At 44.1% G+C, this 72,089-nt stretch overlaps 1 protein-coding gene across 1 annotated transcript; it reads right to left on the bottom strand.

Annotated features, from left to right (window-relative positions):
- Positions 1–20,330: 20,330 nt before the first annotated feature.
- Positions 20,331–56,891, bottom strand: CHRNB4 (cholinergic receptor nicotinic beta 4 subunit). The gene is made up of 6 exons (XM_044277118.1): positions 56,836–56,891; positions 48,051–48,192; positions 33,487–33,531; positions 28,372–28,481; positions 26,177–27,125; positions 20,331–20,471 (listed from the first exon to the last, which is right to left on the bottom strand). Exons 1-6 carry the CDS (start codon positions 56,889–56,891, stop codon positions 20,331–20,333), a joined length of 1,443 nt encoding a protein of 480 aa, XP_044133053.1.
- Between the last annotated feature and the right edge of the window lie 15,198 nt (positions 56,892–72,089).

Below are 72,089 nucleotides of genomic sequence, written 5' to 3'. Positions count from 1 at the left end.
CCTCTACTCTCAGCTCTCTGGAGCTCCATGGCCCAGAGAAGCCATCGTGCATCTCAGCATCAAAGCCAGGAAGACAGGCAGAGGAAAGTCTACATTCTACTATGCATTCTTCAGGAGTAACAAGTGAATTTCTTGTATTATTGGATCAAGACAAAGGAAGGACAAGGCCATTATTATAGGCTCTAGGCGCCTTTGTAATAAGGTGAAGGACTTGATAGCTTCTGGCAGCCTCACCGTTATTCTTAAGACAGATAAGGATTCTGTCATATCACTTTTGTAGAAGATCAAGACTGGGACTACTTTAACAAAGACTGAAGTAAGGCAAAGAGCTGTTTCTCAGTGAGTACATAAGTAACTACCCTAGCATGACACAATACTACCAGCACAGCCTGTTACTGGGATTAATCGCATCCTACTTGCATGTGTATCAGAGACTTTTTTATTGATGGATGTAAACTGTTATCAAGAACCTGGTTATAGTCAAGTTTACCGTTAGATTTAAACCTGCCTCATTCTTCTAGCTCCACACCACTACTACTCTCAACATTTTGCACCACCAAGGTGCTGGCGTCACGACAAAACCTAAACCAGGGGCTCAGCCACACAAGCACTCAGCATCCATCCACCATCAAGGGCACCGCAATCACCACCTGGCCGGTGTCCCCTGTAACCGAGTGTGCCCTGGAGAATTCAGTGCTGTTCTCCCCTTCACTGCAGGGAGGCGACTGCTAAACCTTGAGTATCCGATGAACTGTATGTACATTCCGGCCTACTGTGCACCTCACGTGTTCTACCCCTGCGGACTGGCACGCTGCAACTAAAATTGGCGTCACAAACAGGATCAATATCCTCTGTTCCTTATGTGAATGAGCCCCATTTGTTTGCCTGTTTTTATTGGGCTAAAGAACAGTTTAAACTGCTTAAAATTGCAAGGATAAACTGTGCCAATTGACTGCTTTAAAATTGCACTGTTAAAATTGAGAAAATCTCAGATTATTGTGTTACTAAAACTGCTTGCTGAAATTGAATTGACTTTGACCTTGAACCTAAAATGGCCACTGGAGGCCTGCTTGTTTGATTTTTGGCGCCATCACTCTGCAAAACGCCCTGTACGGCGGGAAAATAGAATGCCCCTTGCAAAAGTGCGGGAAAGCAATTTCTGCTGCGCCACTACTGCCTCATTACCATGGATTACAATATGAGCACCGCCTCCCCTAGGCTGCAGAACCTAGGGGGTTGCCAAAAGAAAGGTGGAGTCTATGCAATCAGTGGACGACACTGCCAGATGTGCGATTGCCTGCTGACATGCAGATAAACACAGAACTTACCGTTATGTCACAGCCTGAGCTAGAGCATAAGATGGGTGCACCGCCAGCATCCATCTGTCACGGCCTTCTGGCTGACTCCCAGGACATGGTTGCCACGCATGTCGTAGCCTGCGGTAACAGCAGTGTGATGTTCGTTTGGACACTTCCCCTTTAAGTGGTTTCACTTCCCTGGTTAGTGTTGGAAGGGTTAATTCCCTCTCCTGTGTGTGTCTGTGTGGGTGTGGCCACTTTGGGCTATAAAGCCTCTTTGGAGATCAGAAGCTGGGGGCTTCTTCAGCCATGCTTTGCTGGAGACACCCTCCTGGTAATTCCATCTGCCAGTGGGGGCCACCCTTGTGGTCATAAACATATTGTTATGTATTGTTTATACACAATGTTATGAGGATGTGTTTGTGTGTCATGTCTACTCTTTGCAGCGTATAGTTTCCTGGTGTCCTGTGTGGTGTGTGTGCTCTATCGTTTGTGTTTGTGGACAGCAGCACTGATACTTGGGTCCCAGGCTCTGTGTCTGTGGCAGGTAAGTGTTAGTACTAGTTGCACTTACCTGCCATTGCCATATGACTGTTTCTGTTTCCCCTGTACTTATAGTTTGGCCATCATTAGACTCCTATTTCTCCATGTCCAGGAGGAACAGGTAGTCTACCCAGATCCTAGCTTAGGGACCTGCAGAGGGCTAGTAGGGACCCAAGGTTCCAGAGCATGAGCCCTCCTACCTTCAAGGTCGGCTCATGTCGCTAGGAGTTAGGGTCAGATTAGGGAAGCAATAGGAGGTGACCTGCTCCCTAATTCTGTGGTTCTGGCCAAGTTGTGACTACCATCCTCTGTCATCGCACGGCTGAGGGTTTTCCCCATCCTCAGCCGTGACAGTATGACCACAAAGGCTTCTCACGTGGCCGTTCCCTCGAAAGAGTGTGAAGCATGCATCGCCATATACTGCCGGGGTGCATGCGCGTTCTCCAGAGGGAGAACGTTGTGGGGGTTTCGCTGCTAACGGCGCGGAGAGTGGCTTTTCCCTGCCATTCCTTCACGGTGTTCCGTTTTGGCGTCCCCTTATTTTTATATTGCACGTTTGTTTGTTTGGTGTGCAGTGCACGCCTTCGAAAGAGGGTGCAGCATGCAGTGCCATCTGCTTTCGGCCTGCATGCGCGTTCTCCGGAGGGAGAGCGTTTTGGGGATCACCGTTAATGGCGCGGTTGGTGGCTTATTCCCCGCCACCTTACCTTCCGTGTCCATGTTGGTGATCCCTCATCCCTCTCTATGTTCCTATCTCTGGTCGTCTGCTGGCAGCATTCCGTTAGTGTTCCGTCTGTGTGCTGGGTAGGAGTGTCTGTTGGCAGCGACTGGAGTGGGGACGTTAATAGAGAGTGGACGCAGTGTCAGTGCGGTCTCCTCTGGCTGTTTCTTTGCTGGTCTCTGGTTCCTGTGTGTTGTTCCAGAGGCTGGCAGTCGGATCCTGGTTCCTGTGTGTTGTTCCAGGGTCCGGCAGCAGTCCTGGGGAGACTTCGCAGGTACTGACACTGATTCCCCTTCTCCTATCCCCTTGTTGGGTCCCGCACCAGTTTTCTTTTTTTGGTGGGGGGGCTTTGAGGGGTGGGAGTGTCACGGCCATGGTCATGGTCGTAACCCCTGAACCGCACGCTGTTGCCTGCAGTTTGTTATTGGGTGTTCAACCACAGGTGAGGGCCGCTTGTGTGCTGCCTCACTTGTGGTTGCCACGGGCAACAAGTTATTTTGTATTGTCGCAGTAGAGCAGCCTGAGCTGGTGCTAGGCAGCTTGCGGCAATGTTCATGCGGTTGCACCTAGCAATCTCTCAGTTAGGTGTGTGTGTATGTTATGCACTTTGTATGTCTGGTGTGCACGAAGTTTATGTTTGGTGTGCACTGTGACTCTTCCCTTCACTGTGGCTGCCCATGGCAACGTTTGGTTTGGATGTGTACATGTGGTGGCAGTGTCTCGGCCTTCTGGCTGACTCCCAGGACATGGTTTCCACCCATGTCGTTGCCTGCGGTAACAGCTGCAGTGTGATCTTCTTTTGGACACTTTCCCTTTAAGTGGTTTCACTCCCTGGTTAGTGTTGGAAGGGTTAATTCCCTCTCCTGTGTGTGTCTGTGTGGGTGTGGCCACTTTGGGCTATAAAGCCTCTTTGGAGATCAGAAGCTGGGGGGTTCTTCAGCCATGCTTTGCTGGAGACACCCTCCTGGTAATTACATCTGCCAGTGGGGGCCACCCTTGTGGTCATAAACATATTGTTATGTATTGTTTATGCACAATATTATGAGGATGTGTTTGTGTGTCATGTCTACTCTTTGCAGCGTATAGTTTCCTGGTGTCCTGTGTGGTGTGTGTGCTCTATCGTTTGTGTTTGTGGACAGCAGCACTGATACTTGGGTCCCAGGCTCTGTGTCTGTGGCAGGTAAGTGTTAGTACTAGTTGCACTTACCTGCCATTGCCATATGACTGTTTCTGTTTCCCCTGTACTTATAGTTTGGCCATCATTAGACTCCTATTTCTCCATGTCCAGGAGGAACAGGTAGTCTACCCAGATCCTAGCTTAGGGACCTGCAGAGGGCTAGTAGGGACCCAAGGTTCCAGAGCATGAGCCCTCCTACCTTCAAGGTCGGCTCATGTCGCTAGGAGTTAGGGTCAGATTAGGGAAGCAATAGGAGATGACCTGCTCCCTAATTCTGTGGTTCTGGCCAAGTTGTGACTACCATCCTCTGTCATCGCACGGCTGAGGGTTTTCCCCATCCTCAGCCGTGACAGTATGACCACAAAGGCTTCTCACGTGGCCGTTCCCTCGAAAGAGTGTGAAGCATGCATCGCCATATACTGCCGGGGTGCATGCGCGTTCTCCAGAGGGAGAACGTTGTGGGGGTTTCGCTGCTAACGGCGCGGAGAGTGGCTTTTCCCTGCCATTCCTTCACGGTGTTCCGTTTTGGCGTCCCCTTATTTTTATATTGCACGTTTGTTTGTTTGGTGTGCAGTGCACGCCTTCGAAAGAGGGTGCAGCATGCAGCGCCTTCTGCTTTCGGCCTGTATGCGCGTTCTCCGGAGGGAGAGCGTTTTGGGGATCACCGTTAACGGCACGGTTGGTGGCTTATTCCCCGCCACCTTACCTTCCGTGTCCATGTTGGTGATCCCTCATCCCTCTCTATGTTCCTATCTCTGGTCGTCTGCTGGCAGCATTCCGTTAGTGTTCCGGCTGTGTGCTGGGTAGGAGTGTCTGTTGGCAGCGACTGAGTGGGGACGTTAATAGAGAGTGGACGCAGTGTCAGTGCGGTCTCCTCTAGCTGTTTCTTGCTGGTCTGGTTCCTGTGTTGTTCCAGAGGCTGGCAGTCGGATCCTGGTTCCTGTGTGTTGTTCCAGGGTCCGGCAGCAGTCCTGGGGAGACTTCGCAGGTACTGACACTGATTCCCCTTCTCCTATCCCCTTGTTGGGTCCCGCACCAGTTTTATTTTTTTGGTGGGGGGGCTTTGAGGGGTGGGAGTGTCACGGCCATGGTCATAGGTCGTGACTCCTGAACCGCATGCTGTTGCCTGCGGTTTGTTATTGGGTGTTCAACCACAGGTGAGGGCCGCTAGTGTGCTGCCTCACTTGTGGTTGCCAGCGGGCAACAAGTTATTTTGTATTGTCGCAGTATAGCAGCCTGAGCTGGTGCTAGGCAGCTTGCGGCAATGTTCATGCGGTTGCACCTAGCAATCTCTCAGTTAGGTGTGTGTGTATGTTATGCACTTTGTATGTCTGGTGTGCACGAAGTTTATGTTAGGTGTGCACTGTGACTACTTCCCTTCACTGTGGCTGCCCATGGCAACGTTTGGTTGGATGTGTACATGTGGTGGCAGTGTCTCGGCCTTCTGGCTGACTCCCAGGACATGGTTTCCACCCATGTCGTTGCCTGCGGTAACAGCTGCAGTGTGATCTTCGTTTGGACACTTCCCTTTAAGTGGTTTCACTCCCTGGTTAGTGTTGGAAGGGTTAATTCCCTCTCCTGTGTGTGTCTGTGTGGGTGTGGCCACTTTGGGCTATAAAGCCTCTTTGGAGATCATGAAGCTGGGGGGTTCTTCAGCCATGCTTTGCTGGAGACACCCTCCTGGTAATTACATCTGCCAGTGGGGGCCACCCTTGTGGTCATAAATTGTTATATATTGTTATACACGATGTTATGAGGATGTGTTTGTGTGTCATGTCTATTTATTGCAGCGTATGGTTTCCTGGTGTCCTGTGTGGTGTGTGCTGCTCTGTCTATTGTGTTTGTGGACAGCAGCACTTATACTTGGGTCCCAGGCTCTGTGTCTGTGGCAGGTAGGTGTTAGTACTAGTTGCACTTACCTGCCATTGCCATATGACTGTTCCTGTTCCCCTTTCTTTATAGTTTGGCCATTTTTTAGACTCCTATTTCTCCATGTCCAGGAGGAACAGGTAGTCTACCCAGCTCCTAGCTTAGGGACCTGCGGAGGGTTAGTAGGGACCCGAGGTTCCAGAGCATGAGTCCCTCCTACCTTCAAGGTCGGCTCATGTCGCTAGGAGTTAGGGTCAGATTAGGGACGCAATAGGAGGTGACCTGCTCCCTAATTCTGTCTTCATGGCCGAGTCGTGATTACCATCTTCTGTCATCGCACGGCTGAGGGTTTCCCCCATCCTCAGCCGTGATACCATCCAAGATGAGAGACTGCTGCTTTACCCTTGCTCACCACCGCGAGGAGGGTTTGCCTCACCTCATCCGATGTGGCCTGCTCTAATGGCTAAAATTTGTGAGGCCGCGTTAAGGAAAACTAATCTACTAAGATTTATTTCGAGGAGCTCACCAAGAGACTGATTGAGCATCCAGAAGATAACCAGCGCAGACTGGAACGGAGAACGTGGACTGTACTAGCCTTCGAAAAAGAGAAAGGCTATGGCTTCATACAGGATCGCAGTACCGGAAGGGACTTTTACGTGAGTCACTGGTCCATGAAGCGGAATTACCTGCCTGGTTATCTGCATAACCTGATACCAGGAGAGAAGGTGGAGTTCACCCTTGCTGAGGGCCTACGGGGTCCATACGCGACAGCAGTATCCAGACTGCGTGCCAATCCAGAGGACTGGGATTGCACACATGATCCCGCGGAATCAGAGGGCATGTCCGAATCCCCGCCAAGGCCCTGTCCGGTCCACATATCAGCAGAATCTTCTGGCAGCCGACTGTGCTGGAGGGAAATGCCAATCCTTACCCAGCGTTTGACCGTAGTCAGAGAGCCCAAGTCATGGCCGAGGTGGAAGTGCAGGAAAATCTGCAAGCCTACCTGGCAGTGGCGTAACTACCAGGGAAGCAGGGGGAGCGGCTGCTTAGGGGCCCGGGCTAACAAGGGGCCCGGCACCCGGCAGCCTGTCAGTCAAGACAAGTTACAGTTTTCAGGCGCAGGCCCCTTCGCATACAGTCTGGCGCCCGCCCCCGGCAGGCAGGAGAAATAGCTTGGCAGGCCTCCCACCTCTGGCCCCTGGATTTCTAAGTGTTAGCTAATATCCTGCAGTCGGTGCTCCAGCATCACCATGCACTAAGAGATCACTTAATGTTGTCAACTACAAAAACAAGGTGTGCGCATCAGTCACTGGGCTTTTCAAGGTATGTCTGTGCCCACTGCCTGTGTGCCCCCTTTCAGCGCATCTCCTGGCCCCTGTCTGTGCCTCCCTGGCTCTTTCAGCACAGCCCCTGACCCTTATCTGTGCCCCTCTGGGCCTTGCCTGTGCCTCCCTGGCCCCTGTATGCTCCCTGGGCTCTGGCCCTTATCTGTGCCCCATCCCTGGCCCTTGTCTGTGCCCCTGGCCCACTGGTTGCGAAGCGCGGGGGGCCCATACAAAAAAATTTCTGTCACTTATAGCTATGCCCCTGCTACCTGGAGAACCAACGCCAGATGACTGCACTCCAGGAAATCCATGATCTTCTTAAACTGGAGCCCGAGCACCTGACGACTACACCAAAACTTGCATATGCTAAAGAAAAATTGTGCTATGCTTGGTCTAGAATGCGTACTCATGAGGAAATATTAGCGAATGCCATGAAACCTACAGAGATTCGGATACAGATCTTGTCTCCTGTTGGTAGAGTACTGTGGCCCGTACCGTTGGAGGACCCAGAGGAGGAAGATACCTATCTGTAAGTAGGCCTGTAGGCCATTCTACAAAAACATGGAGCCAATGTTTCTTTTGTCCCAATATGGACTGATGCCAGTTCACCATGGCAAGTGGCAGTTCACTAGGCCACTACACAGCCTGCTGGCCCTTTAACATTCAGGACTCCCTGCCTTATAACCACATTTTTTGCCCAAGTTGCGCCTGGTTTGCGCACAGTTTTTCCTTTGACATTCCCTCTTCAGGTTGATGAGAGTAATGCAACAGGACTATCATGTTCTTTAACCCTTTCATGACCAAGGGTCATTGATGCCCCAGTGTCCAGGTCAAAATTTACAAATCTGACATGCGTCACTTTATGTGGTAATTGCTTTGGAACACTTTTATTTATCCAAGCCATTCTGAGACTGTTTTCTCGTGACATATTGTACTTCATGATAGTCATGAATTTGAGTCAATATATTTCACCTTTATTTATGAAAAAATCCCAAATTTATCAAAAATTTTGAAAAATTCACAATATTCAAAATTTCCATTTCTCTGCTTCTAAAACAGAAAGTCATACCTAATAAAATATTTATTACTTAACATTTCCCATATGTCTTCTTTATGTTGGCAACATTTTGGAAATGTAATTTTATTTTTTTAGGACGTTAGAAGGCTTAGAAGTTTAGAAGCAATTCTTAAAATATTTAAGAAAATTTCCAAAACCCACTTTTTAAGAACCAGTTCAGGTCTGAAGTCACTTTGTGGGGCTTACATAGTGGAAACCCACCATAAATGATCCCATTGTAGAAACTACACCCCTCAAGTTACTCAAAACTGATTTTACTAACTTTGTTAACCCTTTAGGTGTTCCACAAGAATTAAGGGAAAATGGAGATGAAATTTCTAAATTTCACTTTTTTGGCAGATTTCCCATTTTATAAAAATAAATTCTTTAACACATTGAGGGTTAACAGCCAAACAAAACTCAATATTTATTACCTTGATTCTGCGGTTTACAGAAACACCCCACATGTGGTCGTAAACTGATGTAAGGGCGCACGGCAGGGCGCAGAAGGAAAGGAACGCCGTATGGTTTTTGAAAGGTAGATTTAGCTAAACTGGTTTTAGATGCCATGTCCCATTTAAAGCCCCCCTGATGCACCCTTACAGTAGAAACTCCCCAAAAGTGACCCTATTTTGCAAACTAGGGGATAAGGTGCCAGTTTTATTGGTACTATTTTGGGGTACATTTGATTTTTAATTGCTCTATATTAAGTTTTTTGTGAGGCAAGGTAACTTTTTTACAAGATTCATCTGACAGGGTAGATCATGTTCTATTTTTATAGAGCAGGTTGTTACGGACGCAATGATATCAAATATGTCTACTTTGTTTGTTTGTTTCAGTTTTACATAATAAAGCAATTTTGAAAAAGAAATTATGTTTTTGTGTGTCCATTTTCTGAACGCCATATGTTTTTTATTTTTCTGCCGATCAGGGGCTCGTTTTTTGCAGAAAGAGTTGAGGTTTTTATTGGTACAATTTTTGGGTACATAGGATTTTAGATCATTCATTATTACACTTTATGGGGCAAGGTGACCCAAAAATTGGCTGTTTTGGAAGTTTTTATTTATTTATTTTTACAGCATTTATCTGAGGGGTTAGGTTAGTTTTATAGAGCAGATCGTTACAGACGTGGCAATACCTAATATGTATACTTTTTCTTATTTATTTAAGTTTTAAACAATAATAGCATTTCTGAAACCAAAAAAATTATGTTTTAGTGTCTCCATAGTCTGAGAGCCATAGCTTTTAAATTTTTTGGGCGATTGTCTTAAATAGGGTATCATTTTTTGCAGGATGAGGTGACAGTTTGATTGGTACTATTTTGGGGGTCATAAGCCTTTTTGATTGCTTGCTGTTGCACTTTTTGTGATGTAAGGTGACAAAAATGGCTTTTTTGGCACAGTTTTTTTGTTTCGTTTTTACGGTGTTCATCTGAGGGGTAAGGTCATGTGATATTTTTATCGAGCAGGTTATTACGGATGCGGCGATACCTAATATGTACAATTTTTTATTTATTTTACTTTAACACAATAATAGCATATTTGAAATAAAAAATTATGTTTTAGTGTCTCAATGTTCTAAGAACTATAGTTTTTTTTATTTTTTTAGAGATTTTCTTATGTAGGGTCTCATTTTTTGCAGGATGAGGTGACAGTTTTATTGGTACCATTTTGTTTGATATATACCTTTTTGATCGCTTGGTGTTGCACTTTTTGTGAAGTAAGGTGACAAAAATGGCCTTTTTTTACACAGTTTTCATTTTATTTTTATGGTGTTTATCGGACAGCGTCTATTATGTGATATATTTATAGAGACAGTCGTTACAGATGCGGTGATACCTAATATGTGTAGTTTTCATTTTTTATAGGAAAAGGCAATTTCTTTTTTTAATTTTACATTTTTATTTATTTATTTATTGTTACTTTTATTATTTTCACTTTTTTTTTTATCAAATCCCTCTTGGATCTTGAAGATCCAGTGGGGCTGATGGCTGTACTATACTTTGCAATGCTTTTGCATTGCAAAGTATAATACAATCAGATGCCCTGTAGGTGGCAACACTGGACGCTTTTGCAAAGCGTCCGGTTGCCATGGCAACCATCGGGCGCTGCCATCGCAGTGCGGCAGCCCCGATGGTGGAGAGAAGGAGCCCCCTCCTTCTATTAATCCCATGGATGCCGCGGCATCTATGAGGTTACAGCAGAGTGTCAGCATAGAGCAGGCGAGGACAAGGGGGGGCTTGGTGCACAGATCGGGGGGCACAGATCGGGGGGCACAGATCGTGGGGGCACGAGGACACTATTTGATTTCAGGCTCTGATCTGCAGAGCACAGATCAGAGCCTGAAACCGGCATTTTTTCACTGCCGCGATCCGATTGGTTAGTCTGCACAGACTAACCAATCGGATCGATTGCCGGCAAGTGACCACTCTGGTCCCTTGCTGGCATTACTGAACTATATGCTGACAGCACCAGGGCAGGGGCAGAAGCTTTAATCCAAGCGCTTTGCAGCGGGATATGTGCAGCTATCACGTATATATACGGATTGCCGTCGTGAAGGAGTTAAAGTCATTTTACCCAGAAAGACATTTTTCTGTGACTTGATTATATGCAATTCCTATGTTTGCAATTTCAACAGACTTTTTGCACTTTTCTTATTATGCTGCACTTAAAAGTTTCATATGCTAAAGACTTATTTACTTGGACTTTGCCATGGACTTAATATTTTGTGTGTGAGATCAACGCCCATTTGAGTCACCGGCAAGATAACAAGAAAATGTCGGCCCATATCCCATTTTGCGGTGTAATCACTTAAGTTATTATGTCCTTCTATAAAGCGTATTTTCATCATTTTCATGTTACTTTTTACTATTTATACCTGTATGCTTGTTTGCATGCTCGTCTCTTTTGTATCTTTCAGGAGACTTCGTCCAGAATGTGTTGATGTCGACACATCTTAAACAAAGGGTGTATGCAGCGTCCCACTAGATTATGTGGGAACTGCAAAAGCTTTTTGTTGTCATCTGTAATATCATGCTGTATTGTGTTATCATGTGATATTCCTTTTTACCAGGCTCTCAGGTGCACTACATACATCCACCACTAGATGGGGTAGCACCACAGTATAAATAGTGTAGTTCAGGCCTAGTTAGGGGTCTCTCCGTTGAGAGTTTGAAGTGTGAAAGAGATGGAGTGAGGAGCTAAGGGGGAAGGAGAGGTCCCCTCTCCTCTCAGCTCTCTTTAGAGCTCCACGGCCCAGAGAAGCCATCGTGCATCTCAGCATCAAAGCCAGGAAGACAGGCAGAGGAAAGTCTACATTCTACTATGCATTCTTCAGGAGTAATAAGTGAATTTTTTTGTATTATTGGATCGAGACAAAGGAAGGACAAGGCCATTATTATAGGCTCTAGGTGCCTTTGTAATTAGGTGAAGGATTTATTAGCTTCTGGCAGCCTCACCGTTATTCTTAAGACAGATAAGGATTCTGTCATATCACTTGTGTAGAAGATCAAGACTGGGACTACTTAAACTAAGACTGAAGCAAGGCAAAGAGCTGTTTCTCAGTGAGTACATAACTACCCTAGTCTGACACAATACTACCAGCACAGGCTGTTACTGGGAATCATCACATCCTACTTGCATGTGTATCAGAGAAGTAAACTGTTATCAAGAACCTGGTTATAGTCAAGTTTACCGTTGGATTTAAACCTGCCTTTAAACCTACTCTCAACATTTTGCACCACCAAGGTGCTGGCGTCACGACAAAACCTAAACCAGGGGCCCAGCCGAACAAGCACTCAGCAACCATCCACCATCAAGGGCACCGCAATCACCACCTGGCCGGTGTCCCCTGTAACCTAGTGTGCCCTGGAGAATTCAGTGCTGTTCTCCCCTTCACTGCACTGCTGGCCCCAGGAGGCGACTGCTAAACCATAAGTAACTGATGAACTGTATGTACATTCTGGCCCACCGTGCATCTCACGTGTTCTACCCCTGCGGACTGGCACGCTGCAGATTGACCTGGTTACCCATAGCAACCACTGAGCTTGAGGTCTGCTACTGCTGCTGAAGGGCCAACGCCCTCAATTCTGTCACTTCAAGAGGCAGACCAGGCAACTGTTTTGCCAAAGCAGCAATAGGATCCATAGTGGATAGTAAAAAAAAAAATTATTAGGGAGAGGGAGGAGTGGTGACCCCTAACTCACCTAGCACTGGCACGTGGCTGCCTTGACGTCCCTACGTGGGCTGCTAACGCGTACGCTGATCAAGTGCCTCGTTCCTGGCTTACCCTGAAATATGCCCTAGGTAGTGAGTAGGGCGGTGGGAGCACTAGTCCTCACTACTGACACCTAGGGTAACAACAGGGAAAAGACAAACAACACAAACACCACAAACAATCCAAGAAGGGAGACAACAAACAGGAGAGAACCGGAGATCCGACAGCACCAGTTCCAACAGCTCCACAGCAACTCCAACTCCACCAGAGGTCAGCATAGAAGATCTGCAAAGAAGGTCTATATCTGGCAACAAGGGAAGCAGAAAGGGAGAATATATATAGTACCTGGGAGTGGCTGACAGAGAACAGCTAAAAGGAAAAGCTACAGATTCCTAAATGGGACAAAAAGGATCGCAAACCTAAGTAGGAAAACCTGGATTGGAATCCATTCCCACTACTAGGTCATGGAGCGATCTCATGAAACTGAGCGAGTAGCCACCCGCTGCGATCTTCTGACCTCAGGCACAACAGGGTCAGCGATAGGTTTTAACACCCTCGTGACAGGTATATTCACTGTTGGCATACACTGATGAGCAAAAGGGTAACAATGATTCAGGCTCCATATCTCACCATCTACTACAGCTTTTAAACGTGAGACTACCATAATTTTATAGGCAATCATTTTGGCTATCTCATACATAAATTGGACTTGTAACTACAGTATTTAGCATATGATTAGTTATGCAGATTCTTGGCATGTAAATGCATTGTTGCTGTTTTGTTCCTAAAATTCAAAATTTTTATTTTTATGATTTTCTAAATCCACCTTTGGCTTTCAGCACTGTCTGAATCCTTCTGGGCATGCTCTCGTTCACATTCAAGCTTGTCTCGACCGAAATCTGTTCCCAGGTCTCTTCTACATGTTCCCAATGTTATGGGTATGAATACAGCTTTTTATTCAACTCTACCCACAAGTGTTCGATTAGGTTAATGTGTGGGTACTGTGGGAGCCAATCCAGAACCGCTACTTCATTGTCATATTTATGTATGAGGTATATTCATGACTGGCATATATTTATGTGTGCAGTATATCCACTGTTAGTATATATTGGTGTGTGCAGTATATCCACTGCTGGTATATATGTGTGCGGTATATTCACTGCTGGTAGATACTGGTGGGTGCTGGTATACAGGGAGTGCAGAATTATTCGGCAAGTTGTATTTTTGAGGATTAATTTTATTATTGAACAACAACCATGTTCTCAATGAACCCAAAAAACTCATTAATATCAAAGCTGAATATTTTTGGAAGTAGTTTTTAGTTTGTTTTTAGTTTTAGCTATTTTAGGGGGATATCTGTGTGTGCAGGTGACTATTACTGTACATAATTATTAGGCAACTTAACAAAAAACAAATATATACCCATTTCAATTATTTATTTTTACCAGTGAAACCAATATAACATCTCAACATTCACAAATATACATTTCTGACATTCAAAAACAAAACAAAAACAAATCAGTGACCAATATAGCCACCTTTCTTTGCAAGGACACTCAAAAGCCTGCCATCCATGGATTCTGTCAGTGTTTTGATCTGTTCACCATCAACATTGCATGCAGCAGCAACCAGAGCCTCCCAGACACTGTTCAGAGAGGTGTACTGTTTTCCCTCCTTGTAAATCTCACATTTGATGATGGACCACAGGTTCTCAATGGGGTTCAGATCAGGTGAACAAGGAGGCCATGTCATTAGATTTTCTTCTTTTATACCCTTTCTTGCCAGCCACGTTGGGGAGTACTTGGACGCGTGTGATGGAGCATTGTCCTGCATGAAAATCATGTTTTTCTTACCTTGCAGACTTCTTCCTGTATCACTGCTTGAAGAAGGTGTCTTCCAGAAACTGGCAGTAGGACTGGGAGTTGAGCTTGACTCCATCCTCAACCAGGGCCGGACTGGGACAAAAAATAGGCCCAGGCATTTTTGACTGAGCAGCCCAATCACATGACCTCCAACAGGCCCCACCCCCTTGCAGTCTAGGGGCGGAGCCAAACCCGGAAGCACAATTGAGGGGCAGGGCCAGCCACCAGTAAGATAGGAAGGCTTCAGCCAACACACAAGCTTTGCAACAACCAACATACAGATCTTGCAACATTATAGGAAGCTACAGAAAAGTCTTATAATATCCTCAGTGGATCTCAACCTCCCCATCCTCACACCCTGTACAGGTCAGTGCCCCCGAAATTGCACTCACAGTTCTCCAGCAACTCTGGCAAATACCACCTATTCCGTACAGGGTGGGTTTACATCTGCGTTATGCCATTCCGTTATAGGTTCAGTTTCAAACGGAATATAATGGAATGGCCAGATGGAATGCAAAACGGAAACCTTTAAGGGTCCATTCACACGTCCGTTGTTTCTTTCCTGATCTGTTCCGTTTTTTGCGGAACAGATCTGGACCAGTTCTGTACCCATTAATTTTCAATGGGTCCTGAAAAAAAATCAGACATTGAGCTGTCCGATTTTTTTTTTCAGGACCAATTGAAAATGAATGGGTACAGATCTGGTCCAGATCTGTTCCGCAAAAAACGGAACAGATCAGGAAAGAAACAACGGACGTGTGAATGGACCCCAAGAGGCATTCCGTTTTGCTCTGTCCTAATAGAAGTTTATGAGAAAGCATAACAGAGCCGTCTGGGTCCCTGTCGACAGGACTTTGTTTTCCGTCTTGCATAACAGGAACCAGATGGATCCGTTTTGATTCCCATAGACTTTTAAGAGGACGGAGAGCAAATGGAAAGCCTCTTGCAGAGTCTGCACTGTAGGAGAGAGAGATAGCAGTGGCTGTGAAGGGAAAAGTTCCAGAGCACAATGACAGCCCCAGAGCCTTTCTGCTGCCTGACCGACTGTATGCTGCCACAGCGCCAGCCCAGACTGCAGGACATCAGAGACGCCTGGGGTCCACATTATAGCACCACTACATTTACTTATTATCAAAAAGCATCATACATAACCAAGCAAAAGCCAGAATATAATAAAAGACAAAAACATTAAACTACATTTATAATAAAACAATTTACTTACAAAAGAAGCGATTCAGTCGTCTGCTGTGCCGTCCTCTGCTTGCTTCCACTGATTATGTGCCCTCCTTCCTGTCTCTCCTCAGTGCGCAGGCGCACTGTTATGGGGGATCTGTGGATGACAGTATGACACACTGTTATGGGGGATCTGTGGATGACACACTGGTATGGGGGATCTGTGGATGACACACTGGTATGGGGGATCTGTGGATGACACACTGTTATGGGGGATCTGTGGATGACACACTGTTATGGGGGGACCTGTTGATGACACACTGTTATGGGGGGACCTGTGGATGACACACTGTTATGGGGGACCTGTGGATGACACACTGTTATGGGGGACCTGTGGATGACACACTGTTATGGGGGACCTGTGGATGACACACTGTTATGGGGGGACCTGTGGATGACACACTGTTATGGGCATCAGTGGATGACACACAGTTATGGGGGCATCTGTTGATGACGTACTGTTATGGGGGACCTGTGAATGACACTATTAATGGGGCATCTGTGGATGACACTATTAATGGGGCATCTGTGGATGACACTATTATGGGGGCATCAGTGGATGACACACGGTTATGGGGGCATCTGTGGATGACGCACTGTTATGGGGGATCTGTGAATGACACTATAAATGGGGCATCTGTGGATGACACTATTATGGGGGCATCAGTGGATGACACACGGTTATGGGGGCATCTGTGGATGACGCACTGTTATGGGCATCAGTGGATGACACACAGTTATGGGGGCATCTGTGGATGACGTACTGTTATGGGGGACCTGTGAATGACACTATTAATGGGGCATCTGTGGATGACACTATTATGGGGGCATCAGTGGATGACACACGGTTATGGGGGCATCTGTGGATGACGCACTGTTATGGGGGATCTGTGAATGACACTATAAATGGGGCATCTGTGGATGACACTATTATGGGGGCATCAGTGGATGACGCACTGTTATGGGGGCATCTGTGGATGACGCACTGTTATGGGCATCTGTGGAGGACACACAGTTATGGGGCCATCTGTGGATGATGCACTGTTATTAACAGTGCGTCATCCACAGACCCCACCCCATAACAGTGTCATCCACAGATATCCCCTTAATAGACTGTTAAGGGGATATCTTTGGATTGCATGGCACTGTTATGGCGGCATCTGTGGATGACACTGTTATGGCAGCGCAAGCATCTTGTGCTATATATATGTGTCATCTCATCATCCACATGATCCACAGATATCTCCCCCCCCCCCCATAACAGTGTCCCTCCCTATTGTAAGACAGACCCCGCTGTTCCTTATGTAAGTGAGCTATTGAGCTTGTAAATAAACTTGTGCAAAGTATATGAGTAGTTACTAACTACTCATATACTTTGCACAAGTTTATTTACAAGCTCAATAGCTCACTTACATAAGTTACTGTCTAATATTCTATCACTAACTTACTGCCTTGGACAGTCAGTGGGCATGGGCAGGCGGCAGCCACAGCCAGTTGGGCACTACTGGGGCGGGCAGGCAGAAGCTGGTGGCTCCAGTCCCGCTCTTCAACATTCAAAAAAGGCGGCCGGCGGCAGCGTAACGTGACGTGACGTCACTCACTACGTAACGCCGCACGCGCATGCTCCTCCCACTTTATTAATGAAGGCGGAGCAGGCGCGTGACGTCGGAGTGAGCGACGTTACGCTGCCGGCCGCCGGAAGAGGGAGTCACGAAGGCGGAGCACAGGAGGCGGAGCAGTGGGGGTGGACTCACAGTCAGTATCTATGTCTGTGTCTTTGTGTGATGATTAAGCTGTGCGGCCGGGGCTGGCAGGAGGCGGAGCACAGGGAGGGGTGTGATTAGGCCATACCGGCACACCCACTCGAGCCCTGAGGCGGCCCGACCCGCCCTATGGCCAGTCCGGCCCTGATCAGACAGTCATGATGATTATTAAGCTGTGCGGCCGGGGCTGGCAGGAGGCGGAGCACAGGAGTGTGATTAGGGCATACTCGGCACACCCACTTGAGCCCTGAGGCGGCCCCCCTGAGGCGGCCCGGCCCACTGGGCAAATGCCCGGTCTGCCCTATGGCCAGTCCGGCCCTGGCCTCAATCCAAAAAGGCCCCACAAGCTCATCTTTGATGATACCAGCCCAAACCAGTACTCCACCTCCACCTTGCTGGCGTCTGAGTCGGACTGGAGCTCTCTGCCCTTTACCAATCCAGCCATCTGGCCCATCAAGACTCACTCTCATTTCATCAGTCCATAAAACCTTAGAAAAATCAGTCTTGAGATATTTCTTGGCCCAGTCTTGACGTTTCAGCTTGTGTGTCTTGTTCAGTGGTGGTCGTCTTTCAGCCTTTCTTACCTTGGCCATGTCTCTGAGTATTGCACACCTTGTGCTTTTGGGCACTCCAGTGATGTTGCAGCTCTGAAATATGGCCAAACTGGTGGCAAGTGGCATCTTGGCAGCTGCACGCTTGACTTTTCTCAGTTCATGGGCAGTTATTTTGCGCCTTGGTTTTTCCACACGCTTCTTGCGACCCTGTTGACTATTTTGAATGAAACGCTTGATTGTTCGATGATCACGCTTCAGAAGCTTTGCAATTTTAAGAGTGCTGCATCCCTCTGCAAGATATCTCACTATTTTTGACTTTTCTGAGCCTGTCAGATCCTTCTTTTGACCCATTTTGCCAAAGGAAAGGAAGTTGCCTAATAATTATGCACACCTGATATAGGGTGTTGATGTCATTAGACCACACCCCTTCTCATTACAGAGATGCACATCACCTAATATGCTTAATTGGTAGTAGGCTTTTGAGCCTATACAGCTTGGAGTAAGACAACATGCATAAAGAGGATGATGTGGTCAAAATACTCATTTGCCTAATAATTCTGCACGTAGTGTATATTGGTATATATTGGTGTGTGTGGTATATTCACTGCTGGTACATATTTATGTGCATGGTATATTCAGTTGGTTACTTTCTTGCCTTTGATTTTTAATGTGGGGGGCACTATTTAAATTTTCCTCTCAGGCTGCAAAACAGCTAATATCAGCCCTGCCTACAAAGCTGTAGACCATGTGCTCTGGCCTTTATTGTTCTATCTTCTTAAGAAATTCTAAGTCAGAAGCTTTAAAAATGTTGGTTAAAAGGGTGGTCCTAGGTTGAAGAAATAGGTTGGATTTTTTTGTACTAGAAACAGTGCCACATTTGCCCACGGGCAGTGTTTGGTATTGTGGCTTAAGTTGGACTGATTTAAAGGGAACCTGTCATGAACTTTATGCTGACCTCACTCTGGGCAGCATAAAATAGTGACAGAAATGCTGATTTCAGCGATGTGTCATTTATGAGCTAAAAGTAAGTGGTTGTCGTGAACCAGCATCATAATCATTACAGCTCAGGCCTTGAAAAGAGTCATATCTACCTGAGAAGAGTTATAGTTATTCATGATCTCCGGCTCACCCCATCCATCTGCTGATGATTGTCAGTTCTCTCCTAGAGAGAAAGGGAGAAAACTAGGTACAGTAGGAGACTGTCAGTCATCAGCAGGTGGCAGGAGAGCAGGATTTCATGAATAACCAGGACTCTTCTCAGGTGGCCGGGACTCTTTTCCAGGCCCAGTCTGATATGATTGCGATGTTGGTTCTCGGCAACCACTTACTTTTAACTTATAAATGACAGACCGCTGAAATCAACTCTACTTTATTCTGCCGTTAGTATGGGCAGCATAAAGTTGATGACAGGTTCCCTTTAAAGGAAACGGTTACCACCCATGCACTGCCATCCTTGAAAATAGAGTCTTGTTCACATTTCCATTGTTCACTGACATGTGATGTTCGCATTGTCCGTGGACAGCACCGGTACCCATAGATTTTAATGTTTCTGTTCACACATCAGTATTTTTTTTTTACTGATTATGGGTCAGTGAAAAAATCTCAGAGACATGCATTACTTTGATTCATGATGAGGACCAAACACGCCCCATTATAGTCTATGGGTCCTTGAAAAAACACACACACAACACGGATGGCATCAAACATGGACACCTTCACAGATGAAACACGTACAGATTTATTCACAGACAGTGAAATGTGAACGATGCCTTAGGCTTCGTACACATTTCTGTGTCTGTTTAATGTCTGTGAATAAATGAATCTGTGTTTCAGATGTCCATGAAAGATCCGTGTTTGGTTCATGTGTCCATTTTTTGCCCTTTGTGTGTCATCTGTATTTCATGGACTCTGCTCAGCTCAAAGTTAGTTTCCAGAGCATCTCCTATTAGCGGTCAGTGAAAAAACGTTGTGCCCGTGTTTTTTCAAGGACACATAGACTTCAATGGGCGTATTTGGTCCACAAGAATTGCTCTTGTTCTGTGTCTTTGACATGCACCTCACAATCTCAGATGACAATCGCTGATCAAACACTGACTGTGTGAAAGTTGCCTAATGTCTTATTAACATCTGCCAGACTTTTATCAATTGCCATTTATCACTTGTCTGAAAATGTTTTATTTGATAAATGATTCTATTCCATCATTAAAAAAAAAGATCTTTATTGGATATAAATGCACAACAAATCTAGACATTCCAAAGTAAGCTATATGAGAAAAAAAAAGAGCTTATCTCCATTGTAAAAAAAAACAATTATCCTTTGAAGTCCAGCAAGGATATAAATTAGGAAGCATTGTCATTATTAGGCCTCATGCACACTACCGTAGTTTTGGTCTACATCTGATCCACATTTTTTGCAGATTCAATGCGGACCTATTCAATTCAACGGGCCACACAAGATGCGAACAGCACTTCGTGTGATGTGTGCATCATATTTCCATTCTGTTGCCCCGCAAAAAATAAATAAAACATGTCTTAGTCTTCTCCATGTTGCAAACAAGAATAGGCATTTCTGACATGGGCAGTACATACCGATCCGCGAAATGTGGAACTCACGCGGCCAGTATCCGTGTTTTGCGGATCCGCGATTTGAGGACTGCAAAAACATATACAGTCGTGTGCAGGAGGCCTTAAGGTAATATTGCACGGTGTTCTTCTAATGACTTCCAGTTGGTGTCTGGTTATATAGCAGAGGCTGCATGAAAAGTCCAACAGTTCCTACGACGCATACAATGATGAAAATCCATAGAAAGAGTCTGTCCACAACCATGGCAACATACTTCCAATCTTCAATAATCTGTAAGAAACATCCATATGCATGTTGGTTAATATCAAATTATTGAATTGTACTGAATTCATTATATAAATTTAGTAGTAAATATAGCAAAGATGTCTGGTAATAGGATGGTACTAAACCTTTACATGGGACGATAAAGCAGCACATTGTCGGGAAGGAAGCTCCCATCCAGACAATCAGGATGCAGCGATCACAGTATGAGGACGAGTGATCGCTAATGCAATCGCTCGCCCCCATACAGCATGGTTCGGCAATTCCGGAACGCGTGCCAGAGATGGCATGCAGGCCATATTTTACTGGCACGCAGTTACATTGCATCGCGACGCACTGCACCTTTAATTTTTAAAAATTCAGACGCGCTACACAGGGTGCGTCTACTCTGCCCGTCCCACATGTTTCCCGCAGTGCTAACCAGCTATGAGACTCCACTGCCTCACGGTTGGTTGGCTGGCTAGGTGGCTGAGTACTGATGCGCTGCACAGAACCCATCACCAAGGCCCACCCCTCATGCTTCCCGCCGTGCCAGCAAGCGTCACACTCCACTATTTCACGGGCTGGCTGGCTGCTGTACCGCTAGTGTTCCTTGTCTGCTGTTCTGCTGGCGCAGGCTGACAGCACAGAGATGGGATTAATGACACAGGTGACAGGGATGGGAGTAATAGTAACACAAGTGACAGGTAATGAGATAGCAGTAGTAGTGGCACAGGTGACAGCAGAGGGTTAGAAGTAGTAGTGGCATATGTGACAGCAGGGGATGGTGTGCTTAGGGAATGGAGGAAACTTTGTGACTAAATTGGGGGGTGGGTTTAGGATGGTGAGCCTGCATTTTACCGCTGGGGGTTATGGAGGGACAATGTGGAGCAAGCTTCTGACAACTCGGTGGGGCGGGAGAATGGTGAGCCTGCGTGTAACTGCTAGGGAAAATGGGGGAACAATATGGAACAAGTTTCTGACAACTTTAGGGGGTGTGGAGGATAGTGCGCCTATATATGACTGCCAGAGAGACCTAAAAGTCTGCTCATATAAAATAAAGCTGGATCGTCTTTGCAAAAAAAGTCAGGAACAAGGGTCGCATTGAGTGGTAAGTTAAACTGATTTGGTTTTTTTCCCTGACTCACCTCTAAGCAGAGGTTAATGACTCACCTCTAAGCAGTTTTCCCTGACTCACCTCTAAGCAGAGGTTAATCACAGGGTCTCAGGCTCCAAGCCTTAGCAGAACCGGTCATCAAACACAAGTCCATACGGGGAATAGGTCCGGCTACATGTAGCCTCGTGGCCCCTCAGCCTTTCTGGCTGAGACCACCCAGAGCCTCACTAGGCCTCTGTTTACAAGTCCTCTCTTCTCAGACTAACACACAGGGGGTTGGTTTTATGCCTCCTTGATTACAGCAGGTCTCACCTGCGATGACCGCAGGCTAGGGGAAATCCTGCCATGGAATGGGGGGTGGACTGGAAAGGTCCCACTAGCAAACCTACTTTCCCAGTCCAAATAAAATCCAGCCCTTGTACTCCAACAAAACAAATTGCTCCAGCAACTATGTTTGCTTAAGCCAGCGCCATCCTCCTGGATTTTACTTATCTCACCCAGTTGAGGAACCTGAGTGAGATATACACCCCTTCCAGGACTTTTACTGTAAACATTGCCACAATATATATATATATATATATATATATAAATATATATATATAAATATATATATATATATATATATATATATATATATATAAAATGGTAATCAAACCTCAGCTCAGAACACCAAAAAGACCCCCAATGTTAATCAGACCTAAGAACAGACCCCCAATGATAATAAGACCCCCAGTCAGACCTCAGATTAGACCTCCAATGTTAATAAGGCCCCTATTCAGACCTCCGCTCAGAGCCCCAATCAACCCTTAGATCAGATGCCCAATTTTTATAAGACCCCCCCAATCAGACATCAGTCCTCCAATGTTTATGAGACCCCCAATCAGACCTCAGATCAGATCTTCATGTTAATAAGTCCCCCATGTGAAGCAGACCTCAGATCAGAGAAAATAAATAAATCAATTTATCTCTCCTGCTCCGGATGCCGCTCCTGAGACCCAGCTCTTCCTAGTCTTCCTGCCACGCTGAGTAGTGACCGGACACCGCACAGTGTGAGATCACAGAGTGCCGGCTTCCTCACTCTGTACACAGGACACAGAACAGCAAGCGGCAGAGGAAGACCAGGAATCAGTGAGGAACCACTTTGGGGGGCAAAAACTACATCCTATAGGGTGAAAAATATGGTAGATAGATAATAAGAGTACATGATTGGCTTAAAGGGAGTCTGTCACCAGCATTTCACTTTTTTTAACCCTTCCCACAGCTCCCTAGCATGCTTACAGTTAATAAAAACGTTACCTCTGGCATCAATCCTGGACTTATAGAACCATCAAAAACAATCTTTATAAGATATGCAAATGAGGGCTTGCAAGTGCCCAGGGGCGGCGTTACTCTCTTTGGTGCCCTGCTTGCTCAGCCTTTTCATTGCGTCCCCCCGCCCCTTCCTATCCTCCACCCGCCCATCCTTTCCCTCTGACCGCCTTTCTACTAACTTGTTATTCTGCCAATATCCCGCGCCTGCGCACTCATTCCTTTGGCCGGCGCATGCGCACTGCGATGCCCATTTCTTGTACGGCATCACAGTAATTAATGCGCAAGCGCCGATGGACCGCCTCCTTTGTTGTGTTTTCGCGTCGTTAGCCGGCGCATGCGCAATAGTTACTGTGATGCCATACAAGGAATGGGCATCGCAGTGCGCATGCGCCGGCCAGAGGAATGAGTGCGCAGGCGCGGGATATCGGCAGAATAACAAGTTAGTAGAAAGGCGGTCAGAGGGAAAGGATGGGCGGGTGCGAGCCCTCATTTGCATATCTTATAAAGATCATTTTTGATGGTTCTATAAGTCCAGGATTGATGCCAGAGGTAACGTTTTTATTAACTATAAGCATGCTAGGGAGCTGTGGGAAGGGTTAAAAAAGTGAAATGCTGGTGACAGACAAAATTCCTTTGAACAATATGTAAAATACATTTATATTGCAGAATCTCCATTCAAAAAGGGAGCATATTGTGCAGCAAACCAAGAGACAATGGAATACACTATCACATACTGACAAAATAAATGGGATCTCACACCCCTAATCACCAAGTTTTGAGAATAGCTATTTACTACTATATATGGTTAGTTCAGGCTCGGACTGGCCCACAGGGGTACAGGGGAATCCCCCGGTGGGCCCCTGAGCAAGGTGGGCCCCTAGTCTTCCACCCCCTGCACAAGTGACACATAACACAGTAGATTTACTGCTCTACAAACATGTATTTAATGCAGAGCACCTCAACCAGCCTATGTTCATATAAAAAACTTGTTAAAATATTTATTATATTTGAATGTATCTGTACGGTGGGCCCCCAAAATAAATTTTACTGGTGGGCCCTAGGTATCTCAGTTCGACACTGGGTTAGTTTATAATGTATGGATTTTTCATATCTCTTATGGGATTTTCCTGTTATATGGGATGTTTTAATGTATCATGAAACAAAATTGGATATTTAATTATATTGAGATACTGATTATCTTATTCACACAACAGTGAAAAAAGGAACGTGTGATGATGTTTATTTAACGGCCGTCACACGTCCATTTTAAGAACAATTGTAGTCTATGAGGTTATTCACATGGCGTTTTATTTTTTTTGACGGCCAGTGGATAATGGAAGTAAAAAAATAGAACATGTCCTATCTTGTCCATTTCACTGACCGACAACCCCCATACAATTGAAGGGGACAGTTTTTAAATTCTTAAAAGGGCATCAGTGAAAAAAAAAAAAAACGTTGGTTAACAACTGACAGTTTATCCGTTTTTAACTGATGTTTTTATCCCTAACTTATAAAGAGATTTATTCGGTTTGTGTTTTTTTTGTTTTGTTTTGTTTTTTTACTAGGTATAACACAACAAATTTAGCTATTTTGCCCACGAGGGAAAACAGATTTAAAGGAGCCTAAATGTCTCTACACCAGTGAATATAATTGGTATAATACAGTCCATAAAATACCATGAGAATGTTTTTGAATACATAAATGAACAAGGTATTCCAACATAACTTATGACTTGGAATCCATTTATTGCAGTGAATTATTGCAGAATTTTGCTTCAAATTAGTTTTCCAGGGAGATTTTAAAAAAAGGGAAAAAAGAAGCAGTAAGGGTTAAAAATAAAATAGCCAGGTGACCCACCTTGGCCAGTGATTGAGTGAGCCTTTCCTGGTGTTTCCAGTATTGAGCTGGGACCAGGAAGTGGAGAGCATTGGGGGCTGAACCAGCAGTGAGGGATTGGTGAAGCTGAGTATGGCTTACGGTATTTTTTTATTTTGAATCCTTTGTAGACCTTTAAAAAATATGTGATCGCCCCAGAAAAGGCTTTTAATTTGAGGGGTTGACTACTGCTTCAGACAACTTCAGATTGCCTGGCCCATCACCATGTCTTCTATAAAAGGCCCCTTTACATGGGCTGACTTGTGTAGGAAATTATCTGTAATTGGTAAGAGCTGCAGTTACATACAGCAATCATCTCCACTGTATGGGGACAAGCGATCTCTACTGGGATCGCACATCCCCATAAAGATTCACTGTTTTGAGGAAGCAGATCCCTGCTACATGATTCTGGTGTCCAAACCAACAATGCTGTCACTTGATAAACTGTGTTGTTCATTCATCGGGTGATCAGTGACACCTTTACACAAGGCAATTATTGTGAACTCTTCTTCCTGACAAATTGCCCTGATCATTGGTCCATGTAATGGGACATCAACATTTCTATAAAGCCCTAATACTATGTTTTCCTCCATAACCATTCAGTTGTACAAATACAGCTTAAGTCCTTGAACGGTAATATTTGTTGGTTACACAATCAATTGATTTCACACTTGTCAATTTTTATGGTCCCACTGAGGAAAAAGCAGGCTTTTCTGCAGATTTATGCCTGATAATCAATAAGGTGAGGTAAACAAATATGGGGAGTTAATTAAAACCATGCATGAGACAGAAACAATACAATTTCAAATAGAATATACTCAAAATGTTTTTGACTAGCATTGAAATTAAGGTCAACTTCTGGAAGAACCCATGATAACCCATCAGTTGTTTCAATACCTTCATTCTTGTACACTGTCTAAGGGACACTAAAATATTTGATCTAACTACAAACAGGTATACAGTACCTAATCAGTGATGGTCAGTTCGCAGTGTTCGCCAACGAACACATGTGGGCTGCCATCTTGACTCTCCCGTCCGGCGATGCACAGGTAAGCCCTTAACTGTGCCTGTGCTGGGAGTCGGTCTGAAACAAATGCTGTCACCGGGAGAAGGCAGTTCCAAGAACAGCCTGATGAAGGCCCCTGGCAGCTGTTCTAAGAACTGCCTGCTCCCGGTGACCGCATTTGATTTCAGACCGGCTCCCGGGACAGGCACAGGTAAGGGCTGAGTCAAGATGGCAGCCCGCATGTGTTCGTTGGCGAACACTGCGAACTGACCATCACTGTATCTAATGCTAATGCTTTTAAACCTTAAAGTTGATTGCTAACAAAACCCTTTTTTATATGGATTTTCATTTGTTGGCTACAGGCCATTATCACGAATTGGCTCCATGTAGGACAATGCATTTTATGTATACTAGGATGTTTCTTACACTTTGGTCTTCATCGTCACTTTTCATGTGATCTGCTATGAAGCTCACACCCTCCATTGCTTCTTGAACCTGTGGAGAAAACTTTCTAGAGTGTCTGTATCGGAAATCTGGATTTCTATGATGTTCCACCTGTTCATTAACTCTCAAATCATGTGGTCTTGCTGTTGCAGCATTCACAAGACAACCAGAGTTTTTACATGAGTCCATCTGTTTCGTCAAGAGTTTTCCCCGTGGTTTACGACCGGGTAAATTGTGCTCTGGACGTTTCATAAAAAGGAAGACTGGAAGTTTTTCCAAAAAACATTTTTTTACCCATAGTGGCATTGTGTGCGTACTCGGAGATCTGTGGTGGACATTTAGGACGCATACACTAGTGACTATGGAAAATGTCACCAGCACCATTGTAAACATCAAGTATTTTCCAATGAGAGGAACATCAAGAGAAGTTGGCGGGACTATTTTAGAAATTAAAAGCAGAAATACAGTCAGCGCTAGAAGAACGGATATACATAGAGTCATCTTCTGTCCGCAGTCAGATGGCAGATAGAACACCAATATTGCTAGTGAGGTAATAAGGATGCAGGGTATAATCAAATTAATGGTATAGAAGAGAGGCTTTCTTTTGATGATAAAATCATAGGTAACATCAACATAGGTCGGATCGAGAGGATTAACAGTTCTCCTTCCAGGAAGTTTAATAATATCCCATTCTCCACTTGGTGTGAAATCATCCATACTGGCCGAGTGTGAGGAAAGTACAAGATCAATTTCCGTGTAATCGTAAGTCCAAGAACGGAATTTCAAAGTGCAGTTCTGCTGATCAAAGGGGAAATGCTTAACTTCAATTTTGCATGCACTTTTGTAAATGGCTGGAGGTAGCCAAGCAATGCTGCCATTATTTTGCACCACTGCATTGCAGAACAGGGAGACTTCATATGTTCCATCAGCACTGGTAACATAAATAGCACATATTAGACAATATGGCAGACAAAATATTGCATTAACATCAGAAATGACCCCATAAATGGTACATTTAATGTAAATGTTTCTCACAGAGCATTGCTACTTCTATACTGATGTTAGTTTCTGAAGTAGATATTACGTAGCCCTGGAAGACAAGAAAATAAATGCGTTTTCTAAGTGTATAATCCACTACCTTTTTTGGGGGCAGCTAGTGTATTTTTAAATGTATCTTGCTGTTTTTAGGGTGTTTTTGATGGTGTTTTATATTTAGCTTCATTCCGAGGTACCATATGTTGCCTGTGTGATTGCTCCCTCAACCTGCAGATTCTGCTCTCTCTGTAAACCAATGCTGAATGTAAGATATCTCTCCCATTCCCCTTGCAGATTATGTGGTTTGTTTGTCTCTTCTGTCGCTCTCGCTCTCTCAGTGTAAGCTGATATTGCCTGTGTGATATCATTATCTACCCATCCCATGCAGACTCTAAGTACTCTCCTCATTCTCTATTACAGTACATTTTATTCCTCTCCACCCTGCTGGTCTGGCATTTCTAACACTGAGAGGGGGAAAGGTGTGTGTGAGAGAGAGAGAGAGAGAGAGAGAGAAAGAAAACAGACCTTGGACCCACAGCAGCCTGGAAAATTGTGGTGTCAGATCTACAGGTGAAACTCGAAAAATTAGAATATCGTGCAAAAGTCCATTTCTGTAATTCAAATTAAAAGGAATTGCATTAATGCAGCTTAAAATTAGAATTTTGTAAAAAGTTTCAATATTCTAGGCTCAAAGTGTCACACTCTAGTCAGCTAATTAATCCATATCCCCTGAGCAAAGGGCATCTCAAAATTGAGACTTTGGGGTTTCATAAGCTGTAAGCCATAATCATCCAAATTAATGTCTGAAATATCTCGCTTTGCAAGTAATGAGTCTATCTCATATATTAGTTTCACCTTTTAAGTTGCATTACTGAAATAAATGCACGATATTCAAACTTTTCGAGTTTCACCTGTATGTCAGAAGCAGCACCACAGCTACTAGCTATGTGCAGGAGTTGTACAGACTCTTCAAAGCAGAATTTTTTTTTAATGAATACTATGCAATGATCTAATGAGGAATCAAATGAATAATAAAAACATTAGTGCAAAGTTGTATGCACTATAACCTTTAAGTTTAAGCAAAGTTATGGTTAGCTTAAATCAGCAACAGATTTATCAAGCTGCAAATATAAAGTTATTACTTATTGTAAAGCACAATGTCTGGCAGCCAGATCTGTTTCGATGGGATGCGAAGCTTTCTTATGCCATCATATTCAGCTGGGTTCCACGTCAAACGATAATCTACCCATTCCTAAAATGGAGAAAATGAAAAGTTCATAGGCTTCTCTTTAACTCTGCTGTAAATCAAAAAAATCTTGTAAGCAAAATCATTGTAATAATACCACAATGTCCTTCTGATGAACACACCTAGATGCTGTATATTTAAATAATGTTAATCATAAACAGTATAAGGGAATGTTTACATGCAGCAAATTTGTTGTAGAAATTTCTGCAGCTCAAAATCTGTTCCGTACATCTGAATGAGGTTGTTTCTGCAGCATGTGCATGGATTTACACTTGTTCCATTCATAAGGATGGAACAGTTGCAGAAATTTCTGCAACAGATCTGCCACTTGTGAAGAACAGTAAGTAGTCACTGCACACTTCTATAAGATCCTTCTTACATCTGTGGCTATAGTTTCACTGCATTTCCATCTGGTTGCAGCAGGTATTTTCTGCACCATGGTCTTCATATAACAGCTACATACAGTACAGACCAAAAGTTTGGACACACCATCTCATTCAAAGAGTTTTCTTTATTTTCATGACTATGAAAATTGTAGATTCACACTGAAGGCATCAAAACTATGAATTAACACATGTGGAATTATATACATAACAAAAAAGTGTGAAACAACTGAAAATATGTCATATTCTAGGTTCTTCAAAGTAGCCACCTTTTGCTTTGATTACTGCTTTGCATACTCTTGGCATTCTCTTGATGAGCTTCTAAAAAAGCCCTATTTTGCGACTTTCTGATGCCAGAATTCTGGAGTGAAAGTATGATAAATCAGGGCCATAGCCTTTAAGCTCTTGGTGATGTTCCTATGTGGTTTCTTCTTGTGTGAAGGTTACTGCTTCCCTCACCATACCGATGTCACATAAATTTGTTATAATTAAGGCCTCTTTCACACGGGCGTCAGTTTTTTTGCCCGGATAAGAGGCGGGTGCGTTGCGGGAAAGTGCAAAACATTGTCATGCGTTTTGCACTCGCGTGAGAAAAATCACACATGTTTGGTACCCAAACCCGAACTTCTTCACAGAAGTTCGGGCTTGGGATTGATGTTCTGAAGATTGTATTATTTTCCCTTATAACATGGTTATAAGGGAAAATAATAGCATTCTGAATACAGAATGCATAGTATAATAGTGCTGGAGGGGTTAAAAAAATTAAAAAAGTTAACTCACCTTATCCTCTTGATCGCGTAGTTCCCGGTCGGTCTCTTCTTTAGCTGTGGGCTAAATGACCTGTGGTGATGTCAGATCACATGCTCCAATCACATGGTCCATCACCATGGTGATGGAGCATGTGATCTGACATCACTACAGCTAAAGAAGAGACCGACCGGGAACTACGCGATCAAGAGGATAAGGTGAGTTAACTTTTTTATTTTTTTTAACCCTTCCAGCACTATTATACTAAGCATTCTGTATTCAGAATGCTATTATTTTCCCTTATAACCATGTTATAAGGGAAAATAATACAGTGAATAGACAGACTGTCACCTAGAACCCATGCGTGAAAATCGCACCGCATCCGCACTTGCTTGCGGATGCTTGCGATTTTCACGCAACCCTATTCATTTCTATGGGGCCTGCGTTACGTGAAAAACGCAGAATATAGAGCATGCTGCGATTTTCACGCAACGCATAAGTGATGCGTGAAAATCACCGCTCATGTGAACAGCCCCATAGAAATGAATGGGTCAGGATTCAGTGCGGGTGCAATGCGTTCAACTCACGCATCGCACCCGCGCGGAATACTCGCCCGTGTGAAAGGGGCCTAAAGGGAAACTGTCACCGGGATTTTGGGTATAGAGCTAAGGACATGGGTTGCTAGATGGCCACTAGCACATCCGCAATATCCAGTCCCCATAGCTCTGTGTGCTTTTATTGTGTAAAAAAAAACGAGTTGATACATATGCAAATTAACATAAAAGAGTCATATCTTACTTGTGTGACCAGAGAAGAGTCATATTTTCAAGCTCTGACTCATCTCAGGTTAATGTGCATATATATCAAATCGTTTTTTTTACACAATAAAAGCACACAGAGCTATGGGGACTGGGTATTGCAGTTGTGCTAGTGGCCATCTAGCAACCCATGTCCTCAGCTTTATACCCAAAATCCCGGTGACAGGTTCCCTTTAATGTCCATTAACATGACCATAATTCTGGGTCCACATCCGTTTTGTGATTTTACCCTGGAATCAGCATTATTCATAGCTGATGGTGTACTACCCTTTAACATGTCTTACTCATACTGAATAAATTATAGACAGTATAGGTACATAAAACATACATGAAAAGTATATTAAAACACAAAGCTTTATAATGTATGCACATTTTCTTTTTCCCACTGGTTATAAATTGATTCGGTGATATGAGCTTTTGAAGCATCACAGAGAAGCTCTGGAGTAGGGATGAGAAAATTCATTCTAATGAATCTATTCTTTTCATCAGCAAAAGTTCTTCACCTGTGAGGGGCTGCCTCTTGATTCACAGGCCCGGACATCTCACCTGGCCCTGACAATCTTGTGTCTGCGCCACAGACTCTGCTTCCACTTCTAAAGCAATGACTGTTCAGCTACAAGTGTAGCTAGCATATCACCTAAAACGCTCAAAAAACTACCACACAAGCAATTCTAATCAATAAGTTCATTTATTAAACATCCATTTACAATACATTAATAAAAAATTACAAAAAAGCAGCAGTCATGGTGCCGAAAATATAAAAAGAGAGTGAGCTCCAGACCATAAGGGACTAGTATCCCCACAATTTAAGCAGTATCAGATGAGTGGGGCTCATATGGCAAAGTGCACACAGGGTCTCGATCACAATGCACCGCAAGCATATATAGCGGTGTGGGCCTACATGCACCCCCACAAGAAAATAAACTGCAGAGGGGAGAGAAAAATACAAAAATACAAAAAGTACACACGATCACATATCATACTGACCCTAGTCTGGAGCAGCCGCCCGCCCCAAGAGGAAGCGTCAAGCAAAACGATCGTCGGGTGGCTGCTCCAGAATAGGGTCAGTATGATATGTGATCATGTGTACTTTTTGTATTTTTGTCTCCCCTCTGCAGTTTATTTTCTTGTGTGGGTGCATGTAGGCCCACACCGCTATATATGCTTGCAGTGCATTGTGATTGAGACCCTGTGTGCACTTTGCCATATGAGCCCCACTCATCTGATGCTTAAAGGATAACTGTCACACTTAGACCCTAATTTCAATTTTCATATATGTAGTTACTAATAACATGATATTCCAGAATCAGTTACTATTAGACTGACTTACCCCATATTTAATAACCAGTCTGCATAAAACTGCAATTTCACTATTCAGTTAAGATGGCCGCCACTGCCCTCACCCTGTGGCTAATCCCGCCTGCCCTCACTAGCCAGTAACAATAGCCCCCCAAAAGTGTCAGTAACCACAGCCCTCCCCCTAAAGGGTTAATCTCCTGCAGCACAAAGGTGTCCTCTTACCACATGTTGCTGTCATTTATACACTGAGCAGACGGCAGATCTCGCTTCCCTGGTCTGCGCTGCACCAACTCTGCATTGTCCAGCTCTGCTGAGTGAGGGAGCGTCTGCCAAGCGCAGGGACAGGGAGAAGGGCACACAGCCCAGGCACTGTTATCAGCTGCTGGGGAGGACCTGGCTCTAATCATTTACTTACAGTCCCTGGCTGTCAGTAATGTGAGCCTGCACGCAGCGTGCTCCGTCTATCTGTTTAGACGGACCCTGCCTAGCAACCCTATTTTAAGCAGAGGTAAAAGTAGGCAGTACAGGGAACAAAACTGTGGAATTAGGGGGTAATTGAATACACAGTGAAAAGTTGAAATACGGCGAACAAGGAGATATTAATCACCACAATCCAATACTCCCTCAAAAAATAATATGACAGTTATACTTTAAGTTGTGGGGATACTAGTCCCTTATGGTCTGGAGCTCACTCTGTTTTTATATTTTCTGTACTGTGACTGCTGCTTTTTTGTAATTTTTTATTAATGTATTGTAAATGGATGTTTAATAAATGAACTTATTGATTAGAATTGCTTGTGTGGTAGCTTTTTGAGCGTTTTAGGTGATATACGAATAACTCCATGCGAGATATTTATGATAGTTATTTTTTGGTGTCTTAAGTGTAGCTAGCATGCATAGACACTGCTCTAGTAGAGGAAGAAGAATCTCTGTGCTTGTGTCGCTACTCGAAGTAGTAGTATAGGTGGAGGATCATCAGGACAAGGTAAAAATGTCCGTCCCTGTCAATCAAGAGGCGGATGGGTCCTTTACTCACCTGCAGGAACAGCACCTCACAGATGAATTTTTGCTGATCTGAAGAATGAACTCACTAGAATTGATCCACTCATCCTTACCCTGGAGGATAGGAAATACAGTATGTGATCAATTAACACTAGGTATAAGCAGGAAATGTTCTGAAAACTTGCCCAGGTTTGTAACTGTGAGGGAAATTCCTGGCTCCATGTTAGGTTATATATTTCTAAAATAATATCTGTCCACCAATAAAAAAAAAAATTGACAAAAAGTGGACATCTGGATCATGTCCGATAAAGACAGCATAGAGCGTAAAGTTATAGAGCATGGCCAGATCTTCACATGGTAGGTTAATCCAATGCAACCCAAAACAATAGAAGTGTCCAACACGTGTTACACATGCATGTGCCCCTACCTGGGGAGTAGATCAGTAGTCATAGGCATCAATATGATTTGAGAACATACACTCTCTCCAAGAGAAATTGATACAACAACATTAGTTTATCATAAAAAAGAATGAAGTGAAGTGTTGCCCATAACATTCAACAACTAGAAGTAAAATGACAGCTGGGATGGGATTGGTTGCCCCAGTTTATATTTTGCATTGGTTTTATAATTAAGGAGGCTTAATTATATTATGATTAAGCCTCCTGCAGAGTGTTTATGATTCTTATATTTTCTCCTACATTGTTTCCCCATTACACATTCTAATGTTTTAGGATCTTGAAAATGAACATGATTTGCACTTGCCTGATTGAGCCACACATTAGTTGTCATGATTTGCTCTCTTTCATTCTAGGACAAAAGGGACAAATCGATGATTAAGAAAATACCATGTTGATGTCATTGTCAGCATTCACAGAATGTCTTAGCTTGTATTTAAAATGGTTATAGTTTCATAATGATATTTTTTTATCTGTTCAGAGTACCCCAAACTGGGCCTATTTTGTCCCATATACCTGTTTTACGCGTCAGCTTTTTACTTCCCCCTTTTTCTGCATCTACACCAGAGAACCCCTTTAACAAACCCACTACATAACTTGTTTTTTTCAGTGTAACTTTATTCCCCAAAAATCCATTGCTGGCAATCTATAAATTTGATAATACATTTTACAACATTTTGAGACATTTGCTAAGGTATATACAGTAATGAGTTGAATATAATCTAAAACCCACTATCTAACAGCTGAGTATAACCCAAAAAAAAATCTAAAGCAAGATATGTCTTTTACACTTGTTATAAGGAAGCAAATATTTACCAGGCAGTGACCTCAATATGGATGAGCTTTACAGTAACACAATAGTATGTTGTCTGAGTCAGAACAGAGCTTGTCGTTAAATTCAATAAAGACATAATGCATATGAAATCTAATTGACCTTGTAATTTCATTTCAAAGTTACTTACTGCTTTCTAACAGCATGTTTTTTTTAAAGCTCCCCTGAAAAAAACACTACATTACTTCAATTATACTTTTTTATACAGTCACTTGGGAAATTGAGCAGATAACAGTGTCTCAGATTACCTAATAATGAGGAAAGCTTGTAATGGAGTTGCACTGTTAGCAAATCAAAGCATATCGCTAGCAGACATACTGGATACCTATGGGAACATTTGTCGCAAGGTGCATTTTGGTGTACCTTCATACGTCACTAATATATTTTTTTCTGGCTTTTGATATGTATTGTGAATAAATACATGCCATAAGATCTGACATCAAACAATAATTATGTTTCAACATACATTCAACATTTTGGGGGACATGTCCTTCAGGGCTTTTGTTTACGTGACACGTGGAGACTCTAGGTTCATGCTGCACATTGTCACCAAAAAGATACTTATCAGTAAGAATGAAACAAGCATGGACATCTGGATAGCAAAGAACACAACACAGAACATGACAGCAAACAGATGCAATCTCTCACAGAGAGGAACATGTACTGGAGGCTAACATAATCAAGGATGCTCAGAATCAGATTATACCCTGACGAGATCACATTAATTTAGTCATGCAACATACAATACATAAAGGGCATTAGTGTTAGAAATCCCTTCTATTATTTTTCTCATTTATTTTCTTCTTATCTGTCTCATTATCCTAGACTAGACCAAGAATATTGATTTATATTGAAAGTCAAAAAGCAAGAAGGAAGAGGTAAAGCTAGTTACTTGGTATTTATATGCTATACACACATATATATAGATATATATATATATACAGTACAGACCAAAAGTTTGGACACACCTTCTCATTCAAAGAGTTTTCTTTATTTTCATGACTATGAAAATTGTAGATTCACACTGAAGGCATCAAAACTATGAATTAACACATGTGGAATTATATACTTATCAAAAAAGTATGAAACAACTGAAAATATGTCATATTCTAGGTTCTTCAAAGTAGCCACCTTTTGCTTTGATTACTGCTTTGCACACTCTTGGCATTCTCTTGATGAGCTTCAAGAGGTAGTCACCTGAAATGGTTTTCACTTCACAGGTGTGCCCTGTCAGGTTTAATAAGTGGTATTTCTTGCCTTATAAATGGGGTTGGGACCATCAGTTGCGTTGTGGAGAAGTCAGGTGGATACACAGCTGATAGTCCTACTGAATAGACTGTTAGAATTTGTATTATGGCAAGAAAAAAGCAGCTAAGTAAAGAAAAACGAGTGGCCATCGTTACTTTAAGAAATGAGGGTCAGTCAGTCCGAAAAATTGGGAAAACTTTGAAAGTGTCCCCAAGTGCAGTCACAAAAACCATCAAGCGCTACAAAGAAACTGGCTCACATGCGGACCACCCCAGGAAAGGAAGACCAAGAGTCACCTCTGCTGCGGAGGATAAGTTCATCCGAGTCACCAGCCTCAGAAATCGCAGGTTAACAGCAGCTCAGATTAGAGACCAGGTCAATGCCACACAGAGTTCTAGCAGCAGACACATCTCTAGAACAACTGTTAAGAGGAGACTGTGTGAATCAGGCCTTCATGGTAGAATATCTTCTAGGAAACCACTGCTAAGGACAGACAACAAGCAGAAAAGACTTGTTTGGGCTAAAGAACACAAGGAATGGACATTAGACCAGTGGAAATCTGTGCTTTGGTCTGATGAGTCCAAATTTGAGATCTTTGGTTCCAACCACCGTGTCTTTGTGCGACGCAGAAAAGGTGAACGGATGGACTCTACATGCCTGGCTCCCACCGTGAAGCATGGAGCAGGAGGTGTGATGGTGTAGGGGGTGCTTTGCTGGTGACACTGTTGGGGATTTATTAAAAATTGAAGGCATACTGAACCAGCATGGCTACCACAGCATCTTGCAGCGGCATACTATTCCATCCGGTTTGCGTTTAGTTGAACCATCATTTATTTTTCAACAGAGCAATGACCCCAAACACACCTCCAGGCTGTGTAAGGGCTATTTGACCATGAAGGAGAGTGATGGGGTGCTGCGCCAGATGACCTGGCCTCCACAGTCACCGGACCTGAACCCAATCGAGATGGTTTGGGGTGAGCTGGACCGCAGAGTGAAGGCAAAAAGGCCAACAAGTGCTAAGCATCTCTGGGAACTCCTTCAAGACTGTTGTAAGACCATTTCAGGTGACTACCTCTTGAAGCTCATCAAGAGAATGCCAAGAGTGTGCAAAGCAGTAATCAAAGCAAAAGGTGGCTACTTTGAAGAACCTAGAATATGACATATTTTCTGTTGTTTCACACTTTTTTGTTATGTATATAATTCCACATGTGTTAATTCATAGTTTTGATGCCTTCAGTGTGAATGTACAATTTTCATAGTCATGAAAATAAAGAAAACTCTTTGAATGAGAAGGTGTGTCCAAACTTTTGGTCTGTACTGTATATATATATATAGTGTGGTTTCGCTCTGGTAGATAGGGTAAGCGGGCGCAGTACAGAGGCAAAATACAAGTTCTTAACTCAAAACGTCAGTGTTTATTCACACTTGAGGCAATTGCACAAAACAGCACGTAACTTTGCAGTCTTGGTGTTAATTCACACATAATGGAAAGTTCATATAACACAAGTCACCTTGCTGGCAGTTCTGCCTCCAGTAGTCCACAGCAGGCTTTAGGGGGCCTGTTTCCCCAGCATGTGTCTCTCAGCCCTCCAGCATGGCACAAAGCCAAACTCAGAACCCAAAACATCTCTGCTGAGCCCAGCTGCCTATTGAAGGACAGCCAGGTGCTGCCAAAACCCGGACCGGCACTTAAACACTGGTCGAGTATTTGACCTCACCTGGCTGGAAACCAGCCCAGCCGCACATGCTGGGAGCAAAATGCCTGCCTTGCCAGACACTTGCCTCACTGTGTCACATACTCCCCCCCCCCCCCTTTGTTCAACCCAGAGAGGGTGGACACATGCCAGACAATACACCCAGGACAGGGCATCTGTGTTTCCCTTCAACCGGCCTGCTCTGTGTTCTACCGAGAACTTAAAGTTCTGCAGAGACAAAAAACATCTGGTGACCCGGGCATTCCTGTCTTTGGCCTCATCCACTTGAGAGGGGAGTGGTTGGTCACCAGGTGGAACTTTCTCCCCAACAAATAGTAGCGGAGAGACTCAAGTGCCCACTTGATAGCCAGGCACTCTCTTTCCACTATACTGTATCTGGTTTCGGCTGGGGTGAGATTGCAGCTTAGGAAGACAACGGGATGCTCCTCCCCGTTGACTCCCTGAGACAGTACAGCACCGAGGCCTACTTGTACCACGAACTCCCTCTTGAAATCAGGCGTCACCAAAAACAGGGCCGACTTCAAAGCGGCAAAAGCCTCTTCCGCCCGATCATCCCAGTGAGCCATAACTGATTTTTGTCCCTTCAATAGCCCTGTCAAGGGCACGGCTAGAGTAGCAAAGTGGGGAACAAACCTCATGTTATAGCCCACCATTCCCAGGAATTACTTTATTTATCTAGTGGTGACCGGTCGGGGACAATTCCATATTGCCTCCATTTTGTTCACTTGGGGTTTGATGACTCTGTGCCCAATGACATACCCCAGGTACTTAGTCTCTTCTAACCCTATCGCACATTTTTTGGGGTTAGCGGTTAGGCCAGCTTTCTGAAGGGAGTCCACTACGGGCTGCACTTTGGGTAGGTGACTTTCCCAGTCTGTACTGCATATGACAATATCATCCAGGTACGCCAAAGTGTACTGACAATGTGGACGAAGCACAATGTCCATTAGTCACTGAAAAGTGGCAGGGGCACCATGCAGAACAAAGGGTAAGACCTTATATTGATACAGCCCCTCAGACGTGATGAAGGCAGCTTTCTCTTTGGCAGCCTCCGTTAAGGGCACCTGCCAGTACCCTTTTGTGAGGTCCAAAATATAAAAATACCGGGCTTGTCCTAACCTCTCGATGAGCTCATCCACCCGGGGCAGAGGGATACGCATCGAATTTGGAGACCTCGTTAAGTTTTCGAAAGTCGTTACAAAACCGCAACATCCCGTCCGGCTTGGGTATCAATACTATAGGACTGGCCCACTCACTTTTTGACTCCTCAATGTCTAGCTGCAACATTAGCTGCACCTCCTCAGATATGGTTTGTCGTCGAGCCTCTGGTACCCAGTATGGTTTTAATCGGACTTTTGCCTGAGGCTCAGCGACAATGTTGTGCTGGATTATGGAAGTGTGTCCAGAGAGGTCCGAGAACACATCCGTGTTCCGACTAATGAACTGCCTGGCCTCCTGAGTCTGTTTAGAGGAGAGGCTGTCAGCATTTTTTACTCTGGCAGCTGCCTCTCTTGCATCAGACAGAGGGGCCGGTACCTCTTCTCCTAGAAAACCCAGCCACAGGCTGTCTTCTGTACAGGTTTCCCTATCTTTCCACGGTTTGAGTAAATTCACATGGTAAACCTACTCTGGCTTTCGCCGCCCTGGCTGGTGTACCTTGTAGTTTACATCTCCAATTTTCTCGAGTACCTCGTAGGGCCCCTGCCACCTAGCCAGGAACGTATTGTCCACGGTTGGCACCAGAACCAAAACCCGATCAACCGGGTTAAAGATCCGGACCCGAGCCTGTCGATTATAGATCTAACACAAGCTTGCGATAAGGCTTGGGGACCACCAACTGTTCAGTAGCCCCCAGTAGTTGGTTTACCCGATACAACATATCCTGATGAACCACAAAACGACGAAACACTGACTCTGCCCCAGGTTGTTGTGGTTCACCAACTACTATTAACACATTTTCCAAGGCGCGGGATAGGGTTGGGTCCTGACGTTGGGCTGTACCAAAACTATCCCCGGAGACATTGAGGTCTGCCAAGTCAGGACCCGGCGGCAAGTCATCCACGTCTCCCACCATCACACTTAGCGGGGTTGTCTCCCCCCTTCCACCGAAGTGGCGGTCACCCCTACCACTGGCCCCTCGGTCTCAGGTTCCCAAGGTTCTGGTTTCCCCCCTGAGCCAGGCCACTCTGCTAGGGTTATCCCTGTCTCATGGGTATCAGTCACTCTCGTAACCGGCCACAGTGCCGGGAAGCCCGGGAATTTTCTCCCTATTATAAGTTCATAGTGTAGGTTGGGTGCAACAGCCACCTCATGGGTCCACCTGCCAGAAACCGTGGACAGAGGGACACCGTAGCAGTAGGGTAGTCTTTTAAGTCCCCATGTATACACATGACTCCGAACTTACAGCCGGTGTACTTAGCTGAGCGTACCAGGGAAGGCCTTACCAGGGTCAACAGACTCCCTGAGTCCAACAGAGCCTCCGCTGGAGTATCTCCCACCTCCACCTGGCACAGATGGTTCAGAGACTCCAGAGCACCCACTGCACACAGTTTCCTGGCATACAATGATTGACGGAAGCCAAAGTTCGTGTCCATGGGTTCCCCCTGATGTGGACAGTCAGCTCGAACATGGCCAGGCTCCCGACACCGCCAGCAGATTTTTGGAGCGGGGTCCACAGGGGTTACATCCCAGGCGGGTTTGGTGGGCACCATTTGCCAGGTGGAGAGTTACGGGATTTGACTGCCCCACAACCAAAAGAACCCCCCTGCAAGTTCTGGACAGCCTCCTAGCGCTCCACCAGGTCGACCATCTCCAGCGCATTACCTGGAGAGACCTGGCCAATCCATTGCTGGAGAGGGGGTGGCAGAGCGCTCCAGAACCTGTCTGCTAACAACTGGTCCAGCATAGCAGTGGGGCTCAGCACGTCAGGTTGTAGCCACTTTTGCAACAGGTTGAGCAGGTTATAATACTGGGGTCTCACTGGCTCAGCCGGGTTGAACCCCCCACTGATGCACCCGCTGGGCCGGGACCAGCACATTCATCCCCAGTCTTGCCAAAATCTCACCCTTTACCTTTGGGTAGTCGGTCGCTTGATCGTCCAGCAAGTCAAAATACACCCGCTGTGACTATGATGTCAAAAAAGTAGCGATGACCTCAGCCCACTAGTCTTGGGGCAGCTTTTACCTGATGGCCACTTTCTCATACATCGGCAGGTAGGTCTCGACGTCATCTGCGGGGATCATTGTAGGGATCGCTGCACGGACTGCTTTCCGGGCATCGTGGACGCTTGGGGTTGCTCCTGCTGTCATCACGTGTTGTAGCAGCAACTGGTTGGTGTCTTGCTGCTGCTTATTAGCCTCAAATTGCTGCAGGTTGGTCTCTCGCTGCTGCAGATTAGCCTCCATGAAGGCGTTCACAACAGCCTCCATTTTGTCACGTGACACAGGTTTGAATCTAGCCGATTTGATAAATGACATACAACCGTGTGCAAAACAAAAAATATTTTGGCGTTCACGCCAGACTCCCTGCGATTGCCCGCTCCAAGCCACCAATTGTAGGGATTTGCAGTACAGAGGCAAGAACACTGTACTGTAGTAAACCAAAAAGTTCAGTGTTTATTCACACCAAAAAAAGTAACACAGAACAAAGAGGTCACCTGGCAGGCTGATTTGTCCACGGCAGTCCACAGCCGTCCACAGCAGGCTTTAGCCACCAACCCTGCTCTTTGGCTGCTCCCAATAAGAACCGGCCTAGCTGCCGCTGACACACGAAATTACCGGTTCTTATCTCACGAGGCCAGGAACCTCGGTGACACGTACCTTCCGTCAATGACGGACCCTTGCACCTTCCTACAATATATATATATATATAAATAAAAACACACCGCAGCACTTCCAGTAGGCAATACAAATCATTCCAAAGTGCATATTTATAAGGGTGCAAAATATTTGCATACATAAGTATCAATTAAGTGTACATAGTCAAAACATCTTAAAAAAAAAGTAAATATGTACAAAATATATCATACTGTGTAATTCATAACATTGTGCGCATAGACATATACAGTATATAAAAAGTTGTCAGTGTACTTCAGCATTGAAAAAATCAGCATAATTCATAATTAGTAATTAAAAGTAATTAATCTACACGTGTGTTCTCAGTGACGGGCCATGGATGGGGTCGGAAACACTCGCCTGCTGATAAATTAAGCATGATGAACTTGGAGTTAGAGAATACGGCGTACCGGATATCGAACGTCATTCATAGTACTCAGGTGACTGATCACATGATCAGTCACATGAGCGGAGAGTCGTTCAAAAAGTAAATATAGCAACAACAGTGAAATAACCACCATCTATAGGGATCATCCTGTTCTAAGGTGATATAACAGAAGATGTGCTATCTTCCGACGCACCGTCCTCCGGTAAGTGTAGGAGGGGGACTTGTGGAGCGCAGCGTCAGCTGCTCTCAACACAGATCATCCAGACTTTCACTGACCTATAACAGGCAGTGATGTCCCTGGTGGCCATAGTTTACATCATAAGAGAAAAAACATCCGTAAAGCGCAGTATATGAATAAGGCCTAACTGGAATTTTTTTTATTTACATTATGGAGCCATCTCTATGTCAATCTTCACCCGCTGTTTTTTCATATACTGAAGCTGACAAAGACAGGATTATTGAGACCTGCAAAGGCGATGTGGATTTTCTCTCTGTCCCCTTACTTTTGGACATAAAAAAGAGGTACGAACGTGATGCAAAGAAATGTATGACTTTAGAACTACATTCTACGACTCTGGTGGAATATGTAAAAACTAATCGCATACCTAGGGGAATGCGTACTCAACCAAAATCGTCTATGTACTCACATGATCCAGGGTTCCATATATATAAATATTCACGTGATTTGATGCTTTTAAACATTGAATTTATGCGTAAGGACTTACTTTCTACTATGTCGAATAAATTGGAAGCTAAAGAATCACTTAAAGCACCATTATCCACCCATGACTATGAGGGCTATAATAAAAAGCTTCAACCTTATTTGGACAAATAAAAAAATTATATTTAAGAAACTAAAAGAGGAAAGTGGCAACGTGATGCAATGGATTATACCACGGGACATGTCTACAATTGGACTGATGTTAACCGGGTTAACCAGATTCAAGGCCAAAGAAAAACTAAAAAGATAGAGGAAACAACCTCGAGTGAATCTACAGTATTTTTAGTAACTTCAACCAGTGCAAGAAAAAAGCAAGAAGCAGATTGTTAAAATTGAAAATGTATTTTCAGGGTACTCATAATATTGCTATTACGTCTGAACAGGAATTGTGTTTGTCAGATTGGGGGTTACAATTGAAAAGTGATTTTACTCCACAAATACCCTCCAATGCTATTGATTTATTTTCTGAAGCTGTATTGAGGTACATACAGGAATTGAAACAGTTGGGTCAATGTGACCGTATTTGACATCCAAAAAAGACGATTCAAGAATTACATGCTTTAAATGAGTTAGTCCATGACCATTCCCTCACCTACTGGAAGTGGTTAATTGATTGAACACTTTGGTTAAGTGTAATTCCGCTGGCACTCCTTTTGTCTATATGCTTGCTAGGTGAGCTGGTGCATGAAACACCTGGATACGATGCCGCACTCCTATGGTCGAGGTATATAGACGATGTATTCTTTCTGTGGCATGACACTATTCCTGCTTTGGAAGACTTCCTGGCCCGTCTTAATATAAATACTCGCAATATTAAACTTACCTGGAAATATAGCCTCACAAACGTCGAATTTTTAGACATTATGATCATCAAAGGCCCTGATGGATATTTGTCTACCGATCTATTCAGGAAATCCACAGCTGTCAATGCCCTTCTCCACGCCTCCTCTGCTCACCATCCAAACACGATACAGGCAATCCCTACAGGGCAATTCCTGAGAACTCGCAGGATTTGCTCCAGCGAAGAGTACTTCGACCAACAGGCCTCAGCCCTGACTCAACACTACCAGTTCAACACTATCCAGCGGGGTTATGAGAGAGCCAAAAAAAAAAAAAAAAACATCTAGAGACTCTCTGCTGGTGAGTAGGTCGAAGCCAAAAATCAAAAAAGATACTAGTGTGAGATTCATCACCCCCTTTAATAGCAAGTGGAAGTTTATACAATATATCCTTTGCAAGCATTGGCCAGTCCTGCAAACCGATGGTGATCTGGCTGTAAGCCTTCCGGCGTACCCCCAGATCACTTGGAGAAGGTCGCGCAATTTGCGCGACATTCTCACCAAGAGTCACTATGTGCCCAAATCCACCGGCGGAATTTTTGGGAGTAGGGGCCCGAATTGGGGCTCTTTCTCCTGCGGATCCTGTACTGCTTGTCAGTACATGATCCGGTCTACTGGCTTTTGTGACTCTTCTGGTCTGAAGAACTACACCATCGTACACCATATAAATTGCAATACTGAGGCAGTGATATATCAGATCACCTGCCCTTGTAATTTATTTTATATTGGTATGACCAAAAGAGCACTTAAGGTTCGTGTCTTGGAACACATTCGCAGTATTCGGGCAGCGGCAGGCACACTTGAAAAGGACTGGGACTCGCTACAAGCAGTCCCAAGACATTTTCACAAATTCCACAGATCCGATCCAGGGGGACTAACAGTTAGGGGTATTGACAGAATCCACTTGGGATCCAGAGGCGGCAATATTAAGGTGGCATTGCTGCGTAGGGAAACCAAGTGGATTGTCACCCTAGATACCGTCACACCCCATGGCCTCAATGAGTTTAGCAGCTTTTCTTCTTTTCTATGAATAGCGCGCGAATTTTAATCACAGGGTATATATATTTGGATGTTAATATATGTCTTCATGACTATAACATTATATGTCTCTTTCCTTCTTTTTGAGATTCCATATACCCAGTTCTTTGTGGGTTCTGGTGGTAAGGGAGGTCGTCATCAACCATGGGAGAATACGATCGTCATGCGGGATAATGCCAGATATTGTATCATTGGACACATGCAGGACATTTGGATATCTCCGAGTCCCAGCTTGGCCTGGATCGTCTCTTTTTCTCACAGCTGGGTCGATTCTGACTCCCTTTCACTGCAGAGGTCTGGGCTCCTGTTGGATGGGTGACTGTTTCGGTCGACCCCGCCGGCGGCCTTTTTGCCGCCCGCGGTGCCGACCTTTCTGTCCCCCACCCAAACCTCGACTCTCACTAACCGCAGGGGCGGGCGATTTGATATATCACTGCCTCAGCATCTGTAATTTATTTATTCACCAGATAATCACATTCATTTTTTCACTGGTGTTCACTGTTTGTTGTCTATGAAATATTATATTCAAGTTGTATATATATTTTTTTAATTCTTTTAAATTTCATTATATGCATCATGATTATCCAATTACAATTATGATTTTTTGAATCATGTTTTTCGAATCATGCTGCTTGGATTATAGATGTTGTCTGTGTGTTCGATATTGAATCAGGTAATATATATAGATTTTCTATTTATTAAGGCATGGACCTATTTATGCTCCGGTGACTTTTTAATTCTAGATATAATTATCATGAGTATTCATTTACGGGTAGGCGTATTCAATTACGTCGTCCGGACCATTGATTCCGAACACATAGTCGACACTTGATTACAATCATAGGAAATATATATGAAATTTTATGGTTAAATCATTGTCTATATTGTTCATATTCTTTACACTTTTTACATATATATGTGTGTGTTTTTTGTATAACATATCATGTTATTTATTTCTTTTTCTCTTTCTTTTTGTTTTACAGTCACTTGAAGGTAGATATTTGGTCCATAATCATATGGCCCGTTGTGCACCCTTTTCGTTTCGGCTGTGGTCAGTGGGGACGGGCTAGAGCAACCATCTGTTTATGGATGTGCTCTGCCCCGCCCCCACTCACACACAGCTGACTCTATGCACTATATTGTTTGATTATTTAGCACGTGCATATGATGCGTATTGTCGTTTTCAGGCTTGGTTGTAATTGTGCGGGACTCAGTATGGATACGTCCGGTTTCCTTTTTTGGCATTCTGTTACAGTCAGTGACATGATTGTGACATTTCCTGTCTCCTTGCCTGTGTACTGCCGGTTGCGGGTCACCTGCGTTCCACAGGGCCGCGGACTGCGCATGCGCTGCTCGGCGCCATCTGGACGCGCTCCATTACGTCACACTTTCGCGCTTGCGCGATGACGTGGAGGCGCCGAGAGATGGCGTCGAGCATCATGGAGCATCCCGCGCCCAGATATGTGGACCACAGGTGGACCATATGGAGGTAATTTCTCCCTACCCACCCACTTCTCCCTATATATATCCTGTCTACACATCATTCCATACCTCCTGACGAAGCCGTAGGGCGAAACGCGCGTCGAGGTTGTGCGCTCAGGGCCCTCACGCTCATTCACCACTATGTCTTCAGGTACGTTCTAAACTGGTATCTCCCCGTTTAAACTTCTGCTAAGGACCTCTGCACGTATCCATAGTGAGTCTCCCCATGCATCCATGGTAATTACTGTTCACATTGTGATCTCCATCAGAGAATTCCACTCCCATGGTCTGCTGTTCCATGGTTTCAATACCATGTGCAGATTCACTGTGTCTTTCCCCTGCCATCAACAGGGTTAATTGTATTACTTGTTTACAGGTATTGTGTAGAGCTTCCATATTGGGCCATTTTGGTCATCTTTGAACGTATATTGTACTTGATTTTGGTACCTGTTAACGTGTCATCATTCATAGACACCTAGGTGAACTGCGGCGTTTGTGACCCTGTGCTTCTCCGTATTCTTGTAACTCTGTAGTAGCTCCATTAGACTTTCATATATTTTAGATTCATTACACACAACTGAAGTAGTTCAAGCCTTTTATTGTTTTAATATTGATGATTTTGGCATACAGCTCATGAAAACCCAAAATACCTATCTAAAAAATTTGCATATTTCATCCGACCAATAAAAGAAAAGTGTTTTTAATACAAAAAAAGTCAACCTTCAAATAATTATGTTCAGTTATGCACTCAATACTTGGTCGGGAATCCTTTTGCAGAAATGACTGCTTCAATGCGGCGTGGCAATCAGCCTGTGGCACTGCTGAGGTGTTATGGAGGCCCAGGATGCTTCGATAGCGGCCTTAAGCTCATCCAGAGTGTTGGGTCTTGCGTCTCTCAACTTTCTCTTCCCAATATCCCACAGATTCTCTATGGGGTTCAGGTCAGGAGAGTTGGCAGGCCAATTGAGCACAGTAATACCATGGTCAGTAAACCATTTACCAGTGGTTTTGGCACTGTGAGCAGGTGCCAGGTTGTGCTGAAAAATGAAATCTTCATCTCCATAAAGCTTTTCAGCAGATGGAAGCATGAAGTGCTCCAAAATCTCCTGATAGCTAGCTGCATTGACCGTGCCCTTGATAAAACACAGTGGACCAACACCAGCAGCTGACATGGCACCCCAGACCATCACTGACTGTGGGTACTTGACACTGGACTTCAGGCATTTTGGCATTTCCCTCTCCCCAGTCTTCTTCCAGACTCTGTCACCTTGATTTCCGAATGACATGCAAAATTTGCTTTCATCCGAAAAAAGTACTTTGGACCACTGAGCAACAGTCCAGTGCTGCTTCTCTGTAGCCCAGGTCAGGCGCTTCTGCCGCTGTTTCTGGTTCAAAAGTGGCTTGACCTGGGGAATGCGGCACCTGTAGCCCATTTCCTGCACACGCCTCTACACGGTGGCTCTGGATGTTTCTACTCCAGACTCAGTCCACTGCTTCCGCAGGTCCCCCAAGGTCTGGAATCGGTCCTTCTCCACAATCTTCCTCAGGGTCCGGTCACCTCTTCTCGTTGTGCAGCGTTTTCTGCCACACTTTTTCCTTCCCACAGACCTCCCACTGAGGTGCCTTGATACAGCACTCTGGGAAGAGCCTATTCGTTCAGAAATTTATTTCTGTGTCTTACCCTCTTGCTTGAGGGTGTCAATGATGGCCTTCTGGACAGCAGTCAGGTCGGCAGTCTTACCCATGATTGCGGTTTTGAGTAATGAACCAGGCTGGGAGTTTTTAAAAGCCTCAGGAATCTTTTACAGGTGTTTAGAGTTAATTAGTTGATTCAGATGATTAGGTTAATAGCTCGTTTAGAGAACCTTTTCATGATATGCTAATTTTTTTAGATAGGAATTTTGGGTTTTCATGAGCTGTATGCCAAAATCATCAATATTAAAACAATAAAAGGCTTGAACTACTTCAGTTGGTGTGTAATGAATCTAAAATATATGAAAGTCTAATGTTTATCAGTACATTACAGAAAATAATGAACTTTATCACAATATGCTAATTTTTTTTAGAAGGACCTGTATACCAGCTTATCAAAGGCCAAAGGACACTCTTTTGGCATCTGTTGGGTGAATGGAGCTCTATAGATACGCTTGGCATATACGCCTGGAGCTTTTACTTGTGTATATACTAAGCATGGGGTTATAATGTGATTTGAACAGACTCTAGGATTATTTGATTCTCAAGGTGGATTTACATGGTGCAATTATCAGGAACGCTCGTTCCTGCGAACGCTCGTTCCTGACAATCTGCCAGTCTAAAGGTGCAGCAGATCACCCGATGAATGAGCGAAACGCTCGTTCGTGCCTACACCTAAATGATGGTTTTTGGGCAGCAGATTGTGCAGTCTAAACAGTAGTCTACTGCCCAGAAACAATGCAGCTGTATGAGGAAGAGCAATCGCATTAGTCATCCCTCGTGCTCATACTGTAGCGCTTCACCTCCACTGAGTGAGGAGCCGACTGGCGGGAAGGAGTACTTCCTTCCCGGCAATCTGCTGCTCCTTGGCAGGTGTAAATGCACCTCTAAATGGGTTTATGTGATTGAGATGAGGAGATAAGATTTTGAACCCTACTGTGAACTGGGACTGATATAAATGATGGTATTCCTTGTACAGTGCTGTGGAAAATGTTGGCATCATATAAGCAACAGGAAATAAAAAATATTAAGAGCAAAATGTATTTGTAATGTATTCGTAGACATGTAGAAAACACCTCTTACCACACTGATGAGTTGAGCCAAAGACAACTGGAGTTGAATGGAGACCCGCTGTGTATTATTATAAGCTGGACGGATGAGTTTATTATATCTATCTTTCCTTAAAAGAGTGTTCATTAATCTCTCTTCTGAATCCGCTGCTTTGCTATCTAGAAAATGGAACAACATAACACAGATATAGTATCAGTAAATAATTTTTATAATGCATGCAATATACTGGTGTGAGATAAGCATATACAAGACCTATTGGGTATATTTGTTCATTTTAACATTGACAGGAAGAAGAATTAGGGCTTAGTATAAAATTAGACACCCTTACACGTTTTAGATACTTTCGGTTAAAACACGCATTTGACACCACTGAGAATAAACAGTATTTAATCACCAAACAATCAGAATTTGTAGAATTTTGTTGCCTCAATAAGGGGACCAAAGTATCAATATCACAGATATACAAAAAAATTAAAAGGGGATTAGGGGGAGTGATAAAGTTTAATAGTGAACAAAAATGGGCACTAGAAGTTGAACCTAATGCATTAGATTGGAGATATATCTATAAAAGTATAAAAAGAAGTACAGTATTGAGTAATTTTCGATTGATACAGTTCTTTATTGTCCATCGTACCTACATCACCCCATGGGTGTTGAGTAGGATGTATAAAACAAGGGACGCCAGATGCTGGAAGTGCAGGATGGACAACGCGGATTTCACCCACTTGATCTGGCACTGCCCTCTAATGCAGGACTATTGGACTCAGGTTTTTCGGGAGCTGACCAGATCGACTGGATGTCCAGCCCCAATGGAGATTGCTATTGCGGTGCTTGGATATGTCAGGAAGTTAGGTCTTGACAGAGAAATAGAAATGAATTGGGCCAAAGGATTAATGCTGGCGCGGGTTGTAGTGGCTAGAGAGTGGGGGGCGGACACACCACCAAACATCGAAGCATGGAAGAACTTATGTGGGAAGGTTCGTAGATACGAATATGCCGGAACCCATAAATAAATCTGCAGTAACCATCAAGACAACCATGGGGGGGGGGGGGGGGCAGGGGAGGGGTTATATTGGTTCTTTTTTTGTATATGACACGAGAAAAGAAACAGGACAGGGATATATTCCTGATGTCTAAGGATAAGCGAGTAACAAATGTATGTGTATATACAGGAATTATCTTTGTTTATGTTCGGTTGTATTATTGATTACTGTCATGTTTTGTTTCTGAAAGAAAAAAATAAATTAATATAAAAAAAAAAAAAAAAAACATTGACAGGATACATAATTAATTTTTATACACCAGCGAAGTTGCAAGAAAAAGTAGGAATTACCTGTCACGGACGTTCCTGCGACAGGTGGCAGAAGATCGGTGAGACTGACAACATGTGGTTTGATCTGACATGTTTTCTTTTTGGATCAATTGATGTCCGCGTTGTTTCTGGTGCTTGCCACACCTTCTTTCCCCAGGTGTGGCTATTAGGGTCATTTAACCTTCTCTATTTATAGTTGCTTCTCCCACAATGCTGTGCGGTTTATAGCTACTGTTTAGACCTTTGGATAGATTGTGGTTAGATCTTGGCTGAGTTCCTAGTGCTTCCATTGCTCCTTTGAAGTTAAGTCTTTCCTTTGCCTTTTGTATTTTGTTTGGGTTCTGTGTGTTGCATTCCCCTATTGTTTGTATTAGGCCTGAAGGAGACCCCAGTTCGTCCTTCCTTTTGGAGGAACAGGTAGTCTCATCCCTGCCATTAGTACCAGGGTCCTATGGGGCTTGATACGACTCTAGGTATTCCTGCGTATGAACTCACCTACCTTTGGGGTCTGTTCATACTGGTAGTCAGTCAGGATTTTGGTTAGGGTTTTCACTAGGAGGTGTCCATTTTCCTTCCCTAGTTCTCAGGCCTGATTCCCTGTTCCCCCCTTTCCTCCTATGCTCTGTGTGGTGTTTCCCTCCCACACCGAAGCGTGACATTACCTGAATTTCTGCATGTTACTAATAATGTGCTCTCTATAATTATGACTATGGTGTAATCGGCTCACATTTTCTCAGAGTAATCAATGTAAAAATGTTGGCAATTCCAATGGGCTGACCTGTTTTTTCTTGCTTCTGTTAGTGTAGCAATATTTTCAATAGAATACAAAAATTTAAGGTAAGATTTTATAAGTGAAGTCACTATACTGTTCTACTATATTTTATAAAAAATCCCGTGCCTGAGTGCTGGACGCTCTTTCTTTACATTTCATTGCATGCTTTAGGAACATGATACCTTTATTTATCTCTATGAATTCATCATAAAGCAATTCGTACAGGCACTCACATGTAAACACAAAGGGGTTAATTTATTAAGACCAGCGTTTTAGACATCATTCTTAACAATCCCGTGCACTGGTGGTCGATCCGCCAAAGTTATGAAGATGCACGGGTCTGTACATAACTTCGCCAATCAAAATCTACGCCAGCTTCCTTACTGGCTTAAAATGAGACTGTTTTCTATATAGGATGTAAATCTGTGGGGCAGGGCCAGAATCTGAGGAATGTGACCGTATTGTTGGTAGATTATTACAAGATGTGGGGCCCCACTTTTGATTTTGCACAGGGCCACATTTTGTCTAAAACACAGGGTGTAACTACCAGGATAGCAGGCACAGCAGCTGTTCTGGGTTCAGCAACTAATGGGACCCATCTCTACCGAAGTAAGGGGCATTTAGGCTATGTTCACATCTGCGTCCAAGGCTCCATTCAGGGTCTCTGTCACAGAGGTCATTAAAAATAGTGAAGAGAAAAGTCCTGTACATTATCCCTATACTGTGACATCACCATGTTAAAGCGGTTGTCTCACTTCAGCAAGTGGAATTTATCATGTAGAGAAAGTTAATACAAGGCACTTATGAATGTATTTTTATTATCGATATTGCTTCTTTTGCTGGCTTGATTCATCACATCACATTACACACTTCTCATTTCCATGGTTACAGACCACCCCGCATTCCAGCAGCGGTGGTCGTGCTTGCACACTATAGGAAAACGCACTAGCCTATGTGCGCTACCACGGTCCCGGCCATCAGAGAGGCTGGAGCTTTTTCCTATAGTGTAACACGGCCACCGCTGCTGGAATGCAGGGTGGTCGTAACCATGGAAATGAGAAGTGCATAATGGGGTGGAAAATTTTATCCGGCCAGCCAAATGAAGCAATATGGATAACAACAATACATTAGTAAGTGGCTTATATTAACTTTCTCTACATGATAAATGCCACTTGCTGAAGTAAGTCAACCTCTTTAATTATCCCTGTGCTATGACATCTCTGTATTTTTCTTTGTACTGTGAAGTCACTGTGTTTATTAGACCTGTACTGTGACATCACTTTGTGCATTATTCATGTGCTCTGAAATCACTGTCCCTGTACTGTGACACCACCGTGTTTATTATCCCTGTACTGTGACAACACTGTGCACATTATCCCTGTGCTATGACATCACTGTGTTTTATATCTTTGCACTGTGAAGTCACTGTGTTTATTATTCCTGTACTGTGACATCACTGTGTACATTATCCCTGTACTGTGATATCACTGTGTACATTATCCCTGTACTGTGACATCACTGTGTACATTATCCCTGTACTGTGACATCACTGTGTACATTATCCCTGTACTGTGATATCACTGTGTACATTATCCCTGTACTGTGACATCACTGTGTACATTATCCCTGTACTGACATCACTGTGCACATTTTATCCCTGTACTGTGACATCACTGTGTACATTATCCCTGTACTGTGACATCACTGTGTACATTATCCCTGTACTGACATCACTGTGTACATTATTCCTGTACTGTGACATCACTGTGCATATTATCCCTGTACTGTGACATCACTCTGTTTATTATTCCTGTACTGTGTAATCACTGTGTACATTATCCCTGTACTGTGAAGTCACTCTGTTTATTATTCCTGTACTGTGTAATCACTGTGTACATTATCCATGTACTGTGACATCACTGTGTACATTATACCTGCACTGTGACACCACTGTGTACATTATTCCTGTACTGTGATATCACTGTGTACATTATCCCTGTACTGTGACATCACTGTGTACATTATTCCTGTACTGTGATATCACTGTGTACATTATCCCTGTACTGTGACATCACTGTGTACATTATTCCTGTACTGTGATATCACTGTGTACATTATCCCTGTACTGTGACATCACTGTGTACATTATCCCTGTACTGACATCACTGTGTACATTATCCCTGTACTGTGACATCACTGTGTACATTATTCCAGTACTGTGATATCACTGTGTACATTATCCCTGTACTGTGACATCACTGTGTACATTATCCCTGTACTGACATCACTGTGTACATTATCCCTGTACTGTGACATCACTGTGTACATTATCCATGTACTGTGACATCACTGTGTACATTATCCCTGTACTGTGACATCACTGTGTACATTATCCCTGTACTGTGACATCACTGTGTACATTATCCATGTACTGTGATATCACTGTGTACATTATCCCTGTACTGTGACATCACTGTGTACATTATCCCTGTACTGTGATATCATTGTGTACATTATCCCTGTACTGTGACATCACTGTGTACATTATCTCTGTACTGTGACATCACTGTGTACATTATCACTGTACTGTGATATCATTGTGTACATTATCCCTGTACTGTGATATCATTGTGTACATTATCCATGTACTGTGTAATCACTGTGTACATTATCCCTGTACTGTGATATCACTGTGTACATTATCCATGTACTGTGACATCACTGTGTACATTATCTCTGTACTGTGACATCACTGTGTACATTATCCCTGTACTGTGACATCACTGTGTACATTATCCCTGTACTGTGACATCACTGTGTACATTATCCCTGTACTGTGACATCACTGTGTACATTATCCCTGTACTGACATCACTGTGTACATTATCCCTGTACTGTGACATCACTGTGTACATTATCCATGTACTGTGACATCACTGTGTACATTATCCCTGTACTGTGACATCACTGTGTACATTATCCCTGTACTGTGACATCACTGTGTACATTATCCATGTACTGTGATATCACTGTGTACATTATCCCTGTACTGTGACATCACTGTGTACATTATCCCTGTACTGTGATATCATTGTGTACATTATCCCTGTACTGTGACATCACTGTGTACATTATCTCTGTACTGTGACATCACTGTGTACATTATCACTGTACTGTGATATCATTGTGTACATTATCCCTGTACTGACATCACTGTGTACATTATCTCTGTACTGTGACATCACTGTGTACATTATCCCTGTACTGTGATATCATTGTGTACATTATCCCTGTACTGTGATATCATTGTGTACATTATCCCTATACTGTGACATCACTGTGTACATTATCCATGTACTGTGACATCACTGTGTACATTATCCCTGTACTGTGACATCACTGTGTACATTATCCATGTACTGTAACATCACTGTGTACATTATCCCTGTACTGTGACATCACTGTGTACATTATCCATGTACTGTGACATCACTGTGTACATTATTCCAGTACTGTGATATCACTGTGTACATTATCCCTGTACTGTGACATCACTGTGTACATTATCCCTGTACTGTGATATCATTGTGTACATTATCCCTGTACTGTGACATCACTGTGTACATTATCCCTGTACTGTGATATCATTGTGTACATTATCCCTGTACTGTGACATCACTGTGTACATTATCCATGTACTGTGACATCACTGTGTACATTATCCATGTACTGTGACATCACTGTGTACATTATCCATGTACTGTGACATCACTGTGTACATTATCCCTGTACTGTGACATCACTGTGTACATTATCCATGTACTGTGACATCACTGTGTACATTATCCATGTACTGTGACATCACTGTGTACATTATCCATGTACTGTGACATCACTGTGTACATTATCCCTGTACTGTGACATCACTGTGTACATTATTCCAGTACTGTGATATCACTGTGTACATTATCCCTGTACTGTGACATCACTGTGTTTATTATCCCTTTACTGTGACACAGTGGTGTCTATCTGTGACTATCTTTGTACTTGTCATATCATAGCTACCTATGTATGTACAAGGGCTGTTTTACCTTCAAACTGCTGATTGACAGGGGTTCGGGGGTTCCAAAAACTGGACCACCACTGACCTGATATTGATAGCCAATCTTAGGGATACAGCACCACACATCCGCCATATGTTGTAGATGAATCACTTTATTCATTTTGATGGAGCGGAGTTGCAATTCGCGACTCAGCATCTTCTCTAATCAATATGCTGTGTTATTGGTATGGAAATCTCATTTAGATGCTACAACTAGGATAGTAAAGTATGTGTGCCCAGTTACAGGAAGTAACCGAATGTAAACTTGCCTAATGTAACATCCTTGAATTTGATAGAATATGTGCATATGATTTCTTTTATTATTAGCCTCACAAAATGTGATTGCAGTGAGGGACAAAGACTTTTCATTATAGCTAAAATGCATGGCACATACAATAAATAAACTATTTTCAGAAAACGTATTGTATAACTTGTATGCATGTTATTAGCCACTAGATGTCAGCATTGTCTAAATGTGATCAATTCTGATCATTTCAGCATTGTAATAATGAGTCTATTATGGCTATATAGTTAGGGCTGTATTGCATTAAAGATCAGGCAGATGATTGTTGGGAGGGAAGCGTTCCTTCCCGGTAATCGCCTGCTTGTCAGTGGAAGAGAGCGCTGCTATTACATGCAGTGATCTCCTCTAGAGTATGGGGAGGAACGATCGTTATGCCATTGCTCGTCACCATACAGACTCGTTGTTTGCCGGCAGCAGATCGTGATTAGACAGCATGATCTGCTGCCGGCAAACTACGATTTTTACGTTGGATTGACCGATGCTCGTTCATTGGAGAATTGGTGGCAGTATTGCACTGCCAGATCGCTAAGGAGCGTTCCTATGAATGCTCATTAGCGATGATCTGGCAGTGTAATACAGGCTAAGGCCTCTTTCACACTTGCGTTGTCCGGATCCGGCGTGTACTCCACTTGCCGGAATTACACGCCGGATCCAGAAAAACGCAAGTGAACTGAAAGCATTTGAAGACGGATCCGTCTTCAAAATGCTTTCAGTGTTACTATGGCACCCAGGACGCTATTAAAGTCCTGGTTGCCATAGTAGGAGCGGGGAGCGGTATACTTACTGTCCGTGCGGCTCCCGGGGCGCTCCAGAGTGACGTCAGAGCGCCCCATGCGCATAGATGATGTGTCATGCGATCACGTCATCCATGCGCGTGGGGCGCCCTGACGTCACTCTGGAGCGCCCCGGGAGCCGCACGGACAGTAAGTATGCTTCTCCCCGCTACACTTTACCATGGCTGCCAGGACTTTAGCGTCCCGGCAGCTATGGTAACCATTGAGAAAAAGCTGAACGTCGGATCCGGCAATGCGCCGAAACGACGTTTAGCTTAAGGCCGGATCCGGATCAATGCCTTTCAATGGGCATTAATTCCGGATCCGGCCTTGCGGCAAGTCTTCAGGATTTTTGGCCGGAGCAAAAAGCGCAGCATGCTGCGGTATTTTCTCCGGCCAAAAAACGTTCCGGTCCGGAACTGAAGACATCCTGATGCATCCTGAATGGATTTCTCTCCATTCAGAATGCATTAGGATAAAACTGATCAGGATTCTTCCGGCATAGAGCCCCGACGACGGAACTCTATGCCGGAAGAAAAGAACGCAGATGTGAAAGAGCCCTTACTCACAGACAAGTGTATTCTGCCACACTGACTTTTTCTGTGACATAATAATAGACATTCTAATGCATATGTTAATTCATAATGTTCTGGGGATATTAAAACTGGGTTTAAATATTCTTTATGGTAGAACTTATGAATCCAGAGGCGAATATTAATTAATAATTCTTACTTCATAAGTGGGCTTTCCATTTAAAAGACATTGGAAATACATTGGAGCCATTCACAGTTTTTTATGCCAAGCTTTTAACTTTGATGTTGCTAAAGACTTTGGAGCATGAAAAACAAACGGATCCTTGACCAAATCAAGCTAAATCTTCCGCATGAAGCTCAAATGAAAACGCTGGAGCTGTCTTATTTATGGTCATATTATATTAAGACTCAGCTCACTGGAAAAGAGAATTATGCTCGAAAGAGCTGAAGGGGAAAGAGGACTAAAGGAACCAAGATGAAAAAAGCATTGAGAAGCCTGAAGACCCAAAGAGAAGACAGGACATGATGGAGATTTTGACACTTCATATATAGAAACCACTTATGATGATAAATGTTTACCAAGAACCCGTTATGAATAGCAGCTCACTTCATGTCCACTTAGATGTGTGCAGAAAATGACAAGGTAATTGGTTGTCTTTTCTAATACTTCTAGTATGTGTGGAATATGTTTCAACCAACTAATGTCGATTAAATGTCTATATAAGTAATGAGATATACTTGAAAACTGAGGCAAGTGTCATCATCAGTATACCTGACACAAACATAGGAATGATGATATTCCAAGGTAGGAAATGATGATAATATATCCACTATGTGTCCCACAGTATTTTGTGCTTTGGCATGTGCCATACCTTGTATTGTGGCATTCGGGATAAGTGCATTTCTTAGGACTGATTGCTTTGTTTTATTCTCCTAACAATGTCAGATGCTGACACCCTGCACATTCTTCTAACAATAAAAATGAATGAAGTCTACATTACTCACAGTCTACCAGGAGGAGAGCGGTCACAAAAAGCAGGGCGGTCAGATCCTCCATGGTACATCAGATGTGTCCTATAGTCTGGATGGACTCTGCAGGCTCACGATGGGGCAGGCTCCAGGACAAAGGAATCTGATTGTGGGATCACATAGACAACAGCAGCTAAAGTTTGCCAGCAGCAGGGAGGGGAGGCACAGAGGAGGTTGGTAGATCCAGCAGCAGGTAAGTGCCCCCAGGATGGCAGCGCAGCAGATGTATGGGAGAAGCTCTCTCTGGATGGTTATTGTCTGTGTGGAACTTCTCCAGCTGCTGGAAGATCTGAGGTGTGCACCCTGTAACCACACTCACTGGAGCACATATGTAACTATTCATTCCTTTACATTCTTAGCGGTAGCACACAAAGAGGTGAATCCTTCTCGTAGAACAAATTTCGGATTAAGTGGTTTGCTCTTTTACAACCTCTGTAAACGCAGCCTCCTGCCCTCTTCCACTTTGGCTTTTTCCTGCCTTCTCCAGAATAAAGGGTATAAGCTGTTCAGGGCTGTTTCTCTTCAGTTACTCTGTAATCATTGTTTTCTCCTACAGATATTGAAGATATTGGCAGTGTACATAGAAGACACATTGTTCTGGATCCTCCCTTCCTTCTAAAGTTGTGTGAAGCCAGCACCTATGCATGATTTTTGCGCGTGCAAAGTAGTAAGTTCACACCACCAAGCGTCATGTACTGTCCCTGATTTTCCAACATTCCTTACTATAAAGGCGACATGGGTAAGAGCCCCTCTCTCTTTCTGTCAAGCAAGGAATTGCTTGCTGAGGAGCAGCATGCATCCTGATTCCTGACCTTTCTGCCCAGTGTTCATCTCCCACAGTAGGTTGTCCTGGGAGGCCCTCTGCTGGTGAATTGGTGAATTAATAGCTCGGTATCCACATTACTGTATGCATGAGACTTTGACTCTGGAGCTGCAAGAAGAATAGTTCTGCATGCAAGAGTGCACGTAAATTCAATTTGCAGGCACTGTCATATCCCCATGAAACCAGACAGAACAGGAACAATGTGATTGTGGTATCAACCCTGGATCCCTGTCTGCAGAAGTGATGTCCTGGATAAACTATTTTCTGAAAGCATCTATTTTGGATATAAGGAATCCAATTAATTACCCGGCGGCATGTATACACCTTGGATTTCTACTTCCAATGGACACGTTAGGCTACTTTCACACTTGCGGTGGTAGCCTTTTCCGGCAGGCTGTTCCGCAAGTCCACCGTGCTGCCGGTCCTATTCACTATAATGGGGGCAGGCCAGAGGTCCGGCCGCAGCACAGCAAACGTGCAGAGAGGCAGCCAACAAAAACGCAGCGTGCTGTAGTTTTATTCCGGCCACCTCTCACCAGTGTGAAAGTAGCTTTAGTCTGCAAAGTCACACTGAGGGTAGGTCATCAATATTAGAATCTCTTAAAGAAGTAAACTTCTTTAAGTATACTTTATGAGCAGCTCCATTTTACTTTGTGTACAGGTAGTCATTATAGCCACAACTTGTTGACTGTAACAGATATGAAGAAGATCGTCGGTTACTGGCAGAGCCTACAACCATTTCCTGTTAGGTAACTAATTTTTGTTGCATTTTTGCAGATAGCTTGGTGCCCCCCCACCTCCCCCCCCCTACCCTTTTAGCTATCTGCCCTCTGATGAACCACTGACATTGGGGAAACTCATTGGGACGTAACAACCAACATCCACCTGTGCATTGATGTATTGCTATCACGGACGTACCGAGTCATACGACGTCCCCGCGACAGTGAGGGGCAGGTGATCTTTGAGACTGGCAACACGTGGTTTGATTTGACATGTTTACCTTGTGGATCAATAGGTGTCTGTGTTGTTTCTGGTACTGGCCACACCCTTAACTTCACGGTGTTGCTATTGTGGGTATTTAACGTTCCCTATTTTTTAGTTGTTTCTCCCACAATGCTGTGTGGTTTATAGCTCCAGTTGGACCTGTGGATAGCTGGTGTTTGGATCTCGGCTGAGTTTCTGGTGCTGCCATAGCTTCTTGGAAGTTAAGTGTTACCTTTCCCTTTTGTATTTTATTTTGACCTTTCTGTTAGTTGCATTTCCTTGTTGTTTTGTAATAGGCCTCAGGGAGTCTCCCATCCATCCCTCCTTTTGGAAGAACAGGTAGTCTCATTCCTGTCATTAGTACCAGGGTCCTTTAGGGTTTGATAGAACCTTAGGTATTCCTGTGTATGAACTCACCTACCTTTGGGGTCTGTTCATACTGATAGTCAGTCAGGGTCTTGGTTAGGGTTTTCACTAGGAGGTGTCCATCTTCCTTCCCTAGTTTTCAGGCCTTATTTCCTTTCCCCTTTCCCTCCTATGTTCGGCGTGGGGTTTCCCTCCCACATTAGAGCATGAAAATGTAAGTACCCTCCTAGTAAGTAGTGCTCCATTTCTATCTGTTTATTGGTGTACTATGTACTATGATTGTTCTGATTGCATGTCAGCAGATTTTCTTTCTGATTGGTGACTTCATTTACAACAGTTGTCTTTATGGTTGTGGGTTATATGACTTAGTCAGGACACCCCATCTATAGGAAACATCCCCTATGTAGGGTTCATCAGGGTACACTAGCAGGTTCCTGCATTCTTTTCAGAGCAAATAGTCTGATGTAGGGGCTTAAATAGGGCACATAGGGCCAACGCTGTCCACATTAATTTATATTGATTCCTGGGGCAACCACTGTTATAACGGTGAAGCGTGTATCGTGTGTTTATGTTGAAAAAAAAAAATAACTGCCAAAAATGGCCTACACCTATCTTGACCCAGGTATAATCTCTGCATTAAAACGTCACTTTTAATTGCTGTGAGCCATAACAAACAGTTAAAACACTTTGTTTCCACCCCAAATGCACTGACATCCGTTGCTAACAGGGAGAGGGGGTGTGCACTATCTTCTATTCCCCACAACTAAATCTACACTGCTAGAACCTAGGAGGGCAGTGTGTGAGTTGCCTAGTGTGCGAAAACTGCACAGCACACTTGTCTGACACTATGTCAATAACTGTCAAGACGCATTCACACACTGCAAACACTACTGTAGCTAATAGCTGAACAGGCTGACCGGCTTGTGTTTTTATGTTTGGCACATATTGCACATACTGTTTTTCACTAGTTTGAACGTTTTCAAGGGCTTGCAGCGGGTCCGCAATACACGGGCACTGGCTGTGTGCATTCCGCATCACGGATCGTGGACCCATTTACTTGAATGGGTCTGCGATCATGGAAATGCGGAACGGAGGCACGGATCGTAACCCCACGGAAGCACTGCTTCCGTGGTGTTTCTGGCCGTGCCTCCGCACCTCAGAAAAGTAGCGCATGCACTACTTTTTTTGCGGTGCGGACTGTCGGATGCGGATCCCATTGAATGTCGGATGCGGATCCAAGTGAATGGGTCTGCGATCGGCATGCGGCTGCCCCACAGTCTCTGCCCATGCATTGTGGATCGCAATTTGCGGTCCGCAGCACGGGCATGGAGCCCTATCGTTTGTGTGCATGTAGCCTAAAGCTAAGTTTCAAGTTTTCCTTAGTGATATTGATATCAGCACTATGGAAATATAAAAATATTTGATATATGGTATATTCTCCTGCAGCAAGATTTTATTGTTTAATACTACAGTGTAACTGTCAATTTAAGCATATGTTACTGCTGCTGCAGCATTATGCATAAAGCAATCTTTAGTTTCTTCACATACCACTGTTTTCCTTGAGCTTTTCCCTTAGTTATGGCTGTTTTTAACCCTACAATATGAGTATCTTCTCAAGATGGCTCCTCTGCCAGTTCTGAGGCTAAAACTGCCTTCCCTCACTTCACAGACACACTTGCTTAAGCCAGCAGATTCCTGCCAGCCAATCAAATTGGATTACTGAGACACCACTCCTCAGTGTGAAGTGTCTGTCTTCTGTTTACATTAAAGGGACGACAGAAAAGCCCTAGCAATGGTTTTTTGAAGAGACCACTGGAAAGAGACAGGGGACATTAATGAAAGCTGTTATTATAAGGTAATTACAGATCTTTTGAGAATCATTGACAGACTAACTCGGGTATACATGTCTAGCTGTAATAAAGTAGCAAATAAAAAAAAATGACAGTTACACTTTAAAGGGGATGAACAGATTTTACAAATACAGATTTCTGTCCAATTTTTAATTCACTCAGTCCGCCAAAAAACATATCAGGCCTACTGGATTGTGACGTGTAAACAGCATGTAAAAATGATCTGAAGACAACTCCATTATAGAGAACAGGAAGATTTGGTTGAATCTTAATCAGCGTCTTTTAAGGCCCATTCATATGTACTGATGAATGCTCATTTGAGAGCTGATCGCACCTTTTATGCTGCCACAAAATTCATAGTTTGCAGTCTGCACATCTCCCCATATAAACAGTGATGTGCTGCCGACAATATACAAACTGTTGTCCAAGGTAAATAAAAACTTGCTGAGCCACTGTAAATGGTCTAAAATGACAAAGTAAGCAACACTTACCCCTTTTCTTGTTTTCCACTTCCATCACTGTGCTCTGGTCCTCCACACTGCTTCTTTTTGTGCTTGCAGCAGAAGTCAGGTGGATACACAGTTGATAGTCCTACTGAATAGACTGTTAGAATTTGTATTATGGCAAGAAAAAAAGCAGTTCATCCGAGTCACCAGCCTCAGAAATCGCAGGTTAACAGCAGTTCAGATTAGAGACCAGGTCAATGCCACACAGAGTTCTAGCAGCAGAACACATCTCTAGAACAACTGTTAAGAGGAGACTATGTGAATCAGGCCTTCATGGTAGAATATCTGCTAGGAAACCACTGCTAAGGACAGGTAACAAGCAGAAGAGACTTGTTTGGGCTAAAGAACACAAGGAATGGACATTAGACCAGTGGAAATCTGTGTTTTGGTCTGCTGAGTCCAAATTTGAGATCTCTGGTTCCAACCACCGTGTCTTTGTGCTACGCAGAAAAGGTGAACGGATGGACTCTACATGCCTGGTTCTCATCGTGAAGCACGGAGGAGGAGGTGTGATGGTGTGGGGGTGCTTTGCTGGTGACACTGTTGGGGATTTTTTTTTTATTGAAGGCATACTGAACCAGCATGGCTACCACAGCATCTTGCAGCGGCATGCTTTTCCATCCGGTTTGCATTTAGTTGGACCATCATTTATTTTTCAACAGGACAATGACCCCAAACACACCTCCAGGCTGTGTAAGGGCTATTTGACCATGAAGGAGAGTGATGGGGTGCTGCGCCAGATGACCTGGCCTCCACAATCACCGGACCTGAACCCAATCGAGATGGTTTGGGGTGAGCTGGACCGCAGAGTGAAGGCAAAAGGGCCAACAAATGCTAAGCATCTCTAGGAACTCCTTCAAAACTGTTGGAAGACCATTTCAGGTGACTACCTCTTGAAGCTCATCAAGAGAATGCCAAGAGTGTGCAAAGCAGTAATCAAAGCAAAAGGTGGCTACTTTGAAGAACCTAGAATATGACATATTTTCAGTTGTTTCACACTTTTTTGTTATGTATATAATTCCACATGTGTTAATTCATAGTTTTAAAGCCTTCAGTGTGAATCTACAATTTTCATAGTCATGAAAATAAAGAAAACTCTTTGAATGAGAAGGTGTGTCCAAACTTTTGGTCTGTACTGTATATACAGTATATATATACAGTATACATGGGGAGTAGTCTTCCACCCAGCACTTTGACTACTCCCAGTAAGAGCCGTCCTGGATGAGCTATTACAGCCATACTAAATATCAAGGTGTCAAATAGCAACTGCTGCTGCTGACACATAAAAACCAGCTCTTACGCCACCGAGGCCAGGAACCTCGGTGGCACGATGATTCCTTGTACCTTCTTACATACCTCCCCCCTTTGTTCAACTCTGAGGGGGTGAACACATGCCATACAGTATACTCGGGATAGGGCATCCACATTTCCCTGAAACCAGCCTGCCCTGTGTTCTACGGAGAACTTAAAGTTTTGTAATGACAGGAACCACCTGGTGACTCGGGCATTTCTCTCTTTGGCCTGGCTCGTTCACTTGAGAGGGGAGTGGCCAGTCACCAGGTGGAATGTTCTCCCCAATAAATAATAGCGGAGAGACTCGAGTGCCCACCTGATAGCCAGGCACTCTCTCTCCACTATACAGTAGCTGGTCTCGGCTGGGATGAGCTTGTGACTTAGGAACACAACAGGATGCTCCTCCCCATTGACTTCCTGAGACAGTACAGCACCAAGGCCTACTTCAGAGGCGTCTGTCTGTACTATGAATTCCAGCTTGAAGTCGGGCGTCACCAAAACCAGGGACCCACACAGGGCCAACATCAAAGCAGAGAAAGCCTTTTCCGCCCGGTCATTCCAGTGAACCATCACTGACTTGCGTCCCTTCAATAACCCTGTCAATGGCGCGGCTACAGTAGCAAAGTGGGGAATAAATCTCATGTAATAGCCTATCATTCCTAGGAATGACTTTACTGGTTTAGTGGTGACAGGTCGGGGCCAATTTCTTATCGCCTCTATTTTGTTTACATGGGGTTTGATCAGTCTGCGCCCAATGACATACCCCAGGTATTTTGTCTCCTCTAACCCTATTGCGCCTTTCTTTTGGTTAGCGGTTAGTCCAGCTTTTCGAAGGGAGTCTACTACAGCCTGCACTTTGGGCAGGTGACTTTCCCAGTTGGTACTGTGGATGACGATATCGTCCAGGTAAGCCAAAGCGCACTGACTGTGTGGTCGCAGCACAATGTCTATTAGCCTTTGGAAAGTGGCGGGGGCACCATTCAGACCAAATAGTAACACCTTATACTGGTATAGCCCCTCTGGTGTAATGAAGGCCATTTTCTCTTTGGCAGCCTCTGTTAAGGGTACCTGCCAGTACCCTTTGGTGAGATACAAAACAGAAAAATACTGGGCTTGTCCTAACCTCTCAATCAGCTTGTCTACCCGGGGTGTGGGATACGCATCGAACTTGGAGATTTCGTTTAGTTTCCGTCTTTGGTATTAAGACTATCAGACTGGTCCACTCAATTTTGGACTCCTCAATGACGTCTAGTTGCACTTCCTCCGAGATGGCTTGTCGCCGAGCCTCAGGTACCCGGTATGGTTTCAACCGGATTTTTTCCTGAGGCTCAATGACAATGTCATGCTGGTTTATGGAAGTGCATACAGGGAGGTCTGAGAACACGTCTGTGTTCCTGCTGATGAACTCCCTGGCCTCCTGAGTCTCTTTAGAGGAGAGGCTGTCAGCAATCTTCACTGTGGCAACTGCTTCCCTTACATCAGACTGAGGGGCCAGAAACTCTCCTCCTAGAAAATTCACCCGCGGGCTATCATCAGTACTGGTCTCCCTATCTTTCCAAGGTTTGAGCAAATTCATATGGTACACCTGCTCCAGATTCCACTGCCCTGGCTGGTGTACCTTGTAGTTTACTTCTCCAACCTTTTCGAGTATCTCGTAGGGTCCCTGCCACCTAGCCAGTAATCTACTGTCCACTGTCAGTACCAGAACCGAAACCTGATCTCCCAGGTTAAAGATCCAGACCCGAGCCTGCCGATTATACACCCGACTTTGAGCTCACTGAGCTGCCTCCATATGTTCCTTTACCAGCGGCAACACGGTTTCCATACGTTCCTGCATCTGGGTAACATATTAAGTAACGCTTTTATATGGTGTAGGTTTTTGCTCCCATGCCTCTTTGGCTATATCCAACAGACCACGTGGATGTCTGCCATACAGACGTTCGAAGAACGAGAACCCAGTAGAGACCTGGGACACTTCTCGCATTGCAAACATAAGATAGGGCAGAAGGAGGTCCCAGTCCTTCCCATCCTTAGACACTACTCGTTTTAACATGGTTTTTAATGTGTTATTAAACATTTCTACTAGGCCGTTAGTTTGTGGGTGATAGACGGACGTCCGTATCTGCTTCATGTTCAGCAACTTACAGAGTTCCCGCATGACCTTGGACATAAAAGGGGTCCCCTGGTCAGTCAGAACCTCTTTAGGTAGCCCCACTCTGGAGAACATCTCCATTAACTCCTTTGCTATGAGTTTGGACGATGTATGTTGCAGTGGCACCGCCTCCGGGTACCGAGTGGCGTAGTCTAGGACTACCAACATATGTTGGTGCCCTCTAGCGGACTTCGGTACTGGGCCTACGAGATCCATAGTGATTCTTTCAAATGAAGTCTCGATAATCGGGAGAGGCACTAAGGGACTGCAGAACAAGTGCTGGGGGCTAGTTGTTTGGCAGGTCGGGCAAAACTTACAAAAGTCATCCACCTCTCTAAGCACACTGTTCCAGTAAAACCGTTGGAGTATCCGGTCCTGTGTTTTCTGCAGTCCCAGATGACCCCCGAGAACATGTTGGTGGGCTAACTCTAACACAAGTTTTCGATAAGCACGGGGCACCACCAACTGTTCAATGGGTTCACCCCGCAGATGGTTTACCCAAAATAGCATATTCTGCTTGACCACAAAATGGGGAAACATTGACTTGGCCCCAGGTTGTTGGGGTACCCCATCAACTATTACCACATTTTCCCAAGCCCGGGATAGGGTTGGGTCTCGGCTTTGGGCTGTACCGAAATTCTCCCCAAAGACGTTGAGGTCTGCCAACTCAGGTCTCGGTGGCAATTCCCACACGTCTCCCCCCATTACCCTACGCAGGGTTGTCTCCCCCTCTTCCACCGAGGTGGCGGTCACCCCTACTGCTGGCCCTTCGGCCTCAGGTTCCCAGGGTTCTGTCTGTCCTCCTGAACAAGGCCAATCTCCTGGGCTCACCCCATAGGGCCGGGAAAGTCTCTCCCTATTATGAGTTTGTAGTGCAAGTTTGCGGCGACTGCCACTTCATGGGTCCACCTGCTGGCTAACGTGGTTAGAGTCACCAGCGCTGTGGGGTATTTTTTTTCAGTCTCTGTGAATGCACATCACCCCAACTTTCTGGCCAGTATACTCAGCGGCACTAGGGTAGCCCTTACTAGGGTCACCAAGCTCCCTGAGCCTCAGCTTGAGTGTCTCCCACTTCCACCTGGCACAAGTGGTGTAGAGCCTCCGGGGTACCTGTGGCACACAGTTTCATAGAATACAGTGACTGATGGTAACCACAATTAGTGTCCATGGGCTCAACCCGACGGGGACACTCAGTCCTTATATGGCCAGGTTCCTGACACCGTCAGCTGATTACCTGGGTCCAGGCCCATAGTGGGAACTTCCCAGGTAGGTTTCACTGGCTCATACCATTGGGCCTGGGGCGGGGGTTTACCTGCCCCATCCCGAAAGAACGCCCCTTAAGATTCTTAGTGGCCTCATAGCGTTCCACCAGGTCCATTCCAAGGCATTTCCAGGAGACACCTGGCCGATCCAGAGCTGGAGATGGGGTGGCAGAGCCCTCCAGAATATGTCAGCCAATAGTCTATCCAGCATAGCCGTGGGATTTAGCACATCAGGGTGTAGCCACTTTTGCAAAAGGTGGAGTAAGTCATAATACTGGGGTCTCCTTGGGCTCAGCCGCCTTAAACCCCCACTGATGTACCTGCTGGGCCTGGACCACACATTTACCCCCAGTCTTGCCAAAATCTCACCCTTTACCTTCGGGTAGTCGGCCGCTTGATCGTCCGGCAAGTCGAAATATACGCGCTGGGACTCTGATGCCAGGAAAGGAGCGATGACCTCAGCCCACTGGTCTTGGGGCAGCTTTTTCCCTGGTGGCCACTTTCTAGTACATCTGCGGGTGTCATCTTAGGGATCGCTGCACAGACTGCTTTCCAGGCATCGTGGACGCTTGTGGTTGCTCCTGCTGTCTGCAAAGCCATCACATGTAGCAGCAACTGGTCGGTCTCTTGCTGTTGCTTATTAGTCTCCCGTTGGTGCAGATTGGTCTCTCACTGCTGTAGATTAGCTTCCACGAGGGCCTTCACAACAGCCTCCATTTTGTCGTGGGCTATGGGTTGTAATACCGCTGGTTTGATGTACGACATACAACTGTGCCCAAAAATGCAGACCGAAAAAATATATCAGCGTTCACGCCAGCCTCACTGCGCTTGCGCGCATCCTCCAGCAAATGTGGGGATTCGCTCTGGTAGTTAGGATTAGCGGGTGCAGCACAGAGGCAAAGTACAAGTTCTTGGTTCAAAACATGAGTGTTTATTCACACGTGAAAGCAAAAACAAAAACACAAGTTGTTTGGTGATCATTCACACACATGAAATGTTCATATACAAAACAGTCAAATTTTCTCCTGGGTGTTACTTCACACCCTGTTGGAAGTTTTGCTTTGTCAAGTCCACAGGCAGGCGTTAGGCGGCCTGTTCACCCTCACAGGGGTCTGAGCCCTCAAGCCGCGGATCCCAACACAGCCTTCAGATCACAGCACACAGACCTTATGAGCTCCATTGTCAGACGGAGGTAATCCTCTCCACCTGGCAGTGCTGGCTGGTTTTTATGCCTGGCAAAACCCAGCCTGGAACATGGGGAGTAGTCACCCACCCAGCACTTTGACTACTCCCAGTAAGAGCCGTCCCGGATCAGCTATTACAGCCATACAAAGTATCAAGGTGTCAAACAGCAACTGCTGCTGACATATAAAAACCAGCTCTTACTCCACCGAGGCCAGAAACCTTGGTGACACGTACTTATCATCCACGATGATTCCTTGTACCTTCTTTAATTTACTTAGATCATTTTCTAAACCGTAAACTTACAGTTTCTTCCTTGCATTTAAATGACAGCTCTAAAAACATGGTGCAGCAAACTGGAGGGGGAGTGCTGGGAGGAGATGGGAGCAGTAGATATGGCACACATATGACTTGTTATGGTTCACTCCGACGCTCCCTATGCAGTGAATGGTGGGGGGCACCCTTTCTTCCCTCAGAGCACACACTGGTATCAGAGCTCCAAGGTTGGATATGGGAAAGCAGGCTGTATGGAAGCAATCGCTGAGTCTCTCTCTCTCTCTTAATACAATTTTTAATCTTCCCAAATAACCAAGGCATGCAAAGCTCTCAAAAATATGGTAGGCGCCAGAGGCTACAACTCATTCCGCCTGTAAAAATTTGGTAGGTACCAGAGGCTATAAACCGTTCCACATGCTGCAACTCACCCTGTTCTAAACAGTCTGTGAAAGTTCTTTACTACTCTACTTTGAATTTAGAGATTTATGTTGTTTTTAGCAGCTTCCAGTGACGGTGTGCTTACTGGACAAACAGGAGGAAGCATCCTTTCACCTCGGCTGCTTAGGCCAGGCTCTCTGGCTGATACATTCAGACTACACAGCTCCTCCCTCAGAGGGGGCAGGTCCGGTCAGCTTCCTGCTGAGTAGGGCATGGTAACTATGCTGTTTTTCTATTTCAAGTCTTGGGATCACACAAGCAGTAAAAATACATTAACACTTAATGATGGATATTAACTTCTTTTAGCAGTGAATTTACACTTTACAGTGATCCTCTGGGTCACTGCAATGGCATTTTCATTATTTATTGTGATCACATCAGCAAATCTATTAGAATATGTTTTAAAGTGAAACTCTGGTTAAAAAAAATCTCACTTGATGCTTTTGGCCAAGTAGTGGCAAATAATGTTTGGGGATCGTGTGCATATTCATACATGCCTTTGTACGACTGCTTCTACTTGTTAATCAGCTTCTGCTATGAATGCTGCAGAGCGCTCTCACTCGTCTGAGCTTAGGTTCTTCGTTTTCTAGTTTACCTTAGAATGTATTCTACTGATTGTCTGCACATGTACCAAACTTATGCCTGTTAACCGACTCTCATTCTCCGTTGCCTGCACTGACCTCAGATTTAGTTTATCCATAAATTTGCACAGTACCTTGCTGTCTGAGTCCGATGCATGGCTTTGTTCGTTCTAACCCCTCTAACTTCCTTCTCTCTGCAGTATTCTGGTAGCGAAATTGCTTCCTTGGCTGTTGAAGTCTCAGAAATGAAGATTCTTTGAACCTGGGCCTTGTTGCAAGGAGCTTGTGCACGTTGCCCTTCACTGTTCTTCAGCTATACTTAGACTGTTCTAACCAAGGGTGGATCCTGGTCCATCACCCTGGAAACCTGACACAGTCAAGGTGTTAACGATTGTCCATACAATGATATTAAGTATGCAAACATAACAAATCATAACATTTAACTCAATAAATTTACAGCAATTAATCCTCTGGGGTAATATATATATATATATATATATATATATATATATATATATATATTTATATACAGGGAGTGCAGAATTATTAGGCAAATTAGTATTTTGACCACATCATCCTCTTTATGCATGTTGTCTTACTCCAAGCTGTATAGGCTCGAAAGCCTACTGCCAATTAAGCATATTAGGTGATGTGCATCTCTGTAATGAGAAGGGGTGTGGTCTAATGACATCAACACCCTATATCAGGTGTGCATAATTATTAGGCAACTTCCTTTCCTTTGGCAAAATGGGTTAAAAGAAGGACTTGACAGGCTCAGAAAAGTCAAAAATAGTATGATATCTTGCAGAGGGATGCAGCACTCTTAAAATTGCAAAGCTTCTGAAGCGTGATCATCGAACAATCAAGCGTTTCATTCAAAATAGTCAACAGGGTCGCAAGAAAACCAAGGCGCAAAATAACTGCCCATCAACTGAGAAAAGTCAAGCATGCAGCTGCCAAGATGCCACTTGCCACCAGTTTGGCCATATTTCAGAGCTGCAACATCACTGGAGTGCCCAAAAGCACAAGGTGTGCAATACTCAGACACATGGCCAAGGTAAGAAAGGCTGAAAGACGTCCACCACTGAACAAGACACACAAGCTGAAACGTCAAGACTGGGCCAAGAAATATCTCAAGACTGATTTTTCTAAGGTTTTATGGACTGATGAAATGAGAGTGAGTCTTGATGGGCCAGATGGATGGGCCCGTGGCTGGATTGGTAAAGGGCAGAGAGCTCTAGTCCGACTCAGGCGCCAACAAGGTGGAGGTGGAGTACTGGTTTGGGCTGGTATCATCAAAGATGAGCTTGTGGGGCCTTTTCGGGTTAAGGATGGAGTCAAGCTCAACTCCCAGTCCTACTGACAGTTTCTGGAAGACACCTTCTTCAAGCAGTGGTACAGGAAGAAGTCTGCATCCTTCAAGAAAAACATGATTTTCATGCAGGACAATGCTCCATCACACGCGTCCAAGTACTCCACAGCGTGGCTGGCAAGAAAGGGTATAAAAGAAGAAAATCTAATGACATGGCCTCCTTGTTCACCTGATCTGAACCCCATTGAGAACCTGTGGTCCATCATCAAATGTGAGATTTACAAGGAGGGAAAACAGTACACCTCTCTGAACAGTGTCTGGGAGGCTGTAGTTGCTGCTGCACGCAATGTTGATGGTGAACAGATCAAAACACTGACAGAATCCATGGATGGCAGGCTTTTGAGTGTCCTTGCAAAGAAAGGTGGCTATATTGGTCACTGATTTGTTTTTGTTTTGTTTTTGAATGTCAGAAATGTATATTTGTGAATGTTCAGATGTTATATTGGTTTCACTGGTAAAAATAAATAATTGAAATGGGTATATATATTTTTTTTGTTAAGTTGCCTAATAATTATGCACAGTAATAGTCACCTGCACACACAGATATCCCCCTAAAATAGCTAAAACTAAAAACAAACTAAAAACTACTTTCAGCTTTGATATTAATGAGTTTTTTGGGTTCATTGAGAACATGGTTGTTGTTCAATAATAAAATTAATCCTCAAAAATACAACTTGCCTAATAATTCTGCACTCCCTGTATATTTAATCCTCTGGGGTACTATATATATATATTGTAGGAAGGCGTAAGGGGCCGTCATTGAAGGAAGGCATGTGTCATCAAGATTCCTGCCCTCGGTGAGGTAAAAGCTGGTAGTTTTAAGTGTCAGCGGCAGCTAGTGCAGACTGACACTGTTTTGTTGTTAGCATGGCTGTAAAGCCGATCCGGGCCGGCTCTTACTGGGAGTAGCCAAAGTGCTGGGTGGGTGGCTGCTCCCCATGCTCCAGGCCGGGTCTTTTTTGGCCTATATAAAACTCAGCCAGCAGTCTCAGCTGGGTGTGGTTTTTCCTCCATCTGACAGAGAAGCTGGGGAGTCTCTGTGGTTTGGGACCTGTGAATTTGTGTCGTGCTAAAGGGCTGAGAGCCGCATGCCGGGAAACAGGCCCCTAAAGCCTGCTGTGGACTGCGGATGGAAAACTGCTAACCAGGTGAAGATTTTGTTCTATGGACATTGCATGGTGTGAACAAACACCAAGACTGTGAACGGTCATTTTGTTTTTCCTTGTGTGAATAAACACCGAACTGTTTAAGTTAAAGACTTTGTTGTGATTGCCTCTATACTGCGTCCGCTAGCCTGTCTACCAGAGCAAAACCCGACAATATACATGCTACCATTATTCTGAGTTCCACAGTACCATTTACAGGTAAGCACAGTATGTTTCTCATTAGCATGGCCCTCTAATGAAATATACAGAGGCAACAGTCGGAGAAGGTCCACTTAATGTAATCAAGATACAATTTGTGCTTGTGTAACTCTCCAAGCACTAAAACAGGCCCTTTAAAGCGCACAGAGACAGAACTCATTATGGAGAGTGAAAACTCAATATTACCTGACGGATACTGAACCATAAATTATTATGGAATGTTCAATGCACAGACTTAACTACATTAGGTCCTCTATACTCCCTGGTGATATACAAAGGACTAAATGTAGTAAATTATTATTTATAGCGTAGTTCTTACTGCAAATAAACACCATATAAAATATGCATTATGATTTCATACCTGTAATAGACAGTATCCCCATACACCTTATATGTACAACAATAAAGTGAAGTTTTAATTTTAGTCTCAGTTCATTATTATAAAATAAATAAGACATGACATGATGGGCATGAAATACATCAGGAAAACAAAATCGTCTGACAAAAGATCCTATTAAGATATTGATTTTTCATTACTATTTCATTTACTTATCTAAGCCAAATGTTTTCTAAGGCCAGTTTTAGTTTATGATGTTAACCCTTTCATGACCGGGCCCAATAAGGCCTGAATGTCCAGGCAATTTTTTGTGATTTAGTGACTGTAGCTTTTTTTATTTGTTTGACTACCAAAATAATTTTTGCGATTTATTTTTTTTACTTGACACTTAGGACTTATTAGAATGTTATTTTAGATTTTTTTTTCTTTTTTAAGGTTTA

This window comes from Bufo gargarizans, chromosome 2 (assembly GCF_014858855.1).
Source record: "Bufo gargarizans isolate SCDJY-AF-19 chromosome 2, ASM1485885v1, whole genome shotgun sequence".
In the NCBI taxonomy this organism is placed as follows: domain Eukaryota; kingdom Metazoa; phylum Chordata; class Amphibia; order Anura; family Bufonidae; genus Bufo; species Bufo gargarizans.
This window is presented reverse-complemented; position numbering and strand designations above follow the sequence as displayed.

Excerpts from the sequence above, each read along its gene's own strand:
- CHRNB4 (XM_044277118.1), bottom strand. The coding sequence starts at position 56,891 with ATGGAGGATCTGACCGCCCTGCTTTTTGTGACCGCTCTCCTCCTGGTA. Across the intron at positions 27,126-28,371 it reads GACATTGTGCTTTACAATAA|TGCTGATGGAACATATGAAG; the intron begins GTAATAACTTTA and ends TTATGTTACCAG. Across the intron at positions 20,472-26,176 it reads GTGACGATGAAGACCAAAGT|ATTATTGAAGATTGGAAGTA; the intron begins GTAAGAAACATC and ends TGTTTCTTACAG.